Source organism: Camellia sinensis, unplaced genomic scaffold, assembly GCF_055761805.1.
Source record: "Camellia sinensis isolate YWXY unplaced genomic scaffold, ASM5576180v1 Unanchor3, whole genome shotgun sequence".
Taxonomy (NCBI): Eukaryota; Viridiplantae; Streptophyta; class Magnoliopsida; order Ericales; family Theaceae; genus Camellia; species Camellia sinensis.
Window position 1 is genome coordinate 21,852,951 of NW_028129178.1, and position 72,089 is coordinate 21,925,039.

At 35.1% G+C, this 72,089-nt stretch overlaps 1 pseudogene; it reads right to left on the reverse strand.

Moving 5' to 3' along the window:
* Positions 1 to 4,867: 4,867 nt before the first annotated feature.
* On the reverse strand, positions 4,868 to 21,238 carry LOC114284447 (cytochrome P450 716A75-like; annotated as a pseudogene).
* Between the last annotated feature and the right edge of the window lie 50,851 nt (positions 21,239 to 72,089).

Here is a 72,089-nt window from a genome sequence, read left to right on the forward strand (position 1 = left end):
TCAACTCGCGACCTCTTGAATTATAAACTTTTTAGTTGTCTTCTCTCCCACTAAACCAAACCCGATATTGTCAAATGTTATAATTTGATCAACATGTATGTTAATTAGTGTGTGAGACATTGTTTAATATATATTAAAATTTGTGTAAAAAACATTTTAATTTTTAATTTTTTTTACAAAAAAAAATGTTTAAAAACAATGAATTTTTTTTTTTTCTTGTACTCAAATTGTCTTCCTTACATAACAATACATTATAAAAAAAAATTAAAAAAAAGCAAGCATAAAAATCGGATTCTTAAGTAAATATGACACACAATGCTTATATATTACATGATAATATCATGAGAAATTTGACCTGACAAATAAGACAATTATTGCTGTCAAATAATATTCGGCCTAATGGGTTTGGTCTGCCAATATGATAGAGAGCTCTAGTAGAGTTGCTCTAAAAGTAGCTCTATTGAGCTGGTAATGTACCAATAAAAAAAATATAAAAAAAAAAAAGTAAAAAGACAAAACACAACAAGGAAAAAAATAAATTAATGCTATTTTAGAGCTCTTTTTTCAGAGCTTTAAAACATTTTTCTTTGGTCTACCTAGCATGTTCCTTCTCCTATCTTCTCCCCAGCAATTAAGATTCACCCCAGAGAATTTAACGGCTCAAATCAGTTTATTAAAAAATAATTTTTATTTTTTTTAATGAAATAATCTACACTGTTAGATTCTTTTAGAGTGAATCTTGACTAGAGGAGGCCAAGTTAAAAAAAAAAAAAAAAATCCTTGCTCTCTCTCCCCACCCCATCCATGTTCTTCCACTTTCGGCAGCCTTGCTGTCATGTCATGAGTCATGCCACATGTCAATTTAATTTTCAAAAAGATCCACGTAACATTCTAGTGTCACCATTGGTTCAATGATTAAAATTTAATCTAATAATTTTGAGATTATGGATTCAAATATTGAGACTACCATTTTGTGCATTATATCAAAGATTAAAGTGTACTCAATCTTTCTCCTCTTAAACACACATTAATATATATATATATATACACTCAATCTTTTTTTTTAAACACACATAAATATATATTAATTGTACATTATTATTATTTTTTTTTATCCGCGTAGCATTCTAGAAATAAAAGATCCTTAGTGGCCTTCACGCATCCACAAGTTCATAAAATTGTTCTCCTCCTTTCTTCTTTCTTCTTCTACTTTTTTTTTCTTTGTATAAATAAAAACATATAGAGCCGCCTATATATATAATAAAAACAATAATACTTCCGTTTCAAAATAATAGTCCCTTTTGAAAAAATTAGAATGTGTTTGGTTTATATTTTGAGATAAATTTTCAAAAAAAAAAATTAGGGAGAGAAATTACAATTTTTTTTGATTTGTTTGGTTGTATATTTTGAAACAATCCCGCTAAGTAGCTCGAATCCATCAAGACTCAAATGGCTCGAGATGCCAAAACGACTTTTTTTCTTTTTTTTTTTCCTTTTCTTTTCTTCTTTCTCTGTTTTCATCTGTATAGATCTGTCCTTCCTTTGTTTTTTTTTTTTCTTTTCTTCTTCCACAACTCAGAATCAAAAAAAGAGATAGAGGAGAGGAAAAATCAAAATCAAAATCAAAATCAAAATCAAAATCAAAATCCAACATCCAACATCCAAAATCTTCTCTTCTTATTCTTTTTCTTCTTCTTTTCTGTATTTTCTGCTTCACCACTACAACACCCAAAATCAAAATCAAAATCAAAATCCACAGATCAGGGAACACACACACACACACATAGAGAAATACATAGAACAGAGAGAAAGAGAGAGATTGATCTACACAAATCTGTATACACACACAGATCTATACAGATCGGGAAACAGAAAGAGAGAGAGAGAGAGAGAGAGAGAGAGAGAGAGAGAAAGAGAAATATGTACATAGATATATATATATATATATATCTATGTATACACACAGAGGATGGTGCCGGTGGGTGGAGCTCTCTCTTTCTCTCCCTGTTCCCCCTCATTCTTCTCTTTCTCTCTTCCTCTCTTTTCTCTCTCTTCCTCACTCCCTCTGTTTCAGAGATAAAAGAGAGAAAAGGAAAAAAAAAATCCAAAACGACGTCATTTTGGAATTTGAGCCGAGCATCAAAAATTTTGAGCTCTAAAGCATTTTTCATTTTGAAAATAGTTTTGGAGTTTGAGAGTTTGAAATGATTTGATATTTTGTTGTAATTGAGTAAATGTGTGTGAGAGAAAAAGTGATTGAGAAGGAGAGAGGAGAGAAAAAAAGTGATTGATTTGATTAATGTGTAGGAGAGAGAAAGTGATTTCGGAAAAAAAAAATTCAAAAAATTTGAACCAAACAAAATTTTGAAAATTTTTCTCAAAAATTGTATCTTGAAATACAAACCAAACAAGCCCTTAATTTTTTTTAGTAGCACAATATTGCACTTTTAAAAAATTAATTTTTCAAAATTATCCTTTGATAGTACATTTTTTGAGAAATATCAATTGTCATAATTGTAGTTTTTCTGTTGTTAATGAATTTAAAATAATGACAAAATAGAAAATTTATATTATTTTAGTTCTTAATTTTTTAAAAGAGAATAACATTTTGGGATAATGAAAAATAAAATAATTGACTAATATTTTAGAACGGAGAGAATATATAAATTTATTTTCTAAACTCATTTTTTTAATTAAAATAACAAAATTATCGTATATTTGAAATTGGGCACTTGCTCCAAAATTTTCTGAATTGGAGTAAAAAAATTCTATAATTCACATCTAAAAAATGTATAATTGATTTGATTATAATGTATTAGTATAATTATTAAAAAATATTATAACTTTTATATAATATATATATATACACTAGCGTATGTCCATGTCTGAAGGCATGGTGTAAATAATATTAGGATTAGAATATAATTGTAATCCCAACACTATTTAAATTTATTTTTTAATTTGATAATATCACAAATTTGTTATAAAATTTTGGAGTTCTCACAAAACTCCTCACGAAAACTCACTTTTACTTATTTAATATATAGTCATATAGATAGATGTGTCTGATATATATATAATTTCCACTGGCATATATATAATATTGCTTTTGCTTCTATAATTATATGAAAATTGTATGTATGTCTGTAATGTCCTAGTATATTACGGGTATACATACATTGTATGGAAATATGTGTAAAATATATTAAACAAAAAGGAGAAAATAAAAAAAAATAAACAAATAGACATAAAAATAAAAACGGGAGAAAAAAAAAAAGAAAGGAATGTGGGATCATGGGATCATGGAATGATGTGTGACAAAAGGAAAAAGTAAGAGAGAGAAGTGAGAAAGTAGAAAATGTATATGAAAAATATTTTTTCGAAAAAATATATCTCAGTCATTATTTTATAATTTGAACAGATCTGAACTATCCAAATGTCATAGTAGAACAAAAATATGTTGAAGATTCAAAAACTATCCTGTTTTATTATATAGATATTTTTACACAAATTCGTATTAGTAATTATATGAGACACTAACAAATACACACACAAAAATACAGTGGTGCTACATGCACTAATTAATATACCAACATATGTTATGATATTATTATTAATCTCATTATACAAATCATAAATATCTAAAACTTTTAACATTATGCCACATCATCGGTTAATATACTAATTTGTTTATTATTTAGTGCATATAGTATCATTTCACGTGGATAAATAAAATTAAACTATTAGCTTTTATTGAGATGCAAGAACTAATAAATAAATTGAATACAACCCCGTTGTATTCACATAATTTTTACAACTCGAATTTACATAATTGAGATTCTTACTACTAAGACTTTTTGAAACAAAAAACAGTCTCATTTGGGCAGATTGAGAAGGAAAAAATTGTGTGAATAAATCATTAATCGAAATCATATTAGTGTTTGTTTACTTACTTCAAGTTATGAGATTAATTTGGTCAACTATGTTTGAATCAGTTTTCTGAAGATGAATATGAAAACGAAAATGATGAGTTGATCCATATTATTTTTTAATTATTTAAAATTTCTTTCAAAAAATAGGTTTTAAAAACCAAACCAAACTCTAGTAAATGGATTGGACACTCTACTCATCTCATCTCTTGTGGGCTTGTCTTTTTTTTGGGTAAGTTTGGGGCTTGTCATATAACTTGTTTTGATTAAAAAAAATTATTAGCAAAAATATAAGTTTATTATATACATATATATTTTTAGAGGGGAAATTTTATTATCTTTAAATATACAAATACATCGAGGGAATACAACTATGGATAATAACCATTAAACAAAACAAAAAATAAAATAAAATAAAATTAGTGAGAATCCAACAAAAGCACACCACCACAAGTACTACAATAGAACTCTCTAATCAGCAAAACAAGAAAATTACTAATAATGAAATCTGAACCACCCAAAAGAATACACAATAAGTGGAAATTGTATTCACCAATAATTATTGTAACAGCTCAATAAGAGCTGAAATACAAAATCCATTTCCTAACAGACCATAAAACATATTAAAGATTTGTTTTTCCAAATGATGGTGAAGATTCTAAACCACCATAACATCAAGTGTTGAAATACAATAATATATAAACCACCATAACATCAAGTGTTGAAATACAATAATATAATATATACATATAAGATTTGTTTTCCAAATGATTTGTTGTTACTACATAACTAAAACTGGTCAATTACACAATCTTAATGAAGTAACACATTATAATAACAAAACAACATATGGTAAATAAAATAAGGACAAATAAAAGAAAGAAAAGAAAAACAAAAAGTTCAGGTACAAGCTTGGCTTATGTATAGCTAGAGAAATGTTTGTGATAGAATCATCGAAGGCAGAGACTTTATTGATTTGAGTCGAGTTGAGAGCTAATGCATTTGAGTATTTAATTTAATTAATAGGGAAATAGTTGAATGGGAAGACCCTTCTCAGGGATAGGCATGGGATTAACAACAATCTTCTCATCAGGAATCAATTTCTCCCACTTGAACCTCTTGACAAGGTTGTGCATGAATACCAATATTTCCAAACGAGCATACTCTTTTCCAGGGCACATCCTTGGCCCTCCTCCAAATGGTACAAACGTGTAAGGCGCTGGTCCTCTTCCATCAAATCTCGATGGATCGAATTTATATGGTTCCGAAAAATATTCTGGATTTTTATGAGTCGAGTGCGTGCTCCAATATATCTACATACATACAAACATTTAAATTTTAACAACAAACAAGAAATGTGAATAATTAACTTAACGATTAAATTTTGTACACAGAATGTGTTTCTTGCATTTGTTATAGAAAAAATCTATAAACACATAAACTTATAACATAATTAAATACTACTCTCTCATAATTTCTATGCAAGTAGAAGAAATGAGAATTAACTTATGAAGTAGGTAGTGTACCTTCCAACCCTTTGGGATATAGAAGCCTTCGTACATGAAATCAGTCAAGACATCTTTGAAAGCACCTTGAACAGGTGGTGCAAGTCTCAACACTTCACAAGCTACATTCCACGATAATTTCATCTTTTGAATGTCTTCCCAATTTAATAATTCACAAGGACCTTTCGATTTTGCAATGTCCATTTGCTCTGCATGTTCACAAAGGATAAAAAAAAAAAAAAATTGAAATTATGTTAAAATCATAAAAACTATACTTGTCATCCAATTCAACAATTCATCTGGAGCTTTTGGTAACTCTTACTTTTCTACTCTAGCATTCCTCTTTTAAGCATTACATCTTTACTTATTAAAATTAAATCTATATCATAATTTTTTTCTAAAGGGTAAATTACAAGCAACCCCTAAAGTTTGTTTAAAGTACAAATTGCCCCTTGTGATTTGAAAAATTGTAAATACCCCCTTATAAGAATTTTTTATTCAACGGAATTAACTAAAAATGAAATTCATAATTGCTCTCCTATACAATAATAGAATTGTCTAAATTATTAATTAAAACATATTTCTAACATCATTAAAAACTGTTAATTGACTTGATGATTTATCAATAAAAGAGCCGATTTTTTATAAAATTAGAAACTTCATGGAGTGGAATGTAATTTCCAGGACCACATGAGCGATTCATATTTTAATTAAACCTCAAGGGTGTATTTGTAATTTATCCTTTCTAAAAGACCAATTAAATGAAATTGTGTAGTTACAATTATGTAGTTACAATGGGGATTACCTAGGCTCATTTTAGATCACAATCCACTACTATTGATGGAAGATGAAAGGGATTGGGGTCCAAAGCCGTTCCAGTTTTAAATGCTTGGTGTCTACATCCAAATTTATCATCCTTCGTGGCTAAAGTTTGGAAGGAGTCGGAACCTAATGGTTGGGCTGGATTCATACTACAGAAAAAACTGAAGGATTTGAAATTAGCGCTTCGCCAATGGAATAAGGAGGTGTATGGGTCTATGCATAACAAATTGAAAGCATTAGAGGAGGAAGTTCATATCCTTGATCTCCAAGCAGAGAGCTGGATCAACAAGAGAAAGTTAGAAGAAGAGCAGCTTCTGAAGAGGTATGGAGACTTCATAGAATGATGGAGTGGACGTGGTTACAAAAATCAAGACTGAATTGGAATTTGAAAGCGGATCGAAATACTAGATTTTTCCATGTGATGGCCAAGGGTAGACAATGTAGAAATGAAATGACATCCATGGCCTGTGGTGGTTCAATGCTTGAGGATCCTCGTCAAGTGAAGTCTGCAATTTTTGAGCACTTCAAGAAGCAATATTATGAGGAGTGGATGTTAAGACCTAAGTTAGGAGGCCTATTCAAATCAGTGAGTAGCAGTCCCTATTTTGATGGGTTGGAAACTGAGTTCTCAGAATCATAAATTCTGGCAGCAGTGAAGGATTGTGATGGTAACAAGGCACCTGGACCAGATGGTTTCAACATGTTATACTTCCAAAAATTTTGGAAGGTGATAAAAGGGGAAGTTCTTAATTTTATGAAGGAATTTTATAGGAATGGCAGATTGGTGAAGGGTTTGAATAGCTCCTTTATTACTCTTGTCCCCAAGAAGGAAAGTCATGTGGGATTAACAGACTATCAGCCAATCAGTTTAGTGGGATCAGTCTACAAAGTCCTAACTAAGGTCCTCTCAAGAAGATTAAAAGAAGTGCTACCCTGCATCATTAGTGAGACCCAATCAGCCTTTATAGGAGGGAGGAACATATTAGATAGGGTTCGGATTGCCAATGAAGTGGTAGATGGGTGGAAGAAATCCAAGAAGCAGGGTGTGATCATTAAACTTGATTTTGAGAAGGCGTACGATTCAGTCAACTGGGGGTTCCTACGTTCTATGCTCATGAAGTTTGGATTTGGGGTAAGATGGGTTAAATGGATTATGGAGTGTGTTAGTACGACTAGAATTTCAGTACTGGTAGATGGGTCTCCAACTGATGAGTTTAGTCCTCAAAGGGGCCTGCGACAAGGTGACTCTCTGTCCCCCTTCCTGTTCAACTTGGTTGCTGAAGGACTCAATATGTTACCGACAAGAGCATACAAGATGGGAATTATTAAAGGGGTGCAAATTGGTGCAAATTGGTGCAGATGATGTGAGGCTGTCTCACCTGCAATTCGCGGATGATTCTATCCTTTTTTGTGAAGCTAAAGAGGAGGAGATTAGAAGCTTGAAAAGGATCTTGAGGTGTTTTGAGGTGATGTCGGGTCTGGGGATTAATTATCATAAGAGTCAGGTTTGTGAAGTGGGTGTGCCAGATGAATGTTTAGCTACATTTGCATCTATTTTGAATTGTAAGATCAAGAAGCTGCCTATGCAATATTTAGGCCTGCCTCTTGGGGCTAATCCTAATAGAAAGAAAACTCGGAGACCAGTGTTGGATAAGATTCGTAACAGGCTAGCTAGCTGGAAAAGAAAGCTTTTATCTTATGTTTGGAGGTTAACCTTAATCAAATCTGTAACTGCATTGCTGCCAGTATACTATTTATCCTTGTTTAGATTACCTCAAGGGGTAGCTAAAGTGATTGAAAGGATGCAGGCTTCATTCCTTTTTTTTTTTTTTGGGGGGGGGGGAGGGGGGGTCTGAAGTGAGGAGTAGGATTCACTTGGTCAAATGGGCTGATTTGTCTAAAAGTGTGGATCAAGGGGGACTGGGGCTGAGAAGAGTAAAAATGATAAATGACTATCTACTAATCAAATGATGGTGGAGGTTTGGATATGAAAAAGATGCACTGTGGAGGAAGGTTATTTGTAGCAAGTACAAGGTGAACTTTAGTGATTGGGTGCCCACTTCATGCACAAGGCCTAGTGCATCTACTGTTTGGAAAGGTATAATCAATATTGCTATGTCTGATAGCCCACTCCTACAGTTCTACATGAATAGTTGGCAGTTAAAGGTTGGGGATGGGAGTAGAGTAAGGTTTTGGTTGGATAAGTGGTGTCATGCCACTTGCTTCAGAGAGGAATACCCTAGCTTATTTTCTTTAATTTTGGATAAGGAGGTGTCACTAAGAACAATGTATGAGAGAAAGGAAAATGCAGGGAACTGGGTGTTTAATTTTAGAAGAAGGCTCTATGATTGGGAAGATTGTGAGGTCATAAGGCTCAAGAATCTCCTTGGTGCTGCACCTGCTTTGGTGGTCAATCAGGTTGATAAACCAGTATGGTTAGCAGCAGCAACAGAGGTATTCTCAGTGTCTTCTCTATATAATGGGGTTTCTACGAGTGCTAGCTCTCAATTGAGTATTTGTAAACTAGTGTGGGTTAAATACTTGCCTCCCAAAGTCCAATTTATGGGATGGCTTGCATGGCAGAGTAGATTAAAGACTTTAGTTTTTCTCCATAGAATTGGTGTGTTTCAAAGTAATGTATCAACTCTATGTGTATTTTGCAAAGCTGAGTTTGAAACTGTGAACCATGTCATGGTGTCCTGCCTTTTTGCATCATTAGTGTGGGCTGAAATGCTGAAGTGGTGGGATGTCCAAGGGGCCTTACCTGGAACTGTTGAAGGGTTGCTTCTATGGTGGGATGGGGAGCTGCTCAGCAGTAAGGAGAGAAAGATTTGGAGGGGCATACCTCTGGTTGTGTTGTGGTCCCTGTGGAAGCTTCGAAATGATCTGGTGTTCAATGTTACCATCCCTGATGTGGCTGCGTTATGTGAAATGATTAAAGTCAGGGTTGCACTGTGGTTGAGACCGTATTATTTAGATCATAGTTTTACAGTTCAGGATTTTGTGATTAATCTTAGGCAAGTGAGAAGGTGTATTTCAGGAAGAAGTGTCTAAGGAGGCAAATGTTATGGCTGGTATGACTGTGAAGTGCATTACCATCAAGGTGTGGAGGTTAGAGTTTGATCTGGGTGGACTCCTCTAGTTGCTGAGGTTATTGACTGATCTAGGTGGAATTCCTCTGCTGCTGTTTGAGCTTGCTTCTGCTCTGTCCTCCAGGTTGTTGTTTGGGAGGATGATTGTTAGGGTGAGTCAAGTGATCTGAGTTGTAGATCTGTTTTGTTGCTCAGCAGATTGCACAGTGTAGATGGTGGTTAAAACAGAGAGTTGGCTGAATTACTGATAAAATGAGGGAGGTGTGGGGCAGGTTTGGTCTGTTAATCTGTCTACTCTGTGGTGGTTTGTTTATCTTTCAAGCTTTGATCTGTCAAGGGGTTTTGGGCTGTATATCTCTATATTTTTATGCTGTTTTGGCTGTTTCGAGGGTGGGGTTCGTATCAGGTTTGGGTAGTTCTTCATTAGATGAGGTTGTTTTTCATGTTGTGGTTGGCTCTTCACCAACTCGATTACATCCGCTATGTTACGTTTTGTTCTCATCATTCTTGTCTTGTATTGATGTAATAGGCTTCTGTTTCATCAATAAAATGTCTCTTCTTTGCTGATCAAAAAAAAAAAAAACAATTAGGGTGAAGTACCAATAAATCTCAAATAGTGATTTTATTAACTATTTGGTCTTTCATTTTTTCTTATACACCTAAAAGTGTCATTCTAGTGTGAATTACATAAAGGACCAAGTATAAACTCGTGTATGTTACATGTTGAGAGACAAATGTAAGTTTTCTCATAATGTTGAAACTTAGTTTACTTTTCCTAAACGTAACACTCCAATATAATACTAAAAAAACATAAAACTCTAATGTAATACACTAAAAAACTCCTTAGGGAATTTTTCTCAAATGTAACAACGTAACATTCTAAAAAAAGTCTTAATGTACTTTTTCAAAACGTAACAATCCAATTAATGTAACACACAAAAATTCTTTAGTGTACTTTTTCTAAATGTAACATTCCAATGTTACACACTAAAAAACCTAAGTAGTGTACTTTTCTCAAATATAATAATGTAACATTTTAGAAAAACTTCTTTGTGTATTTTTTTCAAACGTAACATTCCAATAAATATAATACACAAAAACTCAGTGTCTTTTTTTCAAATGTAACACTCTAATGAAACACTCCAATTAACATTAGAAAATCAGACTAATAGAAATATAGATTTTCATACTTAACAACTAACACTTCAGCCACCAATCCCTCCAAAAAAAATCTTCCACACCTCATCTTTCCATTCTCATACCAAAAATGAATCAAAAAATTGAAAAAATGAATCACAAAAGGATATTCACATAAACTCAAATGATAATCAAAGACTAATTGGTTCATAAAAAAACTCTTACAACTAAATGAATCAACATTCTCTTATATCGGATTTATGGGTAAATTTTCTTTACGATTATTGAATTAAATTATTTTTTTATATATATATAAACTATACAAAAAAAATCTAAAAAATAACATGTTAAATCCCCAAAATAAGATACCACAGATCTAATTGTTTTGGACTGGACTTTCTTCAAATTGTATTTCCACTCCAATTCAGTGAAAATATTAATAAAATGATAACATGTAAGTTTTTTTAAAAAATTTAAAAGATCACGTATTTTTTATGTATCACTTTTTTAACGTTAATAAAATTCGTAATAAAAAATAAATTTATTTTGAGGTGAAAAAAAAAAGAAGCATATATTGACAGAGGTCAAAAAAATAAATAAATAAATAATGCATCAAAAACAGAGAGTTCACTATAAAAATTGTTGCACATCCACATGCAATCATACATTGGGAATTTATTTATTCTAAAGTTAAATGCAACATTCGATTCCAACCATAAAACAACAAAATAAAGGTTGAACCACCTTGGCCTTAGTAACTCTCCGATCTCATTCGATTCAGTCAACTCAACAAATGACTTGATTCACATGATTTTCTGCTTTTAAATTTGGCCAAAGCTATATAAACATAATTTTTTTTACCATATATTTTAATCAATTAATAATACATTATTTTTAAATATAAATTGAATTACATTAATTTAGACAATATATCAACACATAACCATAAGCACAAAAATTAACACAAAAGAAACCCATAATAAAAGTAATAACAAACTCAATATAACAAAAAAATTCATAATAAAAGAAAAATAATTATTACTTATCTTCAAGTTGATCCCGGACCCCCAATATCTTTATATTTTGTTCTCTATATATTTAAACTTTAAGTAATTTTTTGATAAGTAACATTATATGATAAGTTAAAAGTACAATAATAAGATAAGTAACATTTCACGTCTACACACAACAAATATTACAGAAAAATATGAAATCAAATGTATATGTGAGTACAATGAGGTTCACATTAGATGAAAATATACATCTAGCTAGTGGATTCAGATCATTTAAATTCCAAAATGGCATTATTAATTTTTGAGAGGTGCATTTAGAGAAAAAATTATTCCATAATCCCGGTATGTCACGTGGCCATACTCTAAGCCAATCACCAATTACGTAGCCTCATGTTGTTCTCTCATCCCTAACATAAATCATGCGCCCTACCCCTCTCTACCAATCAAAACTTTATGCAATACCACGTACCCATACTTCAAAAATACTAAATAATCACCCCATTTAAAGGCACCCGAGATGGTCAAATTAAGTATAGTAAAATTAGGAACATACATACCCTTGTAAACTCCTTGATAGACGTGAGGTAAACTCCTTGACAATGAAAGCACATGCAGAGCTTGCAGTGTCATGGCCACCAATAAGCAAACCCAATATCTTATCAGCAATATCACTCTCCTTCATGAACTTGCCATCCTCATCTGTCGTGAGCAACATGTGGGATAATATATCTTGCACTGGTGACGCCTTTCCCTCTGCCAAGCCGATCTTTCTTTGCTTGATGATTCTCATTAGGAACTCCTTTCTGATGTATTCGGACGCCTTGATGGAGCGATGAAACGGTGTCCCCGGCAAGTCCACTGGGATTGACATTAACCCTCTGACAAGACCTCAAAACGTTCCAAGAATCTATCTACTTCCTTTGGATCTTCTATGCTAAGAAACAATCGACAACCAATCCAGAATGTGTAGCGTTTGGTGAGTGGGTAGACCACAACGATCATGTCCTATAAAATTATATGCAACAACAAAATTAATAATTATTTAAATAAAAATTATTGTATTTATTGATAAATCAATTGTACAATAATTTAAGTACAATTATACTTAAAAATAGATTTATAATCTTTTCTTCATACATGGCATGGGTTTGCAGTAGCTCATTCCTCTCTGTCTCACAAGTCAACAGTTTTGCACAAAGAACTTGTCGATCATCAGCTACCTTGATGGCATTAATTCTGGCCTCGGAAATCTCCTCCTTAAGTTTGACATTCTCACTTTCACATGTTTTGAGTTTCTTTGTGAGTTTGTCATTCAATTTGAATAAGTTAAGAGATTCCTTATACAACTTTTCATATGCTTGCTCAAGCTCTTCATGATCACTCTCCGAGGATTCATCATCAGTGATATTCTCAACTGACATCTTCGGAGAATCTGTTTGTCCTTCAGCTTCGGAGGCCGCCATGAAAGCAAGAAATTGTTTATGACCCTCTTCACCTTGATCTTCATTGTCACTTTCATCTTTATCAGATTCTGATTCATCATCCCAAGTGATAGCGAGGGCTTTCTTCTTCCTCAAACGAGTAGGGCATTCTGAAGCAAAGTGGCCAAATCCTTGGCATTCATAGCATTGGAGTCTTTCAGAGTTCTCTTGTATCTTTCCTTTCTCCTTCTTGGCTATAGGATTAATTTTGAGTTTATCTTTGCCTTTAGATTTATGAGAATGAGTAGATTCCAAAAGATTAGGATTCTTTTTCAAAAAAGATTTTTTAAATTGTTTAACAAAAGCAGCCATAATCTTGGAATCTATCTCGCAATCCTCATCAGAATCCTCTTCCATTTTATGAGCACTACTATAAGCAATAGTATCTTTTTGTTTCTTTTTGAAATTCCTATGTGCTTCATAAGATTGAAGATTTCCAACCAACTGATCCAGCTTGAGGTTGTCAACATCTTGAGCCTCCTCAATAGCCGTAACTTTTGGTTGGAACCGATCGGACAAGGATCTCAAAATTTTTCCCACAATTTTGGATTCTGGAATTTTTTCACCTAAATTGAAGCTGGAATTTGCAATGTCACTCAACTTCGCATAAAATTCATCAAAGGTCTCACTATCTTTCATTGAAAGGTTTTCGAAACTAGATGTGAGCCTTTGAAGTTTTGAACGTTTCACAGAAGGAGTGCCCTCATGAATAGTTTGTAAGATATCCCAAGCCTCTTTTGCGACTTCACAATTACAAATACGACTAAATTCTTCAGGTGTGACAGCGCAAAAGAGAGAATTGATAGCTTTACTATTCCAGCTACTATTTTGGTAATCAGTTGTGTCCCACTTATCAATTGGTTTGGGGATTGTAACTCCATCAATGGTAATTGTTGGTTCAGCCCACCCATTCATGACGGATTGCCAAACTTTTTCATCAATAGATTTTAAAAAAGATCTCATCCGAGCTTTCCGAAAAGAATAATTGGATCCGTCAAGTAGGGGTGGTCGAACCATAGAATTTCCTTCACGAATTGTATCCATTATCACAAATCAAACAAGATCTCGTTCTAAAAGAATTTTTTTAAAAAAATAGAACGACCTGCTCTGATACCAATTGAAAAATCTAGAAATCCCCTAGATGTTGATTTGTGATTATGTACCAATTTTAAGCAGAATATAACAATCCCAATCAAACAATCAAGACAAAGAGACACAACGATTTTACGTGGAAAAAACCACAATTGGACACCTCCAACTGTGATAAAAAACCACGGGCAACAGCCACAAAACAATCCACTAAGAAGATTTAAAGGAATTACACAGGTATACTCTCAATTACCTAGCGAATCCACAACGCCTAATTGAACCAACCTCTATGTGCCTCTTCCAACCCCATCTTCACCTCGGAATTGTCTTTACGATGAGCCACCCCGGAATCCACCAAAGCTTCAGGCTCGAATTCTTCAGAATCCACCGAAGAACAACTCTCTCTTTTGTATAGCAAACAAAAACCTTTGATGTACTCTCTTTAAACCATGAGTTGAATACTCAATAAACCATTAAAGAAAACTCACAAAGTATCCCCAGATATAAACCCTAGAAACCAAAAAGAAGATCTGGAGCAGTAATCCTAAAATCTGACCCAACACGCGAATTTATAGAATCTGTCCCGCGATCTCCGCTCGAGCGCCCAACATCCCGCTCGAGCGTCGTCAGCAAAATATGCGCGTCATATAACAGAGGTCCGCTCGAGCGCCAGAAAGCCCGCTCGAGCGCGAAATCACACATCTCAGTACTTTTGCAGGCGACCAAAACTGCTGGAACCAGGGATTCTCCGCTCGAGCGCGGGTATGTCCGCTCGAGCGGACAGGCAACTTGGAATGCATAATCAGCGAAGTGGCAATCTTGAACGCTTTATCGTCACAAACTTCTCTGAAAAGCACAATTCGGGTTGGATTCGCATCTAAACACTCATAGCCTCACTGAAATAAAAAGTGAAAATAAAATTACAACTCAAAGGAGTTTTGTCCAATGGGATTGCCAAGAAATAAAACCTAACAAACTCCAATTATTTACTTTTATGTACTTGCAAGGAAAATGTTTTCTAGGATTTTCCTTCCATCAATCACAAATATATATGCTCTTAGTAATTTCCCAACATTTAACAATATAATCTATGTTTCACTACTTTTCGCCAATGATTATGGTAAAATGTATTGCATGTATATATATTCTATACACATAAAAATCACTCGCTTGCAAAGGGTACAATTATTTATTTCCCAAATTACTTTTGCTTTTTCTCTCAATCTTGAAAGTCATAGATAGAAACTATAGCGATCTCGGGTTTTCTCCTTTATGTACTGTATTCCGGACTTGGGTTCCTTGGTTGAGTATTGTCGTATATGTCTCTTTCTGTCCTTTAATTCCTTGAATATGAGATTTAGAAATGTCTTGGGCGTGTTTTGTACAGGTTGATTGAGTTTTAGTCTTTAATCTTGTTGCCCAGATTTTTGATGATCCGCTCGAGCGGGTCTTTTTGCGCTCGAGCAGAGTTTTCATCCTTTCAGCATTTTGTGTGTCTGCAGATGTACTGCAAAAGTGTTTTTTACACTCGAGCGGCCTTCCTTATGCTCGAGCGGGTCTGCGCTCGAGCGGGTATTTGAAGTCTGTAAAAATACTAGAGGAGTGTATTCTACGCTTGAGCGGGCTTCTTTGCGCTCGAGCGGGTAGTGCTTTGCTGTTGTGTCTTGGCGCTCGAGTGAGTATATTTGTGCTCGAGCAGGTAAAGTTCTTGTGTCTTACGCTCGAGCATATTACTCTCTGCTCAAGCAGACTATACGTATATCAGATCACGACTGTGTCATTTTAAATCACTTTTTCGACACTCTCTCTCTCTCTCTAACTTTCCAAAACCCTTATTTGGGAACTTCTCTCACTACAATACACGTTCTCTCTACAAATCCATCTAGTTCTAGTGGTCTCCTACCCTAGTTCCTTTGTAAAATGTATGGAGCTTGGCGTGGCCTTTGCTTTGATCCGAAAATCTTTGGGTTTGGAGCATCTCGAGTTTTCTTCATCTTCTCCATTGGGTCTCTTCTCTTGAGGTAGGGATAACCTACTCCTTTCTATGAGTTTTGACATAGATGTTATGTATTTTGTATAAATGGTGGTGTTTGAAGTTTTTGAGAGAAACTAGGGTTTGAAATTGAAATTCCAAAAGAGGGGTTTTCTATTTTTGGGGTTCCAAGTGTATGAGTGGTCCCTAAAATGAAGTTATTGTGTATGGTTGATAAAATTTGGCCTTGGGTGCAATTTTTGTAAAAAAGGGGAGGGGGTGGAAAACCCTAATCTATTATGATTGATCAATTTATAGAATTAATTTGAGAAATATGGAAATATGAAATTTAGATAAACGTCATGAAATTGGGGAATTATGGGATTGAATAGTGTAGTTGGATAAATAAATCACTCACTTATGAAAATGTTGATATTTTATCTGTTGATAAATTTATTATCTGTTTAGAGAAAATTGCTTTGGGCTATCGGTGGATGATAGCCTTGATTGTTGTAAACACTGTATATTGATTAGGAAAAACTGAAACTAATCACCTGGAATAGGTCATTGAATATGACGGTTGGAATAACACATCGAATATGTGTATTGATTGATCATTGTTTATGATAAGTGTTTAAATACATTGTATATGTATATTGTTTGGGAGGAGATAGGGGATGTACTCCATGGTTTGAGAGGAGATAGGGGATGTACTCTCAAACCTGTTTGGGAGGAGATAGGGAATGGACTCCATTGATAACTAAGTTGGCCGGAGTGTCCAGGGTGAAAGTCCCAAAACGCTAATTGCGTTTGCATAACGTAGATAATTGAAGTATTAAAGTGTTTTAATATGAGTTGTAGTCTCATTTGAATTGTGGATGATGGAAGTGTTATAATATGAGTTGTAGTCTCATCTAAATGGTTTGGCTAGACCATGAGCCATGTTTATGATTTTAATTGGATAAGTAAAGGAAAGTGGAATGAAACACGATTGTCCTAAAGTTGGGAAGTGTTGTAAGTTGGTTTACAAGCATTAACCTTTTATCGAATGCTAATGTTTTAGTTATTTCTCATAATTGGTTTAGTGTATTTCTACTGGGCTTTGGCTCACCCTATATGGGACATCATTTTCAGGTTCAGATGATATGCCACCTCCAAGGATGTAGCTTGGGAGGCTTAGAGGCTGAAAGATCTTTTTGTTATTCTCTTTTTGGTATTACATGTAAATTCAAGCCAAGGGCTTATTTTGTATAAAGAGTTAGAACTCTTCATTTGTTATACCCAAGTGTTGACTTGGAAAGTTGTAAGCCCGTAGAACATTTACTTTTGTTGTCAACATGTAATACTTTTGTACTTAATACTCTGATGAATGGGAAATATGCTTTATTCTCTTGTCTATGCATGTTAAGAATGTTGGGTTTATATGTATAATTTTGAGGGCGTTATAGAAACACGCCATCTTAAAAGAAGTAGATGGTGGAGTAATTTTTATATGTGTGGCATTTTTTATTATTGTAATTAGTTTTGACAGTAGAATCTATTATATTTATACTAAACGTTTGGAAAATATTAGAAAACATATATATTTGTGATTGATAAAAGATAATGTCACGTAGTGCCCTATTAACATATAAAAACTTCTCTAGATGGTGACTTTGAGAAAGAATTGTGACACTCGCCATTTAATAAACTGGGCCAGGCTTCCCTCCTCTTCAGTTCGAGATCGGATTAGAGCATATTGTTATACTTATGGGGGCTCACCACAGGCCTTGTTTTGATAATCTAAACCGTTTTATATGTACAACTCGTCGAGTATTTATCATTGTAAAAAATTACGTTGATCGGATATTAATGGCTATTTGATCAGATCAGATTTCTGTAAATGCTAAATATAATTTTTAAAATAAATTATTGACAAAAATTTGATCCAATCAAATAGCTATCGATATCTGATCAAGTAACTATCAATATCCGATCAACGTAATGTTTGATAAGAATAAAATACTCAATAAATTCTATACATTAATAATTCAAATTATCCAAATTGAAATCAGGATAAGCTCCACGAACCAAACAATACCACCCTTGCCTAATAATAAATTCTTAATTGCAAATAGCGGTTGAAATGAAGACAACCTATTTCAATATATCGTGTCTCACAAAGTGACCATTCGTCATTCTGCACTTTGTTTCCTTCTTTAAACTAAAAAATTGTATATTATTATTCTTTTGTCTTAGTAAAATTTTTTTATATTTAACTTATTTTTTTGAAAAAGAGTAAATTATTTAAATAGTCGTTGCAGTTTACATAATGTATCAATTTGGTCTCTGCAGTTTTAATTTGCTTGATGTTGCCCCTTAATTTAACAGATTGTGTCATTTTAGTCCAACAAATAACGATTGTTAAGTTAATTTAATGGAAGGTCAAACAATATGTCAATTTGGTCCCTATACTTTACACAATGTGTCAATTTGGTCCCTGTAATTTCAACTTTCTCGATTTTGACAGGGACTAAATTGACACATTGTGAAAAATACAATGACCAAATTGACACGTTATTTGATTTTCTGTTAAATTAACTTAACAACCGTTATTTATTGGGCTAAAATGACACAATCCATTAAATTATAGGATAAAATCGAGAAAATTGAAACTAAAATGACCAAGTTGACACATCGCGTAAAGTAAAGAGATTATTTGCATAATGTTCCCTTTAAAAAAATAACCTAATCTAAGTCCACTAAAAAAGTTTTTTTTTTAAAAAAAAAATCAAGTTTTTAAAAAGAAAATTCAAGATTTTTTTTTTATTAATTATCTTCAAGTGAGTTTTTTTGGTGATTTTTTTTTATTTTTTTTTTCAAGTTAAGATCTACCTAACTTCCTTATACATGTAATTTCATATTTTTAAGAAAATTTTGTTTTGTTGATAAAAAAAAAATAGTGAGTTAAAACAAAAAAAAAAAGATTAAAATATAAAAAAAAAAGAATAAAAAAAAAGCAAATCAAAACTTTAAAAAATTGTGAAAAACTAAGAATCTGTTTGGTTTAGTTTTAGATTTTTTATTTGAGTGTACAATTATATTTTGAGTTTTGAATTTTTGAATCATGATTTGAAAAGAGAATTTATTTGGTTATGAGTTTTGAAAATAGTTTTGGGATGATTTGTAATTTTTTAAATTTTTTTATTGATTGATTGATGTATAGAATGTGTAAAAATGTGAGAAGAGAGATAAAGAGTAAAAGTGATTGATTGATTGATTCGTAATAATAAATTATTAAAAAAAATGAGAAAAAATGAGTTTTGAAAATAAATTTGAGTTGTATTTTAAAATTTTGTTTGTGTCACGACCCACTCTCCGTATTCAAGGGTTAAGTATCGTGATGGTCAGTGACTGAAATTACCTCCAGTCAATTCTTAAACAAATTACTAAACGCGAGCGGAAAAATATATTTAAGTGAGGGTATCAAAATAATCATTGGAGCTTCTATTTAATTAAATTGTCATAGCTGAACTATATTTACAAAGTACTTTGTGCCTACCCCACGTGCTAGCCCTGACATGTCACCTGGAAGTGGTAAACAACTTAAACACATGACAGAGTGAGAAATATTATACTAAGAGCATAATGGCATAAAATCATCATGGATAATTATAGGGCTAAACAGAGCTTGATATTAAAATACAGATATATAATACGAAAATCATTTGACATATAATAGAGAAATCATACAAATAAAATAAACATAATCACGGTACAGAACGGAATAGAATGGATATATAGACTCAAGAGGTGGCTCATCTAGAGGTGGCTCCCACAATACTGCAGCACTTAGCTTCGTACAATCATTTGCTCCACACCAAAAATCAGAGTGTCAGTGGATTCATGACAGATAAAAGGTCACAAAGTGACTAATCAGATGGCCAATGGTTTTTTAAATCTCCTAAGGCATGGGACTTTTGTAGTGGTACTTACCAAAAATAAATATTTATATAATCATACTCAAATAATTTTTAAAAGTTAAACAAACATATCCATGTGTTTCATTTTAAGAAAATAAGATTCAGAAAATAATTAACGTAATTGAAATATTAATATAAATTAAAAAACATAACTTGCATATAATAAATTATGATAATTCAAAACATATGTAAAATATATTATGATAACTCAAAATATAATATAATTCATCTTAAAATTAATATATCACTCTTTCTTTCCATTATTAAAAACCTTATTGACTTCCAGTATTTTATTCCCATTTCTTAGTTTGTTTTTCTTGTTCTATTCACAGCACCACTACTTCTTTTATACTAAGTTTCATACTTGCTCAATAAGTTTGGGTGATACGTAACCTCTCTATTTTGCAACCATAATCATGTCCTAGACTAGAAGCTTATTCCTCAAATGGATAAGTTTAGATAAGTTGCATATTTACACTAACTCTTAAATTTCTTACTAATTATATTATTTTGTAAAATTACACATAATAATACAAAATAAATCATATATTTTTCCAACTGTGATTAAATAATATTAGTATAAATTTTAAAGAATGAATAAAAATCTGAATTGTTATAGTTTGATTATAAATTTTGATTCAAATCATAATTTGAAAACAGAATTAAATTTTGAAAAGTAAATCAAACGTTGCCTAAACCTTGTTCTCCCAGTCGGCAGCAAAGTGTTGGTGAGCAATGGTGTCCATGATGCCGATGTACCGCTTCAAGGCCTCTGGTTTGAAGAAATTGGGCAGCATTTTCCTCATCTTGATAGCCTCCTCTTTCGACGATGTCTGGGTAGAAGATGGGAAGATCTTGTCGACGGAGCTAGGCCACCATGATTGAATCAGCTTGTTTTCGTTGGTGAACAAGAACTTATGTGCCGGTGCACCACAAAACACAACAGTTGGCTGTAGCATTAGATTTGTCTTGAAGATGTAAGATGTGTAGTTCGATATTCGCTCGAATATGAACTTTTCTGGTTGTCCCTTCCACCCAGCAGCCAAGTACTCGATGCTCTCCCCGATCACCGGCCATCCTGTTTTGCCTGGCGGCAGGTTTTTGGCCTTGGATGGTGAGAGAAACACAATGAGAATTATAGTGAGGGAAACAAGAGAGATAGAGATATACAAGAGCTCCATGACTGCTTTTGAGAAATGAAAAAAATATATAGCAGCAAGCAAGAAAACCCTCACACAAAACTTTTGGATCAACACACCAATTAAAAGAGATATATATATATATATATATAAGACGTAGCATTGGCATGCAAATGCAATTATGCAAGTGAATCGTGTACCTCGTGGCAGGGGCATATCAGAGTAAAACGATGCCGTTGAGGACAAAAGAGATGACTTTAGTTTGGTTTGAGTTTTCTGAATTAAGTTTTTTGAAAATTGAATTTTTTATTTTTTATATTTTTTATATTTTTAGTAAATATTTTTAAAATTTTAAAAAAAAATTTTAACTTTTTATATGTATTTTAAATGTATTTAGAACGTAAAATATTTTAAAAAATTAATAAATATAGAAAAATACGAAAAATATACTCTTTTTTATTTGTATTTTTGATATTTAGTGAATTTTTTAAAGATTTTTTTCACAAAAATTATGTTTTTTAAGTGTATTTATGTTAGGTATGTCTAAAAAAAATTTAAAAAAATTGCTTAAAATATAAAAAAAAAAATCAATAAAAATTAAAAAAAAATACGAAAAGCAAGAAAATAGAATTCTCTGAAAAGTGTTTTTGGAAAACCTAAACCGAGCAAATAGTTCTCTTGGACATGCAGTGTCCCACCCATGAATTTATTTTTTAGAGATAATAATATCACACATGTGTTGTAATATAAATAGCCTATAGTAATATTTAAAAGAGGAAAATTGCTCTAAGATCCCTGCCCAGGTTTTGATAGGAAGAGAGGTCCACAATAATATTTTTTGATGGCTAAGGTCCCCCAACCTTGTTTTACGTTATAAAATACCTAATTTACCCTTCTTTATAACATAAGTTTGTTTAGATTTTGGCAAACTGAATATTCTATTGCTGACTTCACGGTGAAAATCTTGGAAACTGACTTCGCGGTGAAGATTTCGTAGAAGATTTCATAGGGATTTTGCAAGTGTTGCAGTGGACTTAACGATAGAGATTGCTATGATCGTGTAGATGTTACAGTGTGTTGATCGTGTAAGTTTTTCAGTGAAGTTGAATCAGGTATGTTTTTTATGGAGATTCCGTATGGATTTCAATTTTTGTTTTGAATTTTATGTAAGGATTTCGATTTCATATTAGTATTTCGTGTGTATTTTTGCATTAGGTTTTTGTTTTCAGTTTTGATCAATTTAAAAGTGAGGCTAGCTCAGTGAAGTTGTTTATGATTTTTGGAGTTGATTTTTCATTCTTTGTTATTGATCAATTTTAGAGAGAGGCCAGCTTGATAGAGTTGATTTTGATTTTTGGAGTTCATTTTTCATTCTCTGTTTTTTGATCAATTTCAAAGAAGTTGACAGTGGAGTTAATTTTGATATTTAGAGTTCATTTTTCGTGCTCTGTTTTTCATCAAAATGCTTTTCAATGATAAGTTTTTTTCTCTATTTTTGCAAACCAGAGAAATTTCTTTAAATCAGAGATAAATGTAAATTTCTTATCATTTTTTGTTCTCTAAGTTTTGTTCTCTGTTTTTTCTGCACTTTTGTTGATATAGTTCAGAGAAAATTGTAAATTTGTTATTATAATCCAACGAAAATCACAGAGAAAATTATAAGTTCATATGGACATATTATTATAAGTTTCTAATGCAAATAGAATCTCAGAGAAAATTGTAAGTTTGCAGTTCAGTGAAAATCACAGAGAAAATTATAAGTTTGTAGTCCAGTGAAAATCACAGAGAAAATTGTAATTTGTTATGAACATTTTATTATAAGTTTTTTTTTTTTTTTTTTGTCCTCAATTGAATGTTTTGCGAGCATAACAGATCTTCTTTATGAGTTTCTCTACGTTTGTGTGGAATAGTTAGCATTTTTATCAATTTGATGTTAATGTGTTTTTTATTTTTGTGATCTTGAAAGTGAATATAAGTTCTTAAACTTCTCTGAACTTTTATTTGTAGTTTAGAGAAAATTATAAGTTTGTTGTTCACTTTCAGTTTGTAATTCAGAGAAAATTATAAAGTGAATATAAGTTTTTTGTTTCCCTGAGCAAAAATTATTTTTTGTGTTTTTTCTTTCAGTTTAGATGGACAGTACAGTGTTTTTTGTTATCTTAAAGGTGTATATAAGTTTGTAAATTTCTCTGAATTTTGATATGAGTGCAATATTGCACAATCACACAGAGAAAATTGTAAGCTTGTAGTTCAGTGAAAATAACAGAGAAGTTTATAATTTTATAACAGATCTTCTATGTGATTTTTGTCTATGATTGTGTTTAATAGTTACAGTAAATTTCTCTGTGATTCTCTCTGGATTCATTAAGTTTTCTGTGATTTTGTTTTTGTTATCTTGAAGGTGAATATAAGTTTGTAAAATTCTATGGACTTTTATTTGAATCCAAAGAAAATTATAAGCTTGTTATTATAATATAGAGAAAATTATAATTATTAGAAATTTCTTTGGACTTTTGTGTTGTTCTTGTGAAATGTTTTTATATTGAACAAATTATTTTTCTTATTTTTTCTTTCAGTTTCAATGGACAGTGCAGTGTTGTTGTTGTGTAAATATTGGAATGATACTATTGTCATTAATGTTTCATATGAATTGAATTTTGAGGAATTGGTTGGCATTTTGTGTAAAACATGGGAGAATTTGAAACCTGAGACGATGTGTATTTCATATTCTATTGTGGGCCATCCAAATTGTATGGTTCGAAATAGTATTGCTTTTTTGAATACGTTGAGGGTTGTTTGTGCACGTGGTGTTGATATAATTGATTTTTCAGTTATTAGGTGTAATGTAGTACTTCTGATTAAGAGGATGAAGTGGGGTCTAATTAGGTAGATGTTGTGCATGGTGAATGTGATAGGCTGGTGGATATTGAAAGGAATTCACTCTCTAAATTTTGCTCTTACCAAGAAAAGATGTTATTGTCAGCTGGTTGGCGAAATAATATTACGAGTGTTGGACAAAAGTTTGAGGGTGGTGTAGTTGAATTCCGTATTGTTTTATGCAAATATGCTATTAAGGTTAGTTTTCAGTTTATGTGTGTTAAAAATGGCAAGTTAAGGGTTACGGCAGAATGTGCATATAAGGAATCAAGGAGATGTATGTGGCGTGTACATGCTTCAGTTGAAAAAATAAATGGGTTCTTTTACATAAGAACTTTGAACAAGGAACATACATGTGGTGTGACGGTTCGTACTAGTAAACATGCTAGGATGACTTCCAGCTTAGTTTCTGGGCTGATACTTGAAGAGGTAAGTTCAAAACCTTTAACTCATCTAGTGGATGTTGTCAAAAAATGAAAGACAAGTATGACGTCTCAATCAGTTATAACTGTGGTTGGTTAGGGGTTGAAAAAGCAAAATATAGTACATAAGGGGATTCTTGTTTGTCATTTGATCAATTACGGTGCTATTTTGATAAGGCATTGAAGAACAATCCAGGTAGTCGTTTTGAGTTAGACTTTGAAGATAACAAGCGTTTCAAAAGAGTTTTTGTGGCTTTTCATGAATGCATTGCTGGTTTCAAATATTATCGGTCATTGCTGTTTCTTGTTGGAACATTTTTGAAAGGACGATACAAAGGAGTTACGCTTGCTGCAACAGGAAAAGATAGAAATGAAGGTAATTGTAAATATATCTAATTTTATCTAAGTATGTGAATTTTCTATACATGTGGGAATTGAGTGAATGTGATTTTTCTCTGACACTTTAAATTTTCTCTGATTTTGGCCATTGTGTAAATTTTCTCTGGTTGTGGCCACTGTGTGAATTTTCTCTAGATTTTGGTCAGTGTGTGAATTTTCTCTAGATGTTATCATTGTGTGAATTTTATTTGTAGTTGGTCACTAAGTGAATTTTCTCTAGATATTGTCATTGTGTGAATTTTCTCTGTAGTTGGTTACTAAGTGAATTTTCCCTGAGTGTTGCCAATGTGTGAATTTTCTCTGGAGTTGGTCACGAAGTGAATTTTCTCTGGAGGTTGCCATTGTGTGAATTTTCTCTTGATTTGGTTATGTAACGCCCTCAAAATAGACTCATTATATATTTGTCACTGACATGCAATATTTAAAGTAAACAATTCATTATCTCATTCATCAGAGTATTTCTAAATAAAAGCATTACATGTAACATCAAATTAAATGCCCTACGGGCTTACATCTTTCCAAGCCAACACTTGGACACAAAAATATGAGTTCTAACTCAAATACAAGTAAAGCCCTAGGCTTGAATGTTCACATGTACTATCAAATCAAAACAACTAACTAAAGATAGTCTTCAAAATCCAAAAGTCAAATCCTTCCAAGCTAAGTCCTTGGAGGTAGCTTATCACCTGAACCTGAAAATGATGTTCCCATAAAGGGTGAGCCACAGCCCAGTAGAAAAATACTAAACCAAATGTAAGCATTAAATAAAGCTACAGCATTCAATAGATGGTTAACCAAGATAATCAATTGTATCATTATACAGTCTCATAACACTTGTAACTCCCTCAAAATAACTACATTAAACCCATCAAATAAATATGCATTGATATATAAAAGTCCCACAACCTTACATTCATCAGAGTTTCATTACAAAAGTATTACATGTTAACAACAAAAGCAAAATGCCCTACGGGCTTACAGCTTTCCAAGTTAACACTTGGTTACAACAAAAGAGTACTAACTCATTTACATATTTAGCCCTTGGCTTGAATTTACATGTAATACATCAAAATAAAACGACAAAAGTATGTCCGCCTCTAGCCTCCCAACCTATGTCCTTGGAGGTGGCATGCTACCTATACCTGAAAATGATATTCCCATATAGGGTGAGCCACAGCCCAGTAGAAATACACTAAACCAACCATGAACAATGACTAAAAGATTAGCAATTGATAGATGGCCAACACTGATACATTCACATAAATCACATATTTATGTCATACGACTCATGAGTCCAAGTTACCTTTTATTTTCCCTTTTTTTCAACAGATAAGCATGTTAGCTCTATCATCATCTCAACAGATATGTATAAAAACTATATCCCACATTCACAGATAAGCATATAAGCTATATCCGCACTTCACAAAGACAAGCATATGAGCTCTATCTTCACTTCTCTAGACAAGCATATGAGCTGTATCTACGGAGTTCATCCCCTATCTCCTCCCAACACTATCCGGTTTAGAGGTACATCCCCTATCTTCCCCTAAACCGCGGAGTACATCCCCCATCTCCTCCTCTACGCATAACGTATACAAACACATTGGTTCTATATACAATCACTCAATACATACAGTTAATGTATTCTATCAACCGTCAAATTCCATGACACATTCCATTGATTAGTTTCCGTTTGCCTAATCATCATGCATTGTCTACAACAATCACGACTATCCTCCACCGATAGCCCAAAGCAGTTATCTCTATACAGAAAATAAATGCACAATGGATATTCAATCAACATTTCAATTCGGTGAGTGATAAATAGTTCAACTACACCCCTTTTTCCCATACATTCCCAATCTCGACAATTCCATTTCATTTCCTCAATTCTCACAATTAATTACCCCAATTAATCAATCAATGTAATTAGGTCATTTTCCATAATTAACATCACAACCCTTGGGCCCCATTTTCATCAATGATTCAACATTTATTCCATTCCTCTATACCAAACATGCATCTAGGTTTATTATAAATAAAACCCCAACCTTTATAAAATAACACAAAAGCCCCAAACTTTCACAAAATTACCAAACCAACCCCAACATCTCAAAATACCAAAATTTAAAGACAAAATCCATAGAGAGGAGTAGGATATCCCTACCTCAAATTCGGAGCTCCAAGGGAGAAGAAGACAAAACCCAACGTGCTCCAAATCTCGAAATTTTCAGATTAAAATGTAGCCATCGACGATCAACAACTTTTTTGTAAAGGCCAAAGGTGAGCAAATCACTCCTACTAGATCAAAACCTAGAGAGAAGGTAGAGTTCTAGAGTGAGAGGCTCAACAATGGTGTTTTTTGGAAAAGTAGGAGAGAGAAGAGAAAGTGAAAAAGTGATTTGAAAAGTTAAAACACGGAACTTAAACCCAGTCGACCCGCTCGAGCGTCAAACACCCCGCTCGAGCGTCACTCACAGACTTCCGCTCGAGCGTCAACAATCCCGCTCGAGCGGCGGATACATACTCCCAGAACTTTTACAGAACCAGGTCTTCGCTCGAGCGAGCTTCCAACTCCCCGCTCGAGCGACACTCACACAACCCCGCTCGAGCGGCCAATACCACGCTCGAGCGTCCAACACTGCACAAAAAATACTGAATGGGTGCAATTCCCGCTTGAGCGCCAAAACCCCCGCTCGAGCGGACAGGTCAAAATCTGGGCAACTAGTTTTGGTTTCTAAACTCAACCAACCTGTAACAAACCTGCCCAACACATCCTATAACTCAAATACAAAGTAAAAGGATGTAAACAAGATAATAATCAACTATCAACATCCACAGACACATGTCCAGATCACTGTACAACAAGGGTAAACCCGGGATCGCTATAACCTCCCCCCCCTTAAAGAATTTCGTCCTCGAAATTAAGCACAAGTTTTCAAAAATAAGTTTTCCTCCATTTTAAACAATGTTACATTTTAACATTCAACAATTCGACCCATTACCGGTCACCCCCTCCCTTTAACAAGAGGCACTTCACAATATGTAAACAACATATGTACTTTCAACATGCATCAACATTACGCATTCCTTTCCAATTTCAACAATATATTCAACATATATAATGTTACATTCAACTTCCATATGAGGCAAGTTCCCAAAACATACTTCCAATAAACCAAACATTTTCAATGTTTCACAACTTAAGACATATATAAAAGCTCTCTTAAGTTCAACAATAGTTCAAAATCTAAATACAAGATTACATATCAACAAACAAGTCCGGATATTTTTCGCGGACTTCCAACTCACGTTCCCAAGTGGCTTCCTCCACTCCGTGATGTTTCCACAAGACTTTCACCAAAGGAATGGTCTTGCCACGCAGGACCTGATCCCACCTATCCAAGACCCGAACCGGCCTCTCCTCATACGAGGCATCCTCATCTACCTCTAAATCGGTCCAATCCAACACATGTGATGGATCTGGCTCATACTTCCGAAGCATACTCACATGAAACACGTCATGCACTCCGGACAACTGCGGCGGTAAGGCTAACCGATAGGGAACCTCGCCAATCCTCTCGAGGATTTCAAAAGGCCCAATAAACCGAGGGGATAACTTCCCACTCTTCCCAAACCTCATCAAACCTCGCCTAGGTGATATCTTCAGAAAGACATGATCACCTACCTCAAACGCCAAAGGCCTCCTCCTACGGTCGGCATAAGATTTCTGACGACTCTGGACTGTAACAAGCCTCCTACGGATAAGCTCAACTTTCTCCGTCGTCTCCCTAACCAACTCCGGACCCAACAAAGGTGCATCACCCACCTCAGCCCAACATACTGGAGACCTACACGGTCGGCCATACAAGACCTCAAACGGTGCCATACCGATGCTAGACTGAAAACTGTTGTTGTAGGCAAACTCTACCAAGGGTAAGTGCCTCTCCCACGTCCCACTGAAGTCCAGGACACAACCCCGAAGCATATCCTCGAGGATCTGAATAGTACGCTCGAACTGCCCGTCAGTCTGAGGATGATAAGCCGTACTAAAGGTCAACTTAGTGCCCAAGGCACTCTGCAAACTCTGCCACAACCTGGCGGTAAAACGAGGGTCTCTATCTGAGACGATCGTCACTGGGACCCCGTGCAATCTCACTATGTCCCGAATATACAAGTCGGCTAGATGATCTACCGAATCTCTCACGCGCATAGGAATGAAGTGCGCCGACTTAGTCAACCGGTCTACAACCACCCAAATAGCATCACTACCCCGCTGAGTCCTCGGAAGACCTACAACGAAGTCCATAGTGACATGCTCCCACTTCCATTCGGCAATAGGCAAGGGTTGCAACAAACCCGCTGGCCTCTGATGCTCGGCCTTCACTTGCTAGCAAGTAAGGCACTTCGATACGAAAACAGCCACATCCCTCTTCATACCCCGCCACCAAAACTGGCGACCCAAATCCTGATACATCTTAGTACCTCCCGGATGCACCGCAAGGCGCGAATGATGAAACTCTCAGAGTACTTCCTCTCGGCAAGACTCCGGCACAAACAAACGGTCTCGGTATCTCACACTCAGGTCGAGATACACCGTCAAACCCTTCTCAACCTTCCTACTAGAGATCTTCTCTCGGAGGGATTCTACCTCAAGGTCACCTCTTTGTGCCTCTAACACTCGTGTCACAAGTGTAGGCTGCGCAACAACAGAAAACAAGGCCGCAGCCTCAACGGATTCGCCCAGTAGCAAATCAAACTCGCCAAGTGCTCCCAACATCTCCCATTCTCGGATGGCCATACTAGCTACATCACTAATGGATTTCCTACTAAGGGCATCGGCCACAACATTGGCCTTTCCCGGATGATAATGCAGCTCAAAATCATAATCCTCAATGAACTCCATCTACCTTCTCTGCCTCAAATTCAAGTCTCTCTGTGTAAACAGATACTTTAAACTCTTGTGGTCCGAGAACACCTCAAACTTCTCACCATAAAGGTAGTGCCTCCAGATTTTCAAGGCAAAGATCACAGCCGCTAACTCTAGGTCGTGTGTAGGGTAATTCTTCTCGTGTATTTTCAACTGACGCGAGCCATAAGCTACCACTTTCCCCTCTTGCATCAACACACAACCCAAACCCTCTCGTGAGGCATCACAATAAACCGTATAACCCAACCCTCTCTCCGGAATAATCAACATCGGAGCGGTGGTCAATCTAACTTTCAGCCCTTGGAACAACTTTTCACAAGTCTCATTCCACACAAACTTGACTCCCTTCCGAGTCAGTCTAGTCAACGGTGACGCTAACCTGGAGAAATCTTTCACAAATCGACGGTAATACCCAGCCAATCCCAGAAAACTGCGGATCTCGAACACACTCTTAGGCTGTGCCCAATCCTGCACTGCCTCTACCTTGGATGTATCAATAGACACTCCTTCCCCGGATACCACGTGGCCTAAGAATTTGACTTCCCTCAGCCAGAACTCACACTTCCCAAACTTGGCATACAGCCTATGGGCTCTAAGCAACTCAAGCACTACTCTCAAGTGTTCCTCGTGCTCCTCCTCAAAAGGCGAATAGATAAGAATGTCGTCCACGAAGACAACCACAAATCGATCTAAGAACTCCCGGAAAATCTAGTTCATCAAGTCCATAAAGACTGCCGGTGCATTGGTAAGCCCAAATGGCATCACCAAAAACTCATAATGGCCATACCGCGTACGGAATGCCGTCTTTGGAATATCCTCTTCCCTGACCCTCAACTGGTGGTAACCCGATCTCAAGTCTATCTTAGAGAAACAACGGGAACCCTTCAGCTGGTCAAACAAATCATCTATACGGGGCATAGGGTACTTATTCTTAACCGTAGCCCGATTCAACTTCCGGTAGTCTATACACAACCTCAAGGCACCATCTTTCTTTTTAGCAAAGCGGGCCGGTGCTCCCCACGGTGAAACACTAGGGCGAACAAAACCCTTATCTAGCAATTCCTGGAGCTGAACTTTCAACTCAACCAACTCTGCTGGAGCAAAACGGTAAGGTGCCATAGAAATCGGCGCCGTGCCGGGCACTAGATCAATAGAGAACTCTATCTCTCGGTGAGGTGGCAAACTAACAAGATCTTCGGGAAAGACATCCGAATACTCACAAACCACCCTCGGCAATACAATCTGGGTCTCATCACACTCACCACTCTCAAAGCTAGCAAGTAGACCACTAAGCTCACTTCGCCCTCGCGAATCATACCCCGGTGGCAAAACACTACCAACCCGGTCTCCCAAGAAATGGAACCACTCCCCGCTCAAGGTACATAACGTGACCCTCTGGCGGTAGCAATCGATAACAGCCCGGTATGACGATAGCCAATCCATACCCAAAATAACATCAAAACCCATCATGGGCATGACAACAAACGGAAAAGGAAGCCTATAGTCGGCAACCTCTATATCACAACCTCTAACACCCTGTTTCAGGATCAACTCACCACCAAGAGGTGACACTACACAAATAGGAGATGCTAACTGTGCTAACTCCAATTCCAAAACAGATGCAAATGCAGCAGATACAAAAGAATGAGATGCACCCGTGTCTATCAACACATTAGCAACCGAGTTGCAAAACAGAAAAGTACCTCTCACTACCGATGGAGCTGGTACTAAATCCTGGGCGGTAATAGCATACACGCGCCCTGTAGGCCCCTGGTCTACCTGCTCACCTCTAGGAGCATACGACTGTTGCACTGACTGGGACGACGAAGCCCCCGGATTGGCCCTCGAGGCCTGCACAGACTGAGCTGGCTGAGATCCCTGCGTCTGTCTAGAACCCGACGCTCCCGAAGTGGCACTCAACTGCGGGCAAAACCTCTTCAGGTGCCCAGGCTGTCCACACTGATAACAAGACAAGGGCTGCCCCCTGCCCAAACTCTGACTTTGCGGTCTAGCTGAAGAAGAAGCAGCTCTCTGACCCCCACCCTTCTGCCGGTAAACTAAACTTTGTGACCCAGCTGGCCACACTTGTAACAAGCAAACTCCCCCTGATTGCCTCTCCCCGAGCCTGCACTTGGCACTGGAAAGGTCGATCTAGAAACTGCTCCCTGAGACTGCTGAGGGTTATAACCCCTCTGCCTCCTGCCATCACCCTGGCCATCTTGGCTCCTCTCGGAGCCCCTCTGCTCTTCCTCCTCTTCCTGCATCATAATCTCCATATGAGCAGCGGCATCTACCAGGTGTCTATACTCTCGGATGTAAGACCCACCAACTCTCAACTTGAGGCCCTGCCTCAACTTCCGCTCAAACTCATAGCAACGGCATTCCTCAGACGCCACCAGTTCAGGTGCAAACCTGGACAGACTGGTAAAAGTAGCCTCAAACTCGGCCACTGACAAGCCCTGCTATTTAAGCCGGCTAAACTGATCCCTCAGCTTCTCCCTAGCTGCTGCAGACAAAAACCTCTCCTGAAAAGCATTCACAAACGCCTCCCATGTACCACCAACACGAGCCTTCTCGTACTTCCACCATTGACCCGCATCTCCCTTCAGCTGGAAGGATGCCAAGGTCACTTTCAGTGCTCCGTCCTCGATGCCAAGCATCTCGAACGTCTTACTCATTTGCTCTAGCCACTCATCAGCCTTCAGTGGCTCCTTCGGATCCCCGATAAACTCATCCGGATTAGACCGGAAAAACTCCCTCTTCAAGAAAGAAGGCCCTGCCTCAGCTGCCTGATTCCCAGCTCTAAGAATACCCAAAGCTCCTGCTATCTCTCTGGCCAAGGTACCCATGGCCTGCTGACCCACTGGCTCGGCCACATTGGCCTGACCAACTCCCTCCTGCACTGCCGGAACCTCCTCCGGTAACGGTACCTCCTGCCTCGCAGGCCTACCACGCCTAGCACCTCTTCCTCGTCCTGACATCCTAATAAAGGTAATACAAAACGTTAGCACATTCATAAATGTGCCGAAACTAAACACTCACGTCCTAATGCATGGACAACAGTAATTCACTCCACGTAAGCACATAAACACATAAGCACTTACGAATTTCATTTCCGGATAATGATAGTCCCGAGGCGTTACTAGAGTTCCGGTTAGAAACAGCATTGATCAAGTGCTTTTCCAACAAGACTCCCAGAAACCCAAGGATCCAATCAACATCCTAGAAATTAAATCCCATACCCATATAGTCACATAAACATGTTATCAATTAAGCACATAGCATATGACACTACATCTAAGTCTCTATCAAGCAAGACAAACCCATTATGATCCTAATCACTTCCCACGTACCCAAAGTATTCGAACCCGGTACGCTCTGATACCAAGTTGTAACGCCCTCAAAATAACTACATTAAACCCATCAAATAAATATGCATTGATATATAAAAGTCCCACAACCTTACATTCATCAGAGTTTCATTACAAAAGTATTACATGTTAACAACAAAAGCAAAATGCCCTACGGGCTTACAGCTTTCCAAGTTAACACTTGGTTACAACAAAAGAGTACTAACTCATTTACATATTTAGCCCTTGGCTTGAATTTACATGTAATACATCAAAATAAAACGACAAAAGTATGTCCGCCTCTAGCCTCCCAACCTATGTCCTTGGAGGTGGCATACTACCTGTACCTGAAAATGATATTCCCATATAGGGTGAGCCACAGCCCAGTAGAAATACACTAAACTAACCATGAACAATGACTAAAAGATTAGCAATTGATAGATGGCCAACACTGATACATTCACATAAATCACATATTTATGTCATACGACTCATGAGTCCAAGTTACCTTTCATTTTCCCTTTTTTTCAACAGATAAGCATGTTAGCTCTATCATCATCTCAACAGATATGTATAAAAACTATATCCCACATTCACAGATAAGCATATAAGCTATATCCACACTTCACAAAGATAAGCATATGAGCTCTATCTTCACTTCTCTAGACAAGCATATGAGCTGTATCTACGGAGTTCATCCCCTATCTCCTCCCAACACTATCCGGTTTAGAGGTACATCCCCTATCTTCCCCTAAATCGTGGAGTACATCCCCCATCTCCTCCTCTACGCATAACGTATACAAACACATTGGTTCTATATACAATCACTCAATACATACAGTTAATGTATTCTATCAACCGTCAAATTCCATGACACATTCCATTGATTAGTTTCCATTTGCCTAATCATCATGCATTGTCTACAACAATCACGACTATCCTCCACCGATATCCCAAAGCAGTTATCTCTATACAGAAAATAAATGCACAATGGATATTCAATCAACATTTCAATTCGGTGAGTGATAAATAGTTCAACTACACCCCTTTTTCCCATACATTACCAATCTCGACAATTCCATTTCATTTCCTCAATTCTCACAATTAATTACCCCAATTAATCAATCAATGTAATTAGGTCATTTTCCATAATTAACATCGCAACCCTTGGGCCCCATTTTCATCAATGATTCAACATTTATTCCATTCCTCTATACCAAACATGCATCTAGGTTTATTATAAATAAAACCCCAATCTTTATAAAATAACACAAAAGCCCCAAAATTTCACAAAATTACCAAACCAACCCCAACATCTCAAAATACCAAAATTTAAAGACAAAATCCATAGAGAGGAGTAGGATATCCCTACCTCAAATTCGGAGCTCCAAGGGAGAAGAAGACAAAACCCAACGTGCTCCAAATCTCGAAATTTTCAGATTAAAATGTAGCCCTCGACGATCAACAACTTTTTTGTAAAGGCCAAAGGTGAGCAAATCACTCCTACTAGATCAAAACCTAGAGAGAAGGTAGAGTTCTAGAGTGAGAGGCTCAACAATGGTGTTTTTTGGAAAAGTAGGAGAGAGAAGAGAAAGTGAAAAAGTGATTTGAAAAGTTAAAACACGGAACTTAAACCCAGTCGACCCGCTCGAGCGTCAAACACCCCGCTCGAGCGTCACTCACAGACTTCCGCTCGAGCGTCAACAATCCCGCTCGAGCGGCGGATACACACTCCCAGAACTTTTACAGAACCAGGTCTTCGCTCAAGCGAGCTTCCAACTCCCCCCTCGAGCGACACTCACACAACCCCGCTTGAGCGGCCAATACCACGCTCGAGCGTCCAACACTGCACAAAAAATACTGGATGGGTGCAATTCCCGCTCGAGCGCCAAAACCCCCGCTCGAGCGGACAGGTCAAAATCTGGGCAACTAGTTTTGGTTTCTAAACTTAACCAACCTGTGACAAACCTGCCCAACACATCCTATAACTCAAATACGAAGTAAAAGGATGTAAACAAGATAATAATCAACTATCAACATCCACAGACACATGTCCGGATCACTGTACAACAAGGGTAAACCCGGGATCGCTATAACCAATGTCTAAGACACATTTCACTTCCCATTTTTATCAACGTGGCTCAGAACCTGGCCAAACTTACAACAGTGAACTATATATCATATTCACATTACTTTCAATATCAACAAAACAAATGAGACTCAGGCTCATATCAAAACACTTCATACTTCCTGTTTGATACACATTGTAGTGCTGTATCAATAACATGTAAAAACACTTCAATATAATAAGCACACATAATAGTGATGCTAATGGAGTCTATCCCCTATCTCCTCCCAAACAAAATCCGGTTTAGAGGTCCATCCCCTATCTTCCCCTAAACCGTGGAGTACATCCCCTATCTCCTCCCAAACAATATGCATATGCAATGCTCAATCAATACATGTAATTTCTGTATTAATTCAATAGTCTAAATTTATGACTTAACCAAATTGATTAGTTTCAATTTTCCCTAATCCACATGAAATGTCTACAACGAACACGATTATCCTGCACCGATAGCCCAAAACAGTTATTTCTAGTCTGGAAATAAATATATCAACAATTCAATAGGCGAGTGATTTTAATTATCCAACTACACCATTTAATCAATGAATTCCTCAATTTCATGCATTTAACCAATTTCCCCAATTTCCTTAAATTAATTATACAAATTAATTTATTAATACAACTACAGTTTTTCTCAAAATTACCAAAGTACTCCCAACATATCAAAATACCAAAACTTAGAACAAAACTTATAGGATGGAGTAGGAAATCCCTACCTCGAAGAAAATAACCCGAATGGAGAAGACGAAGATGAAGACCTAAATTCCAAAGTGCTCCAAACCACCAAACGTTCAGATTAAATGGAAGCCCTTGACTCACTCTATCTTTTTAATAAAGGACTAAGGTTAGATACTCACCCTAGGTAGATCAATTCTTAGAGAGAAGGCAGGTTTAGAGAGAGAGAGACTCTTAAGAAAGAAAAGTAGGTCAAAAAGTGATCCAAAAAGTAAAATCACGGACTGATGTAGTCGACTCCCCGCTCGAGCGTCCAAACTCCCGCTCGAGCGTCGAATACGCACTCCCAGTACTTTTGCAGAACCAGGTCCCCGCTCGAGCGTCCAACTCCACCGCTCGAGCGTCCAACTCCACGCTCGAGCGGCACTCACACATTTCCGCTCGAGCGTCCAATCCCACGCTCAAGCGTCCAACACTGCACAGGAAATACTGGATGGGTGATAATCCCGCTCGAGCACCAAAACCCCCGCTCGAGCGGACAAGCAACAAAAAAATCCCCGCTCGAGCGTCAAACTCCCGCTCGAGCGGACAGGTCAAAATCTGGGCAACTAGTTTTGGCATCTAAACTCAACCGACTTGTAACAGACCCGCCCAACACATCCTGTAACTCAAATACAAAGAGATTAAAGGACGACAACAACCAATATATACTGACCAGATCCACGGAACCTAAGTCCGGATACAATAATCTAAAGGAAAAAGGACCAGGGTCGCTATAAGTTATTGTGTGAAGTTTCTTTGGATGTTGGCAGTGTCAAATTTCTCTGGTTCTTTATTGTTCTAATTTTCTCTGCATATGTATATCTAATATGCTTGTTCTTATAGCTTTTGTAGGTTTTTTTCCTATAGCTTTTGCTGTTATTGATGTTGAGAATAAAGACAATTGGTGTTGGTTCTTTGAACATTTATGTGAAGTATTGGGATCGGAGAGGGTTATAAGTTTTATATCAGATCGACATTGTAGTATTGTGAAAGGAATTGCTAGGATTTTCCCTAATTACTTTCGTGGATTTGGTCTTGAACATCTAAAGACAAATTTGAGGGATAGGTTTTCATGTGGAAACACAAATTTGGTTAAGGAGAAGATTGTATCCAAGTTTTCAGAATGTGCATATGCGCCAACAAAGGCATCATTCCATTTCAAGTTAAATGAATTAAAAAGTGAGGGAGGAGACATTTTGAGAAGTTTACCATAGGAAAATTGGAGTGATGCATATTTTGAGGGGAAACGTTATGGTGAGATGTATTCCAATGTTGCTGAGTCATTCAATTCATTGTTATGAGAAGCTCGACGCTTGCCAATAATAAATTTGGTGGACATGATACAGTTGCAAATCATGAATATGAGGTCTAATAGAAGGCTACTCTCTAGTAAATGGAATAAAGTTCTCTGTCCTCGTATGCATAGTGTATTGGAGAAGGCTTTCATGGATGGGAGGACATGGAATATCATCTAATAATGTCTTTGAAGTCCATTGTTTTCCTTCGATTATGGTTGATCTTGGGTTAAGAACTTGTTCATATCGAAAATGGGAAATAAATTGGTATCCATGTCAACATGTTGTTGCTGCAATTTTTAGGAGTGGAAAGAATTTGAATTCATTTGTTGAACCATTTTTTCATGTTGATATGTATCGTCAAGCATACTTGTTTTCGATTGGCCCAGTTCCAACCATTGAAAAACCTGTGTATAGCATTGATGATGCTATGATTTTACCTCCATTGAGTAAGAGACCAGTTGGAAGGCCAAAGAAGAACAAAATTGCTTCTACTGGAGGGTTTAAAAGGTTGATTAAGTGTAGTCTATGTGAAAGTATTGGTCGCCATAATAAGAGAACATGCAAGAAACATTTGTTAAATAGTTGAGGATAATACATTTTATTGATTGAATAATACATTTGATGATTACTTTGTGTATTTTGTTTTGTGAAATGTATTTTTTGGACATTGTGTACATAATAATACCAATCAAATTCATCCAGTGAAATTTTCCAATAGCAGTGAAAATTACTGTGTGCATTGTGTTTTTTGAATTTGATGATTGTTTTGTACCAACACATAGCATTATAGATTGCAAGATCATATAGGCACCCTCTTGGCACGATACGAATTAAATTTCTCTGTGAATTTCTAGTAACATCATTCCAGAGAAATTTCTACAAACAATTTTCTCTGTGTGGATTGTGTTGACAATCACAACTTAGCATGCATTATAAAATATATATATATATAACCATTGATAGCTATGCAATTTACATTAATCAAAAAAAGATATATACATATACGTCAAACATCATCATTCATTTAATGTATGAAAAAACAAATTGAAGGGTTATTCCTAATTACAATGTGTGCATTGTCTTCCTTTCACTAGTGTGCTTTCACTATGATACTTTTGGTTCTTCTTCTGGTGGTATTTGAATTGGTTCTATCCATGACCGGCCAACTTTGGTCACAAATCTCTCTATGATTTTTGTCTTCATCAACCTTACGTCTTGTGTTGACAATTTCAAGCTGATAAGTTCATGGTTGCTATATTGTCTCATTATGTAGCATACAAAGAGGCCACAATCTACATTGCATACAAATTATAGGTATAGTTAGTTTTAAGAAACATTCAAATTAGATTATCTTATTTATAGATTTTGTATGAAACTTACGAATCACTGTCTTGTTATGGAACATTGTTGACATATTCAAAGTCATAATTTGTGTTTTGTGAGTCTATCAATTTGAAAGAGGGTTGTGATTGTGCCTCTCTTTCAAGGCAAGCTTTCAAAAAAGTCTCCACATAATCTTGTTGCAAAAAAATAATTTTTAAATAACAGAGAAATTTACACACAAATCAATTGGATTCTATGAAAATTATCATCACGTAAATATTATCATGGATCAGAGAATTTTGCACTCGTTACCAATTATTTTGCATCTTTCATATATTTGTCTTGTGTATCATCCCTCCTTAGCCTTAGTGAGTTATGAAACCTCCATAAATTATCTTGTTTGTCCAAGACTAGTAAGGTCTAGTGATTTCCATCTGTTGACTTCTCATTGCCCCTGGTATTTATTAGGAAATAGAGGAACCTGTAGTTCCTCCATGTTGTTTCAAGATGCTTGTCAAATAATGAGACTCAGAAAGTTTGATTTTCCGTCATCTTGATGAAGTTATGCGATTTGAGAAAATCAAAAAATAGTTATAAGAAAGTTGAAATGACAAGAATTTTAGAAATATACACACAGAGAAATTTTAAATGCACACAACTAGCTAGAGAAAATTAGACTAGTGACACAACTGGCTTCAAGAAGTATCTTAACAAGAGAAAGTAGTAAGTAAATTCCAAAGAAAATCAAATAAAAGAGTAATAACATACTAAGCTCATATATGTGAAAAAAAAATAAAGTTGGTGGTTGTCCTTTTCTCCTTTGGTTAGCAAATAGGATCTCTCCATCGCCATCAATGACCTGAAAAATATCATTTATAATTGTAACATTGGTTTATAAAGGCTGATGGAACATTGCAGAGAAATTTTGATGAAAGAAATACATTGTTGGCAATTTCTTTTTCCTTTATTAGGTTTCCAATATCTTCAAAGGTAATGAGATTCAACTCACTTGTCCAGATTAAAGCCATACAAGATGACAAAGAAGGAATTTAATAGCTGTTAATGCAATATAAGTCAATAAATTGTTGTTTGATATCTTCTATTTTATTTGTTGTATTTACTCGAGTCCAGACACATTTGATATGTCCTGCAAGATGTCTTTTACATGTTCTTTTACCAATTTTGAAACCAGTAGAGTTTGTGGAAAAATCCAAGATTTTCTTATGCTTGTTGGTTGAGGCAAGATGTACTCATCGACATCAAGTACTTCTTTGTCTTTGGTGGTTTTCTCTGTTTGCTTTGCAGCTTGCTTTGAACCTCTAGTCACCTTCGCAACTTTGGGATATTTAAATTCTGGATCTTGCTTTTCTTTTCTTTCTTTTGCCTTTAAATTCTTTATCATTGATGTAGGATCTTTTTTCACTATAGACAGTGAAAATATCAGTAAAAGTAAAATTTCTCTAAAGTAACAGATCATATTTCAATATGTAAATTTATTTGATTCAATATTTTTCAGTTGCCATAGACTTTTGTCTTTTGTTTTGGTTGTTCTTTGTGTGCCACTTGTTCTTGCTGGGTTATTGGTCGTTGTTCCACTTCTATTCCAACTATACACAGAGAAAATCAAATAAGCAGCAGAAATCAATAGAAATAAGTAGCAGAAACTAATGTGGTCAGAGAAATTTAACTTCCAGAGAAAATTATCATTGACAGAGAAAATTGTAATAAATAGAAATTTCTCTGAGTTATGTTGACATAAGGACATAACTTTTTGTGACTCAAGATTTTCACTGACCCTTGGGGTTTAACTTGTGTTGGTGTTCGGTAAGGTTGTGTTGCTAGTTGGACGGATAGTTCTTGAATTTGTTCATGCAATCTAGCATTTTCAGTTTCAAGCTCTGAAATTGAATACCTCAACTGTTGAATTGTTTTTGTATCATCTTGTTTTTGCACCTCCAACATCCTTAGTTTCATTTGGTTTGTACTGTCTCTTTCTTGAAGTTCTGAATTATGTGATGTCAAGGTTCTTATTGCAATGTCCTTTTCTGCAAGTAATTCATTCTAATTTTTCTCTTCTTCTATTTTGGACTTAGAAAGTGACTTTAGTCTTTGATGTAGATCAGCAATTTGAGTATCTTTTGATTCCTCAGATTCTTGAGGCTGATGGATTGTTGAGCCACAAATGCTATCATGATGTTGGTCCATCAGCTCATTATGTTCTTTTTCATCACTTTCCTCATTGTTTTCTTCTTTCTCTTTAAATTTAGTGCATTCATCTTCTTCATTGTCTTCTACTTCTTCACTTTCTTCTCTAGCTTCCGCTTCTGCACTGCTTGCTTGATCTTCTTCTCCATTGCTTGCTTCTTGTCCTTCTGTGTTGCCTTCTCCTTCTTCATTCCCTCATTCTTCTTCAGATGAATCTTCTAATGTCTCCTTGAATTTGATAATTGCCTTTTTGGATTCTTTTTTCTTCTTTTTACCAAGACAAAACTCCTCTGATGGGTTTTTAACAAGCTCATTGTTATCTATCTGTAACAAAAGGCTCTTTTATTAGAGAAATGTTAAAAAATTCACTGAGAGAAAAAATTCAAATAAGGCAGATAAAATTCATGTAAATCATACCAACGAAAAACAAACTTCAAAGAAAATTGTATAGGCCAGAGAAAATTACAGACAATGAGATAATTTTATGAGTCAGAAAAAATTAAGAAAAAAGAAATGTAATTTAGATATCAAGGAAAATCAATTACGGCATATAAGTTAACGTTACTATAATTGTGTTAGAGAAATTTGGATTCCAGAGAAAATTCATTACAAGGGCAAAAATAAACAATGATAATCAAAAAGCAACATAAATTGAAACTTCAAAGAAAATTGATCTTAATCAGTCAAGGCATATAAGTTATGGGCCAGATAAAATTCATATAAATCATACTAGTGGGATACAAATTTCAGAGAAAATTTTATGGGCTGGAGAAAATTACACACGAGGACAAATAGTTTTATGGGCCAAAGAAAATTATGAAACAAGTAATATAATTTAGATATTAGAGAAAATCAATCAAGGCAAATAAAATAATGTCACTATAATTGTGGTTAGAGAAATTTGGATTGCAAAGAAAATTCATTATAAGGGCAGAAATAAACATTGTTAATCAAAGAAGCAACATAAATTGAAATTTCAGAGAAAATTGATCTCAATCAGTCAAGGCACATAAGTTATGGGCCAGAGAAAATTACACACAAGGAGAAATAATTCTATAGGTCAAAGAAAATTATGAAATAACCAACATAATTCAGATATAAGAGAAAATCAATCAGAGCATATAAGTTAATGTGTTACAACTGTGGTCAGAGAAATTTAGATTGCAGAGAAAATTCATTACAAGGGCAGAAATAAACCAGTGGTAATCAAAGAAGAAACATAAATTGAAAGTTCAGAGAAAATTGATCTCAATCAATCAAGGCACAAGAAGGGAAACAAACCAGTGGTCAAAGAAATTTTAGAATTTCACTGAAATTTCAGTGGCGATAGAAATCTAACCTGTCGAGGTGCAAGAGAGTGGACTGGTGTCTTCTGCAACTGTTTGGTCAAGCTTTGTAGGTTCCACTTGGCACATCTTGGGAAGTCAGTTATGTTACTGTCTTCCGAGTCAATGATATTCGCATGTTCACATAGCCAATACTGTGATGGAAATCAAAGTAATTAAATTTTGCTAAACACATAAATTTGTAAGTATCATAACAGTAAATTTGAATGGAAATTATACTTACCAACAATGCAATGACAAACCCGGTAACTTTTTCTAGAGTTTTGTGCAATGTTGTGATAGAATCGATCAATGTTGATATGATTGCTTCTAGCCAATCATACCGCTTCATTGATTCAAAAGATTCCACGTACTTTATAAAAACCCACCCTATTGAATTCTCACTTGTTGCAAAAAATAGGGTGAGACACAAGTACAAGGTAACAGTGATTGCTACATCTTTGAAGTCAGTTGGTTGCTTGCCTTTCATTGCTTTGACCAAGGCATTTTTAAGAACATGACCAGTGAGCCTTGTGTCCTTTGGGAATCTTCTCCTTATGAATACAGATTTTGACTTTTTAGGGTATCTTAATGACATGGCTCCTTTACCTCCTTGGAAATCAAAAATCAAGGTCATGTCATTGGTTGTAAATGTTAAGTTCTTTTTACCAACTGTGAATGCTTTCGTTTTTTCATTGTAACGTTGGATTATTGCAACTACATCATCATCAGATTTCCTTGATTTCCTTCGATCTATCGTTCCAGCAGTTAGAGCTTGGATCAAATACCAGAATGGGGTCTTTTGAAGCTCTTCAAGTTGGTTTGAATTGAATTTAAGTGTTTCAAAAAAGGAGACAACGGATAAAAGGTTGGATCGATATTGAATGCTGTAATGAGCTCTCTTTCTTTGGAGTTTAACAGGTTTTTTCCCTCTTGAGCTTGAGTCTTTTGAAGTAGGGGTATTCATCTTGATGCTAGTTGCTTCATCACCTTGGACTTGTGTGTTTTGGCAAGGAGTTTGTGGTGTTTTGCTATTTTTTGATCTTAGATCATAAGAAGACTAAGAGAGTTTCTATTTCTTGCTCGGTGTTTCTGGTGTTTTGCTGCTTTTATGTTTTGCCATTTCTAGACAATGATGAAAACATAAAAATGTCAACATTAAATATCACAAAAAAAAAAAATTAACATGCTAGAGAAAATTGGACATGTCAGAGAAAATTACATATAAGGAAGAAAACTAAGGTGGTCAGGGAAAATTATAAATGTCAGAGAAAATTAGACACTTAAAATTAAATGTCAGAGTACTAATTGTTTTCCTGTGGAATACATCTAGCCACAGAAAATTTTCATTCCCAGAGAAAATCAACAAAGCAACATAAACATGCCAGAGAAATTTTCAATAATTGTTAAAATTATATATAGAAGTAAAATATAGCCAGAGAAAATTCAAAAAGGAAACATATATCTAGCAAGCACAGAAAATGAATATGACAAAGAAAAGTAAACATGGCAAGCCAGAGAAAATTTTCATTCCACAATTAGCAAGATAAAATAAACAAAGCAACGTAAACATGCCACAAAAAATTATACAACATTGAAACCAAGAATTGAACAAAATAATCATACCAGAGAAAATTGAACATGGCAGATAGACACAAGGGAGAAAACTAATGTGGCCAGAGAAAATTATAAATTCTAGAGAAACTTAGACACTGACAAGAGAATACTAGGTGTTTTCGTGTGGAATACATGTGGCCGCATCTAATTTTCATTCCTAGAGAAAATAACCAAAGCAACATAAATATGTCAGAGAAATTTTCAAAAATTGCTACAAATTACATATAGATGTAAAATACAGGTAGAGAAAATTCAAGAAAGAAACAAAAACCTAGCAAGCACAAAAAATGAAAATGCTAGAGAAAATTACCATTCCAGAGAAAATTTCAGTCCATATTATTAAAATGCTAGAGAAATTTACATACACAATCAGAGAAAATTAAACATGATAGAGACACACAAGGGAGAAAAGTGATATGGCCAGAGAAAATTATAAATGCCAAAGAAACTTAGACACAGACAAGAGAGTAATATTACATATAGATGTAAAATATAGCCAGAGAAAATTCAAAAAAGAAAACATAAATTTAGCAAGCACAGAAAAGGAAAATGCTTGAGAAAATTACACATTCTAGAGAAAAATAGACATTCCAGAGAAATTTACAGACAAAATCACATAAACATGTTCAAGAATAAGATTAAAACACAGAGAAATAACTATTTTCAAAATAAACATGCTAGAGAAAATTCAAAGAAGTAACATACATCAAGTAAATACCAGAGAAATTCAAATGCCAGAGAAATTTACAGATAAAATCATACAAACATGTTCTAGAATAAGTTCAAAACATAGAGAAAATTGTGAGGAAGGAATGGGAAAGATTTTTGTAGAAGATAATGAAACTCAAATGTCGATGGTGAAGATGATATTGAAACCATAATTCTACTATTCTCTTGCTCGTGAAGATGGTTGGATGTTTGGAATGGAACTCAGTCGTCAGAATCCAGTTTAGTTTCTGTGTTGATTTGTGAAGGGTATTTTGGTCCATGAAATAATTAAAAATGCGCACGATATAGTTGAGGGACCTGATGCATCACCCCTTTTTTTGTGTCCTTTATCCTCTAAATTACTATTATTAGGGACCTTAAAAAAAAATTCCCCATATAATTTCCTCTATTTTTCTACTAAGAGTGGTTACCTTTTATATAAGCAGGGAATTTTGTGAAATGAGACTATTAACCACAAAAGTAAGAATGTAATTTTCAAGACGTCAAGAGATAGGATGTAATGAACCAAACCTCAAGAGATATCAGTGTAATTTAAATTTACCCTTTTCTTTTTTTCTTTTTTCATTTCTCATTTTCTTCAAGTGCTCATGCCTTTAGTGGGTTACATATCATTTTCCTCCTCCTTTTTCTTTTTTTTCTTCTTTTTCTTCAAGTGAAATCACTTTTTATTTTAATTAAAAAAATTTATTTTTAGGATATGTGATGAAATTGAGGTTATGGTGGTGCTGAAGCTTTAGGTTAATGTGTTCAAGTAATTTTGTCAATAAGGTTAAGGTGTCTTTCAATTTTAATTGAAACGCTTTCAAGTTTCATTCTCTTCGACACACTGCCACGGTGCAGCCTTCACTACACACAGAGGTCAGCTTCCTCCTCCTAGTGCTAGATTGTTTTCTTTTTTGGCTTTAAAACCTCTTTCCATCTATTAAAAAGACAAAAATCACTGTCAAATTTTTTTCTTTTTTTCTTACTCATCTATATTATTACACAAAATCAACTCTTGAATTAGTATGAATATCACAAGAATTTTTTTCTGTAAAATACTCTTCACCATGTAATTGTTATCCAACCGCTTTAACTAACTTCTATTATCTTATTCAATTGCTTCACATCTAATTCTCTTAGATAACAAACATAATGTTTGCACCTATTTCTAGTGTGTACATATATAAGTCCAATGGATTAACTTGGGAATTACAAATTTCTTTAGAGTTGTCTTAAGTTGATCATATAAGCCCGATGTTCAGGCTAATCTTGGACAAACATAAAACTCCTTATTAGACCGTGCAAATTTGGCCCAATCATACATCCAATATTTTTAGTTTTTTACTTAACACAAGCATAAGTCGTTGGTTCAATAAAATTAATAGAGTACTAACATATGAGATAGTAACAAATTATGGTTATAAAGAATACAATCATCGTAATATTAATACAAAAAAAAATTAATGCGAAATGCCTTAAAAATCAAAAGATTATAATTGTAGAAAATGGTTTTGTTCATGGATTTTGGAAGCATAATCAGGATTTTCATTTAAAAAAATATATTGATCCTACTTAAAATTAAGAAGTCATTATTTTCTAATCCAAAAATGAGAGTCATGATTATAGGAACAGTATCACTATGTATATTGTAGTAAACATTAAACACCTTTTCTTATTGGCTCCTCATGAGTATCTTCATAGATTGGTCCCTGGTCAGACAGGTTGTTGATGATGCTGATTCAGGGGGTCCTAGCCATTGCAAATGTTTGAGAGATGCTATAGTCTTTTAATAGTTTTCCTACAAAATGTCCAAAACCTGGTATAATTGGTCCTTTAAACTTCTAGCCCATCCAAAAAAAATTGATAAATATAGTTGTGGCATTGTGAATTGTATGGGAATTTGTTTTTACACTTTTTTTTTTTTTCCAGTTTGGATTTACAGTTTATTAGATATAAATAATTTAAATGAATTAAAATATATATATATATATATGATTATCTAAGTTGAGGTAAAAGTGTTTCTTACTTTAGCTTCTGCTATCTTTCTGATAACCAGCTTTTATCTTACAAGAAAAAGTGTTTTAATTATGGTAAATGCTAGTTATTGTTTTAGTATTGGAAAAAGTGTTTTAAAAATAGTTAAAAATTAGAAAGATTTTAAAATTAATACATACGTATATATATTTTTTGAGAACTTTCAAATTAATATATAAAAAGCACTTTTTCTTTTGTTGTACTACCATCTTAATAATTACATTAAATTTATGCAGTTCAATATTTATTGCAAACTAACCTAATTTGACCAAATTGGTCGGCTAAATTACACTCATTTTATTGTTGTCTTTTGTGTGCTTGTTGACATTTCAAATATAGTTGATAAAAAATAAAGAGTGGTGCTATTAGCATTTCATAAATTATTTTGGACCCCCAAGTTTTTTGGGCCTCACTTATAAATTTTGAAACCCTCAAAATATCTTTTTTCTCCCCAAATAATACCAAAATTATCCTTGGGAAAATATTTCACACATTGAATGCACACCTCCCACACCCCCCCTCCCCACCCAAAAAAAAACCTCTCTTCCAAAAAACCTTAACAAAACCCACAAAGAAGAAGAAGAACCAATGTGATTACTGTCTTTGCTACCTCATTCACCATTATCATAGTTGGTATGCTCTCTATCTCTCTCTCTCTCTCTCTCTCTATATATATATATATATTATATATACATATATACATATTTTCTTAGTTTTCTTGTAATAATTTATTCTCCTGCAAGAAAAAAATTAAAATAATTGGATTGGTTGATTTTGTTGGTAGATATTATAAAATTGTGAGTTCAGTAGAGAACTACACAACAATTTTATCAAAACTACGCGATGAAAGAATAACTTTTGAACTTGATAAAGGATTTGGGCTACTTCCGATGACTTCTGCAAGTGTTAAAAATTTTGACTATTCAATGTGTTAAGAAATTTTCATGTTCAGACCTGCATTCTCGAACATTACTTATTTGTTCGGGAATGCCATCTTGAACAAATAAGTAATGTTCGAGCCTGTATTCCCGAACTTGAAAAAATGAAAACTACTGCAAGCGTTAACAATTTTGACCATTCAATGTGTTAAGAAATTTTCATGTTCTTCGGACCTGCATTTCCAAACAAATAATAAATGTTCGGTTGCTGGTTCCATAACAAATAAACAATGTTCAGGCCTGTGTTCCTAAATTTTGGTCATACATTCGGGAGTTCAATCCCAAAAAAAATGACGAACAGATTTTATTATTTTTGTTATTTTTTTCGAGAAACTTACTCTTAAAAGACCAATCTCCTCTAAACTAAGAACAACATCAAAGTTATGAACCTCCTCTACGGTTTTATTGTTGTACTCCTCTCATCTTATAGAGCTGTGGTTACCAAAAAAAACTTTCACTCATTGTCATTGTCAAAGAAGTATAGGCAGTCAAATGGTTGCCGCTGTTACCGCTGGAATATTGCCACTAAAGGGTTTTCAAGGTTTTGAGGGGGGTAGGTTTTGAATGTGGGATTTGGGGAAGATGGATGGGTGGTGATGGAGGTGGGTGCTCTTATAAATCCTAATTCATGATGTAGTGGGTATGTAGATTTAATTGTGAGATAGGGTGTCCCAAAATTAATAACGTCCTTTTTAGTAATTTTATTTGAGGTTATTATTGGAATTAAAAAAAGTTAAAAATTAAGGGGTTCAAAATAATTCATAAGGTACTAATAGTAGCATTCAAAATAGAGTCTAAAAAAGAGGTTATATATTATCAGATGATTTTTTTTTTTTTTATCTGTATTTAAACAATAAATGTCATGTGCACATATAAGACTCATTATATTTTAAATTGTAAACCCTACATGTACATGTGTTTGTTGTGTGATATTAAAATTCATATGGCGACAAATATATTTGTTCTTGTGTTCAAACAAATTGTAAATAATATGTGATGTCTGAAACTCTGCATTTAAAAAATATAATTTATTCTTTCAATATATTCTCGACTAAAAAATAAAAAATAAAAAATCTCATTTTAATTTCTCGCTTTTAAGCCTCATGTGGTTGTTCTAGCCCTAGATACAATTAGGGTTGTAAACGAACCAAGCAGTTTATGAACATCTCAAACTCGGCTCGTTTAAAATTCGTTTGAGCTCGACTCATTTACTAAATGAGAGAGCTTGAGCTCGATTTTTAGGCTCGTTTATTAATCGAGTCAAGCTCGAGTTGCCCTAAGCTCAAAATCCGACCGTCCGATTTTTACAAAACTTTACAGATATGTTCTATATTATATGAACTACAACATATATAAAATTCAGGACGATCAAATATGGTACGAAAATATCAATTTTATACACAAATCATATCTATATATTCATGTACAAATAACACAAAAATACTCAAATGAAGGAAAAATAATAATAATAATAATTTATTTTTTTTTTAAGAATTACAAACTGTTACCTTTTTTTTTCACGAAATTGCAATCATTGGTATGTGCATGCCATCAACAGTAAGCAACAATAATTAAATAATAATTCCATGTGAAAGTTTGCCTTGAGCCATATCCAGTAATAAAAACAAAATCTGGGTACAACCTTATCACTGATTAAATAATAATTACTTTTCCTTTTTTTCTTTTTTTTTCTCATCCTTTCAAGGTCATCAAACATTACGTGTGGATGCAGCAAACCTATAGACCGTTCTTTTTTTATTAAAAAAAAATAATAATGAATGATTAATACAAGAAAGACAGATTATATATTCATAAATTGTATAATGATCAATTATGGAGGACAACAATGAATAATCAATATTTTTATCAAAATGTGAAAAACAAAAATATAGATTCATGTAATTAAAGTGGCGTGGCTTTTATACCAATAAAGTTTGCGGAAAAATAATTTATTTTTAAAAATAATTTTTCAAAGAAATACCACTTGATTACACAATTTAAAATACCTCAATCCAAACGTTTGATAATATCTTACCAAGCAATCCAAGTGTCTCACCTCCAAAGTAATTCACTTTGCACCTTCTTTAATTTATTTTGTCTATATTTTTCTACGGACCTCAAAATTTCTGATGGCCAATTTATGTATCAAATACAACACATGATGAGTTTACATGTAGATGGAATCCTTAGGGATCTCTATCTTTTAATTGTGGGGATAAAATAAAATATGTATCTTTTATCTTAAATATACAGGATACAACTTATCCAATTTTGTCATTAATTATCTTTTAAATAGATAATATAGAACTTCCACTCATTGCAATAATGTACATCAACACATTACAATTAAACCCCTAAAAAAAGAGAATTACAAGTAAGGCCCTTTCTTACAATTGGTCAAAAATTTCCTTCCACCAAACTATATTCCACAAGAGCTACTAGGTATGGAAAAATTTATCACTATCAAAACCTTAGCTCATACAAGTGAATTCTAAATTTTTCTTTCTCTAATTGGACTCCAAAATCATTTTTCAAAAATAGTACTTTTGTAAGTATACATATATAAAGAAAATATTTTTATGAAAAAGTTACTGGCCGATATTCTTTTGGTCCAATGTTAATAGAAAAAATTGTTTGAATATACTTTCTCACTCTGAGAATGGTGGATTTTGTGTTAAGCACCTATATAAATCAATTACCACTCACATAACCCAACATGTCCGTATATAGCCTTTGGTTCGGCATCACCAATTGACAATATCAAAGTTAAATGAATAGTTAATTAATTTATACAAGCCTCTTAGGTCAAAGGAAAATAAGTGTATTGTAATAAAATTACCTTTTAAACTGATAGTAATCATTCCATAGGTATTCTCAAAACCGATCATATTCAATACATGTACTTATTGCATAACACCCACCTATTTGCTTAAGGCCTCAACGATGGAGTTAATCATTTTATCATATAGCAACAAAACAGATATAGGTCATAGTAGTGCGACGCCCAATCAACACCCATAGCCTAGAATATTAATTAGGTCTACAAGGCACCAAAAAATCATAACTCCTAACTTTCAGTTCATTAACCATCAGGGTCGGCCCTGAGTTCGTCGGGGCCTAAGGCGAATTTCAGAAATGGGGGCCCTTTTATATTGAAAAAAAATTCATAAATAAAACGATAAGTTACAATTTTTTTATTTGTTTGTAACCATAAAAAAATTTACTTATACATATAATCATTAAAATTATAAATAAAACAATTTAATAAAACAAAATTAGAACAAAAAAATTAGAAAAAAATTATTCAATTAAAATTGATAAAGACCTAGGTAAAAAAATTTGAGCAAAATTATTTATTCCACTAAAATCTAATAGATAAAGAAGGTAAAAAAAAAAAAAAAAAATAGGGCCAATATATTGTATATATTATTTTTCTTGAGCCCAAACACTTTTTTTTTAATATATATTTTCATTTTAATAAATATGGACCAAACTACACTTATAAATAAATATGGAGTAAATCATACATGGATCCAAAAAAATATTTTGGAGCCCTTTAAATTGATCCTAAAACCAAAAAAAAAAAAACATTGAGCCTATAATATTTTATCAAATTTAGGGGCCCTATTTTTGGGGCAAATTTAGGAGGCCTATGTTATATATGTTTATATGTTTTACCAAATTTAGGGGTCCTATTGTTTTTTATTTATTTATTTATATATTTTCATTTTAATACATATGGGCCAAACACATTTATAAATAAATATGGGCTAAATTATACATGGGCCCAATAAAACATTTGGAAAATTGATCTTAAAACCAAAAAAAAAAAAAAAAAAAAAATTGAACATATAACAATTTTTTAAATTTGGGGGCCCTATTTTTTGGCCAAAATATGGGACCTAAGCCACAAGCCTTACCTGCCTTAGGGCAGGGCCGGCCCTGTTAACCATTAGTATGTTTTTTTACAATGTTACCCAAGAGATCTTATATTCACATTATACGTAATGTTAAATATAATATTACCCATAATAATATACAAAATATAAAATAAAATGCCAAATAATTTTATATAATTAATTAATAAAATAAATAAATTAATTTTTGAGAGTACAAATACCAACATGCTGCCCCTCATCGCCCACCCTTTCTGTCACCCCAGTATCGCCCTCAACCGGTTGTACTTTGACCACAAATCAATGCCGCCAGCTGACTACCTCTTTCTGTTTTTCTTTTCTCGTTCCTCGTATCACATTATAAGTTGATTGATGGTTGTTTAATTGAAATCTGAGATTTCAAGTTCACAACAATCAAAGGATTTCAAATTCTAAGAATACAATTTTATTGTTTATTTCCTAAAACGATTTTCTTTTACTTGGTAAGCCATGCATTGGTTTTTCTTCAACATCGTTGGACACGAAATTTGATGGGTTTTCGTAGATCTAACATTTCAGATCAAGAAGGTTTCTTATTTCAACAACAATTCGTATCACTAAAAACAAAAAATATCACTAATAGTACTAATGCATCGAGAATGTGTAAAAAAAATAAAAAAAAGACATAGGCAGTGGGCGGGGGGAGGGCCGGCCTTGGGCTAAAGCCATTGAGGCCTGTGCCTAGGGCCCCAAAAAAAGGCTTCCAAATTCATTATCTTATACTATATCAAAAATTTAAAATGGCCCAAATTTGTTTAACTAATTTAGGCCATTTTAAAATGCCTCAAAAGTTCTATTTGTCTCAATTGATAAAAGATCCAGTTAAAAAATATTTATAAGTGTTAGTTGTTAGCCCAACTAAAAAAATAAAATATAAAATATATGTAGTGGGGCCTATTTTTTTTCTTCTCTTTTTATGGCTCAATTATGTGTTTTTTAGTGGTTTTTAAATATTTTACGCAATTTTATTTATTTATTTTATGGATACATCTAATTTAAATACACTTAAAAACTATAATATTTGTGCTTTTTTTATAATAAAAAAAAGAAAAAAGTTGCCAAATACAAAAAATATAAAAAAAATATGAATTACAAACTCAAATAATTATTTTTCGAAATTCTAAACCAAACATGGTGATTTTTATTTTTGTTTTTATTTTTATGAATATCTAAAAGGTACCGAAAAATTATTTCGCCTTAAGCTTCCGAAAACTCAGGGTCGGCCCTGTGGGCGGGGCGACATCATTTGTGGTGCTATTAGAGCATCACTTTTAGCCCTCTCAATTATTTTTCTTCTTATTTATGGGGTGAATTCAAATTTGAAATCTTGAGTTTTTGGCGCAAAACAGAGCATACCAGATCTGTTTTCATTGTTATTATGATATACACATTTGAGAGTTTTTTTTTTTTTTAATGTCAGGGCATACGAGATCTATGGTAGTGGTGGTGGGTTAAGAGGTAATGTTATGGTGGAGGAGGGACAGAGCAAAGAGAGGTTGAGGAATAGCGGGCAGTGGCGAGAATTAGGCTGGGGATTCTCGCCGAAACATGGAGGGCGGAGCTGTGGTGGGTGGGGGTAGTGAGATCGTCAGTGAAAGTGGAGGTTGCCGGAAGGCAAATCACCGACGGTGAAGAGTTGCCGGTTCTAGGAGGGTTTTGCCAGAAGAAAAGTTAGGGTTCCAAAAATGGGGTATAATTAGTATTAGGGTGAGGGAGAGAAGTGGAGATTCAAAAAAAAATGAGAGTCATAAAAAATAAAAATAAAAAATAAGAATAAAATACCAGCACTTTTTTTTTTGGGAGCCATTATTGTAAAATTTCTAAACTCTAATCAATTTAACCAAATTAATTATTAATTTATTTACTAATATAAAGTATAGAATATATTTATTGTGATATAAAATTATTAAAATCATAAACCGAATCAAGCCGAACTGAACCAAACCAAACCAGTCTTTATGGTTCAATTTCACAAATGATTTAGTTACGATTTCAATTCTTCTAAACTCATAAAAAACTGTTCTATTTTTTATTTATTCTAAAACTAGACCAATTCGATCCGTGTACACTCCAAACATGTCCCACATCATCCAAGGATTTCAATTTGGCATCCGATGTAATTCATCGTCAATTGCTCACCACTACTTACAGACCAACGTGGCGGCGGCTGGACACAGAAAAGTAATGGTGGCTTTATGAGTGGGTGGACTACCTGGTGGTGGCAATGTGGCTGGAGAAGGAAACTGAGTAAATTGGTGAAGCTCCGATTAAACCTCCGCTCTCATTCACGGTTATCAGTTTTCTAATATTTGTAGTACTCAAATCCCTCAATCTGTCCAAATTCAATTTTTTCAGTTTTGTGAGCCAAACAAACCCCATTCTCTCTCTCTCAATATATATATATATACACAAACATGTATTTGTCACCATGAATTCAAAGGCTGGTTTGCAAAAGTTATCTTAAGTGTAATCCAAATGTCACAAATCTTTCATAATCATTTTTATGAAAGTCTTTTCATGATACCTAGCATTGTTATTTCACAAATATGCGGTACGTAGACTTATACTTTGATTGCATGAACTATAAATTATTGCATTTCTGCCCAATACTTTATTTTTATTTTTTCTGGAAAAATTTCAACTAAAAAAAATCACAAAATTTGAATCTTCCAACAAAATAAATCTTGCGTTTTTAATTTTATTAAATTTCCTTATTTTCTTAACTCAAGTAAACAAGAACAAAAATGTTTTGAAACTCTAATTTGTGAGCTCTAATACCTCTAATGTGTATGTGAGACCCATCTAATGTGATATTTTGAACTTATTTTTTATTTTAATTTTTTCGATTTTCCATCTCACTAGAGCTCAATTAGAATTCTAGTTTTAGAGGGATATATCATTGTTAAAATAAGAAAAGTCTTTACTTTTAAAATTCAAATATATGTGTTTTTATTGGTTGCACTATTAAGTCCATATGGAAAATTTGTGTTTCTATGCACCTGCGAATTTAGTAACTGAAGTGGGCGGCCTTAGGGTGCATGTCTATACTGTGAAATTTAAACTGTAAAATTTCACAAAATTATAAGGAACTCTGGAAATTTTGTTTCAAACTAACACATCAGTATGTATAGAAGTGTGAAATTTCATACTGAACTTTTTCTATTTTTAAAGTGAGAATTTTCTCTTTGAAAAATATCCATCTCATAAAAGTGTAAATTTAACAAAGAAAATTGTGAAGCATCCTTCAAAAAGTTTTTCTTATTTTAAAAGTTGGGAAATTTCACAATTTTCACAAAGAAAACTATGACATCCCCCACAACTTCCTGTTATTTTATTTTATTTTTTTGATTTGATTCATATAAGATATTACAATGAAACATAATGAATTAAAATCATAGAAATGAGAATAAAATATAATACAACTTTTACGAAGGAACTCCCAAAGTGGGAGAGAAAATCTAAATTAATACACGGGGAATAAGACCCACATATAGGTGGAGAGATTTGAATTACTGATCTCCTAGCGAGGTGCAGGAGTTCTAACCAATCGGGCTAACTCCATTGATTACTTTTGTTATGTTATAAATATGAAATTTCACAATTAGTCTTTTCTTATTTTGTCGAAATGAGAAATTTTACTTTAAAAGTATCCACCTCGTAAAAGTGTGAAAGGCTTCCACAAAAAAAATAAAAAAATATAAAAAAAAAAATACTTGTGAAATTTCATAGTTTTAGAACCATAAATTATTCTCAATTTTGAACACAAAAAATGTTATCGCAATGTAGAGCTAAAAAAATGTGGAGTGAAATTAAGAATTTTTGTTTTTTACGAATGGTATGAAAAAATTGTAAAATTTAAGCTTACAACTAAAAAATATAAATACTCACACTTTTGAAACAGTGAACTGAAGTTTCACAGATTTTGACTACGTAAAGCTCACAACGGTTAATTTTACTTCCTACCCTTAAATTATTGTTAGATTGTCTACTTAGTTTTTGAACTATTAATTAAATCTACTCTAAAATATCTATACTATTGTATTAAACAAAGGCCTTAGTTGGTATCCTGGCCTTACTTCTATTCATACCCACGTGGCAGATTTTTCTATTTTAAAACACAAAATTATACAAAGAGATGCATATGACTATCCAAGACCTTCAATTTAAATAAGGCCATGTTTGTTTGGGTGGACATGAGCTTGGGATTGGATTAATAGTCCAATAAAATTATTAATCCGATATTTGGTTAAACAATTGAAGTACGGACTAATTATTTTAAACTTGACTATTAGTTAAGATAGGATACATAATCCAACGGATTCGTAATCTTAGGACTATTAGTCATGAGAATGTTAATCCAGTCCGCCCAAACAAACCTGGCCTAAGACTCTTACCACTTAGACAACATATATATAATAATGTTCATTTCCTTATCATTTGTTTTTATTCTTACTTATGTTATTTGAATTGCGCACTATAAAGCAAAGGTTTTGGTGTTTTGAAATCTTTGTCTTTTTATACCAAGTGTCACATTTCTCTATGTAAAAATAAAAATAAAAATTAAAGGAAAAAAAAACCTCACTTGGTATATATGATGGTGGGAAGACTAGAGCCTAAGATTTTTAGTTTAAAGAAAAATACACTTACCAGTGAGTGACATGCAATATATATTAAAAAATTTATTTTAATTTTATTTATTTAAATTGCACAAGCATCGAGTGTACCAACACCCACTATAAATCAAAGTGTATACTTAATCCCTAAACTATGAGTTGAATCTATTATGTCCTTAAATTATTTAATTCAAACCTATTTAGTTTTTGAAATGATTATAAAAATAAAATATAAGCGCATAAGTATTATAAATTAGTAAAAAAAGCCATCTAATTAAGATTTTATTTTAGAAAAATATTAAATTTTTATTATGTCTTTAAAAAAGTGTTTTGTCTTGCTGTGTATTTAGAGTCTATAGTTTTTCAGCCTATTAGATATACCAAAAAATTAGAATTAGAAAATTTAAATAATAGCACATCGCGAGAACGAAATAATATGTTAATTTAGTTATAAAAACAACTTAACGAAAAATTAAAAAACAATCAATTATAAATAATAAATGAAATTTGATATATAATACTAGATAAAGACAAATAAGTAGCTATTGTACGCGTAAACTGGTTCGAACACCCAATTATAAAAATAAAAATAAAAAATAGCTATTGTAGAAGATAAGTATGAAAATACTATTGAAAATTATACTTATCCTTATGAAGGAAATTTATCAGAAGAGCTAACGTCCACTTTTTAAAGATATAATAAAAATTAATATTTTTCTAGAATAAAATCTTAACCAGGTAAGGTCTTTTACTAATTTATAATATTTATGGGTTTATATTTTATTTTTGTGATTCTTTCAAAGACTAGGTTTAAATTAAATACTTTAGGGATTTAATAGCTTCAATCGATATTTCAGGAACTAAATACACTTTGATTTATATACTTTAAAGACTTAATAGACATGATCGGTAGTTCATTGACTGAGTAAACAATTTGACAGTAGTTTAGGAATAAAGTGAAATAAAACCCATTTGCTTTTTTAGCACTTTGAGGGTGAAAAATATAATTGTCGCATACCAATAAGGATCTGAAAAGTCCTTACAGAATTTTATAAGTCAATTAACTCATCAGGCAATTATGATTAGGTTTCTTTTAACCTTAATAAGGAGGATTTTACCGGTTGTGTTTTAGTAAGAACTAATATAATTGAATTTAAAAACAAAATGGGAGAGAGAGATTGGACAAAAAATGTAATTAATTATTTGAATAATTCAATTACAAAATGCTACCTTTAATAAGGGTAACTTCGAAAGTTGAATTCTGGAAATATAAGAGTTACTTTAATCTACTCTTATAAAAAGTAAGTGCAGTGCAGAATTTTAAAGATAAATGAAACAACAAAGACATAGAGTTTGAATTTGTTCCGGGGCTCTTTCATCTTTAATTTTTTCCATTTATACCCTTCTCCCAACCTTCAAAGCAGTTGAGCTACTTTTTCTCTTCATGATTTCCCTTCTTATAGCTACTTATGGCCACTTCTTTTCCTTATGCGTACATAAGTGCTGGTAACTACTATGTTGGTAACTCCTCACCCTTGTGCTCTTCACAAGTTAAATATGACACCAACAAAATCCAAGTTCATAATTATTTTACAATTTTTTATAGTTTTCAAAAGTCTGAAATTTTGAAATTTTTAGAATAAAAGAAATCCGAAGTTACTCTTTTTTATGTATAATATAATTTCATGCTCAATAGAGATCTGTGAAATTATCTAAAAGAACAAGTTAAATTTCTCACATTTTTTAACATAGAAACATTAGAATTTCACACTTTTAAAAATAATTTTCAAAAGTATAAATTTTTAAAATTATAAACTTTCACCACCACAAAAAACCACAATCATCACAACATTTCTAAATTTTTAAGGGAAAATTACAAATATATGGAGCAGTGAAAAAATAATTATACAATAAATGAGATTTTTTTTTATGCAATTCTAACACACAAAAATGGTTGCACCAAGTACAGAAGTATATTTGTACCATACACACAGCAAAATTGCACCATCATAAAAATGCAAAAAAAAAAAAAAAATATTCTATCGCTCCACTAATATACAATTTTCCCAATTTTTAAACACACATCTCATGAGACTCCCAAAAACTAGTGTGTTAGGTTTTCAGTTTTTTGGAAATTGAGTTTCTTTTTTCTTATTTTTTTGTTTTTAGTGAATATTTTTAAAAAATTTTAATTTTTTTTAGATGCACCTTACTTAGATGTATCTAAATAGTAAAATATTTGTGAAAAAATATTTTAAAAAATTAATAAATACAAAAAAATACAAAAAAAAAATGTATTGAATTTTCTTTTTTTTTTTTGTTTGTATTTTTGATATTTAGTGAATTTTTTTAAGATTTTGTTCACAAAGATTATACTTTTTTTAAGTGTATTTATATTAGGTGTGTCTAAAAATTAAAAAAAAAATTAGTGAAACCAAAAAAAATACAAAAACAAAAAAATAAAATTTTTTAAAAAATGAATTTTGAAAACTAAAACTCAACAGAGTGATTGATGAACAAACATATCAATCCAATAATTACATTGTCCTAACAATTTGTAGTTAGCACCACCGCTGACTATTTATTCACATCACTATCCAAAGCATCACCAACACAAGGTTGTTTGAAAGATGTGTTATAGCCAGGGCTGAGTAAGGAATCAGTGAAATTCGTAATTTGATTTGGTCCAGTCCAATCTGATAGGTTTGGACTAATTTTTTGAATCCATGGTTCGGATCCGAATTAAAAAATTAAAAAGTTGTAGTTCACGGATCGATTCCAGATTGAACCCAACGGTTCCGGATTTGAACCGATACAGACTGTATACAAATAGTTTATATTTATATTATACACCCGCATAGTATCTTCTCTTATTCCGTATAAACCTAAACCCAAACTTAAACCTAAACCCGTATAGTATATTCTTTTATTGCTTTTATTTGTTAGTTTTTAGTTTTAATTTGTAATAGTCTAAATACTTATGATGGAATCAATTTTCTTCTGGTTGTTTAAATTCTAAAACAGTATGTTGCTATTATGAAAAGACATGTTGCTATTGTGGAACTAAGATGATGCTATGTTTATATTTTCAAGAAATTAAAATGTTATATATTTTTTTGTTGTTATTTAATTATGTGAATCCGTGATTCTAAACCGATTTAATCCGTGTTTAGATGGATTAGTTCGGATTGGTTTCACGATTTAAACGGGTTGGATTGGTTATAATTTTTCAGAAACCGTGGTTTTATCCCAATCCGGACCATGCTTACCCCTATTACAGCTATCAACTGAAACATAAAATAAAATAACAAAGGAAGAATGTCGATGATCTATTTGTCAGTAGTTCGCAAGAGAGACAAGTAGTTTAGGATAAGGACAATGCATGAACAAATTATTCCACACCAATCATGATTTATCATGTTTTTTTCATATTTTCCAATCACTCAACACAAATCGTATCATTTTCACCAATTACAATACCATTGAAGCACCACATGACAGTTTCAAAAGACCAACCAATAACTTCTCCAATGCATGACTCAATTTTTTATTAGACATGTGAGAGAATTATGGATCATAATGATCTATACTAGTATCTAAAATCATCCCTCTTCTTAATGTCAAGTGAAAAGAAATGAAGATAAATTGTGTATATGTCATCGGAATTTAGAATGATTTGTGAAAATACCACCATGTGTTAGGAGAAAGCACATATACTGTAAATTAATAAAAAAATATTAAAAATAACAAAAAAATTATATTAGAAAAAGTAGTTGCAACTGTTTTATCAGTGAGAATTTGTTTTTGTTAAATAATAAAAAAATTATTTTATGTACATTGCATGGGTCAACTGTTTGTAAAAATATATGTATGTTTTGTTGGAGAAAAATGGTTGAATAAGAAATTGCCTCATAAATGTGTATATAACTCACACATTTAAAGCTCATCAGTTTTACAAAATTGATTGAGCAGTTTTGCTAGCATTAGTTGCCAGCCTTGATGGCTAGAGGCTCCTCCCCTCTCCCCCATAGTGTACAAAAGGAGGCCCCATTCCTTAAAAAGAGATATAGAATTTTTCCTTGACATCCATACACTGTCAGTCTACTTCTCCTATAATTTTCTTCCTGAGAGAGAGTGTTGCCGTTGTCCGTTTGCTAAGCTAATCAAAAGGTGCTTCTGTTGTAGCTGGTAAAAACCATCGTATCCTGGGAAGTAGACGCCGGCATACCTCCAGTACCCAACGGTGAGGCGGCGAATCTATTTTAAGGAGACTGTGGTATCACACAGGCTTCGGTTTGCTTCCTTTAACCATTTTATATTTTATCTATATTTTATTCAGCATGTTATTTTTCCTGGGATTGAAGGTTTGTTTTGTTCATCTCATAATTTTGCGATATGCAATGTAAAATTATGTAATGTGAGTAGTTTTTCCCAACAAGCTTAAAATAGATTCGACGCCTATCGTTGAATTAGATTAATAGATTCATAGGTGTGTGTAATAATTTTGCATGTAATTGGCCACTGGTAGTACTAGCGAGTTAATTGGTTTATTAGATGCATGTACACAGGTTAAGCTTTTGATTTTGTCATTTTGTGTATGCTACTGTTTGGTCTTCCCCTGGCATGAAATAGGCCACTGTTATCAATAGCGAAGAAGAGTTCCATTGGTGCAACGTTAATTCACTGTATTTTCTAATTAATTTATTAATTTATGGTGTACCGGTTCATGCCTTGTATTTCTTGATTTACATGCTTCTAGTTCACATGCTTCTAGTTTACAATATAAATTACATGTTCATTCGGGTTTAATTTTTAGTGTAATTTACATTTCTAGCATGTTTATTAGGTAGTAAATTTTCATGTAACTTGTACCTATTAATCTTTAATTTAGGTGTGGAGTTGTAAAGTTTATAACTTGCCTATATTTAAATTCATGTTAATTTCTCTAGAATTATTTGCATGTTAATCATGTCATTTGCAATTCTTGCCTAGTAATGTGATTTAAATATTTAGGAGTTATAAAATGTTTGTAACTTGCCTCAGTTAATTACATGTTTATTATGTAATTAATTTTTTACAGTTTTTTTTAGTTTAAATTCTAGATGTGTAACTTAAGGGTTGGTTTTAATCTTTACTTACAGCTATTTATTAGTTTGTTTGCTAGTACCCTCCCCTTCAATCACTACTTTGCCAAAAGCAAAGAAAAGCTGAGGGAGGTTTTGTTGTATTTTGCTGCTAACTCTTTATTGCAGGAATACCTATGGAAATGGAAAAAAGGATTAATTTGGACTAAATATTTGAATCAATTGTTTGCTTGAGTGTTTATTAGTGGTTATTCACCAATATGTAAAGCACGTTTTATTTGCTTGTAATTATTGTAGTAATTTTGTTGTAATTGCTTGTACAGTTTGGAACTTGGTGTGTTTAACCTAGTTCATCCCTTGGAAAATTTAATTCATAAAGTTGTTTCCCATGGACTAGGAGTCAACATGCTCTTGAAAGTTTTGTCTAAGGTTAACTGGGCTTTAAGTGGGATCGGTGTGACCCCTCCAGTCTTCCTGGAAACTTTCCTGACCATGTTCGATTCTAGATTGCGTGGTGAGACTAGTTTTGAGTTAAATTTCCAATTGTGGGATTTTCTAGTGTTAAGTTTGATTTCTGGAAATACAGAACAGTGAAAATTCTGCTGTAATTTTTCAGAAATGGCAACTGTCTCTGATGCTGCTACTGCTGCTGCTAATGTTGGTAGGGATCCGAACCCTGGGGCAACTGGCTTGCCAACCCCTGCTGTGACCTCTGTGGTCAATCCTCCTGTTGTTACTCCGGTTGTTCCGGGAGGACCGCTCAATCATCACAAGTGCCCGGAGAAGTTCACGGGAGTGAATTTCAAGAGATGGCAGCAGAAGATGTTGTTTTATTTTACTACTCTAAGCCTTGCGAGTAGGGGTGTGCGCGGTGCGGGTCGGTGCGGTTTGAGAGAAAAATAGAAACCGTATGGCGGGTGGTGGATTGATAAAAGTGTCACTAGAATTTGCCATTTTCCTTATCAAAAACCAGCGGTTCGGTTGGCAAATAATGGCGGATTTGCCTTGGCGGTTCGGGCGGATTGGCGGTTTATAAAAAATATAATTCAAATTACAAAACTTAAATCAAAGAGTAAAAAAAATACGAGAGATATCGTGATGTTAAGCATCTTGCGAAACTTTCTTCTGATGCAGCAAGTGTAGCAATAACATGATAATATCAACAACTATGCCATCAGTTCATTACAAGAATCTGTGGAAGCTACAATGATCAAATACAATACATTAAATTATATCATTCAGGGTTTACAATTTATTGAAAATGTTTACTGTTGAAAAGTATTTAGATTGAAAAGTGAGCTGATGCAAGTTTGCAACATGGCCAGAAAAAAAAAAAAAAAAAAAAAGGATTGAAAAGTGAATTGGAATCCAACTTTATTTTGGATTACTGACATCTTGAATTCCCCTCGAGCAGTAATGTAATACTATATTCTAAGGTATAGAACAACAAGCAAACTTAAGTAAAAAAGAATTTTTAGAATCTTATAAAACATCATTTAATAGCGGTGCGGGTCGGTGCGGTTTGGAAGAAAAATAGAAACCGGCGGATTGATAAAAGTGTAACTAGAATTTGCCATTTTTCTTACCAAAAACCGGCGGTTCGATTGGCAAATAATAACGAATTTGCCTTGGCGGTGCGGTTCGGTGCGGTTTTGGCGGTTTCGGCGGTTTCGGCGGTGTTATGCACACCCCTACTTGCGAGGTTTCTGAGTGAAGATGTACCAGCCGTAGAGGAGAATGAGCAAGATAAACAAAAGTTCATGGCTCTGGACACTTGGAAACAAGCAGACTTCTTATACCGGAATTACATTCTGAACGGCTTGGCAGATTTGCTTTTCAACGTGTTCTATGCCAAGAAATCGGCTAAGGAGTTATGGGATGCCTTGGACAAAAAGTACAAGACCGAGGATGTTGGGGTAAAGAAATTTATCGTCGTCCGGTTCCTGGACTTCAAGATGGTGGACTCTAAAACTGTCCTGAGTCAACTCCAAGAGTTCCAAGTGATTTTGCACGAGATACATGCAGAAGGAATGGTCCCAAGAGAGTCATTCCAGGCAGCTGCTTTGATTGAGAAGCTATCTAACGGCTGGAAAGACTTCAAGAACTACTTGAAGCACAAACGAAAGGAGATGACAGTCGAAGAGCTCGTTGTCAGGCTCCGAATTGAAGAGGACAACAGGAAGAAAGGAGGGAGTACCTCTACTGTCAAAGCCAGCATGGTTGAGCATGGCGAGTCCTCGGGGGCGAGAAAAAAACCACCGACAGGCAAAAGCTCAAAGTTGGGGGCTAGAAGAGGAATCTCCAAAAGGCCAGCCTACAAGCCAAAGGAGCCTACTTTTAGGTTCAATGGCAAATGCTTCAACTGTGGAAGTGACGGGCATCGGGCAGTTGATTGTCTGAAGAAGAAGCCCTACAGGAAAAACCCTCCCAAACATAAAAACCGGGCACATATGGCTGAAATGGAGGAATTGTCACACAATGTGGATGACATGCATTTGTCAGCCGTCGTGTCAGAAGTGAACATGGTGGGGTCAAACCCGAGGGAGTGGTGGGTGGACACTGGGGCCACTCGCCATATTTGTGCAGAGAAAAGAATGTTCACAACTTTCGAACCGGTTTCAAACGGGGAGAAGTTGTTTATGGGAAACTCTGCAACCTCAACTGTTGAGGGTAAAGGCAATGTGATCCTGAAGATGACTTCAGGAAAAGAACTGACTTTGAACGATGTCCTTTTTGTGCCGAACATTCGTAAGAACCTTGTCTCGGAGTCTCTCCTAAGCAAGCATGGCTTCCGTATGGTGTTTGAATCAGACAAGGTCGTGTTGACCAAGGGCGGGGTCTATGTGGGGAAAGGATATATGTCAGGTGGTATGTTTAAATTGAATGTAATGACACTTATCCCTAAGATTAATGAGAAAGCTTCTTCTTTTGCTTATATGCTTGAGTCCCCTAATTTATGGCATGGTAGATTGGGTCATGTAAATTTTGACTCTTTACGTAGATTAATCAAGTTAGATCACATACCATCTTTCAAGATTAATCCACAACACAAGTGTGAAACTTGTGTAGAAGCAAAATTGACAAGGTCTTCTTTTCATTCTATTGAAAGAAGTACCCAGCCTTTGGGTTTAGTGCATAGTGATGTGTGTGACTTGAAAGTTGTACAATCACGTGGTGGCAACAAGTATTTCATCACTTTTGTTGATGATTGCACTAAATACTGTTATGTGTATTTGCTTAAAAGCAAAGACGAGGCTATTGATAAATTTATTCTTTTTAATGATGAAGTTGAGAATCAATTAAGCCGGAAAATCAAGACATTGAGAAGTGATCATGGTGGTGAGTATGAATCCCCATTTGCCGAGACTTGTGCTCAATTTGGGATTATTCACCAAACCACAGCGCCTTATTCGCCTCGGTCAAATGGTGTTACTGAGCGGAAGAACAGGACGCTAAAAGAGATGATGAATGCAATGTTGATAAGTTCTGGGTTGCCATAGAACTTATTGGGGGAAGCAATTCTCTCCGTGAATTATATTCTTAATAGAATACCACAGAAGAAAGTGGACAAGACTCCATATGAGTTGTAGAAAGGTCACAAGCCTTCATATAAATACCTACGAATGTGGGGGTGTCTTGCAAAGTGGCAGTACCTACACCCAAGCGGGTTAGGATAGGTCCGAAAACCGTAGACTGTATTTTCATTGGTTATGCACAAAATAGTAGTGCATATAGATTTCTTGTGCACAAGTCTGATATTTCAGATAGACACAAGAATACTATCATGGAATCTAAAAGTGCATCTTTCTTTGAAGATGTATTTCTGTGTCGTCCCCAAGACAGGGTTCCGAGTTCCATGAAAGAAATAGATGATCACGAAGACGATCACATAGATGATCACATGGATGATCAAACAGCTGATCAAATAACTGATCAAGTAGATGATCAAGCTGATGAAGTAGATGAGCCAAGAAGGAGTAAAAGGGCTAGAACCACAAAGTCTTTTGGTCCAGAGTTCTTGACTTATATGTTAAAGGGAGAACCTCGAACGTTCCATGAAGCTGTGACTTCACCTGAAAGTCCTTTATGGAAAAAAGCAATTAAGAGTGAGATTGACTCCATCTTACAGAACCATACTTGGGAGTTGGTTGATCTACCCCCAGGCAGTAAGGCCTTGGGGAGTAAGTGGATCTTTCGAAGAAAGATGAAAGAGGATGGGTCAATTGACAAATATAAAGCTCGGCTAGTTATCAAAGGATGCAGACAGCGAGAAGGCCTGGATTACTTTGATACGTATTCACCTATGACAAGGATTACATCCATTCGCATGGTGATTGCAATAGCAGCTTTACGTGGTTTAGAAATACATCAGATGGATGTAAAGACAGCTTTCTTAAATGGAGATTTAGATAAAGAAATCTACATGGAGCAACCCGAGGGGTTTTCAGCTCCAGGGAAAAGTAAGAAAGTCTGTAAGCTTGTCAAGTCATTGTATGGTTTGAAGCAAGCTCCCAAACAATGGCATGAGAAGTTTAACAATGTTATGTTGTCAAATGGGTTTCGAATCAATGAGTGTGATAAGTGTGTATATGTTAAAGACACTGACAAAGGTTATGTCATTTTGTGTCTATACGTTGATGACATACTCATTGTTGGTAGCAATGATGAAATGATTAAAGCTACCAAAAGATTGTTAAACTCTAAGTTTGACATGAAGGATATGGGCCTTGCAGATGTCATTCTGGGTGTTAAGATCACCAGAACATCTGGTGGTATTGTACTTTCTCAAGCTCATTATGTTAATAAGATACTTGAGAAATTTGGAAAGTCAGATACAAGTATGTTTAGGACACCGGTAGACTTAAGTCTATATTTGACCAAGAATAATGGTGAGAGTGTCTCTTAACTAGAATATTCTCGGGTCATTGGGAGTTTGATGTATCTGATGAGTTGTACAAGGCCGGATATCGCCTACACTGTTGGTAGGCTAAGTAGATACACGAGTAATCCTAATGCTACTCATTGGATGGGCATTATGCAGGTGTTGGGGTATATCCGTTACACCCTGGATTATGGGCTGCATTATACCAGATACCGAACGGTACTAGAAGGGTATAGTGACGCAAATTGGATATCTGATATAAAAGATTCCAAATCCACTAGTGGTTATGTGTTTACCCTCGGAGGGGCAGCCGTGTCTTGGAAATCTGCCAAGCAAACGTGTATCTCGAGATCAACGATGGAATCTGAGTTTATTGCTTTAGATAAAGCAATTAAAGAAGCTGAATGGCTTCGCCAGTTTGTTGAGGATATTCCACGTTGGTCGAAACCTGTGCCAGCTATCAGTATTCATTGCGATAGCCAATCAGCGATTGGTCGGGCACAGAGTAATATGTATAATGGAAAGTCTAGACATATCCGTTGTAGACATAATTCCATACGACAACTACTCTCAAATGGAGTTGTCTCTCTAGACTATGTCAAGTCTAAGGACAACATTGCGGATCCGCTAACCAAGGGGTTAACTCGAGAGTTAGTAGAAAAGTCGTCAAGAGGAATGGGGTTAAGGCCTTTAGTAAAGGTTACCAGAATGGAATGGGGTTAAGGCCTTTAGTAAAGGTTACCAGAATGGAAAAGCCAACCTAGTTGACTGGAGATCCCAAGATCTAGGTTCAAAGGGACAACCTAACTTCGTGTAACGGGTGAGTCACTGAAGAGGTAAATCTTCTTGCCTATTCCTTTATACAGTGATGCCCTATGGGGGTGGAAGGTTAAGCTAATGCTTTTAATGACCTTAGCCTCAATTTGGGAAGTGGGTTGGCTTTTTGGCTTTTTTGGCTATTTTAGCCTGGGCTTAAAAGCTTGGTTTGGGAAGGGCTTTTTGGCTTTTTGGCTTTTTTGAGTTTTTTTGTGAGAGAAGAATGTAATGATTATGGGTTGGATGTGATGTTTTGTTTGTTATGGCTAAAATAGCCTTTTTTTGTGGCTAAAATAGCCAAAAAAAGCCTGCAAACCCACTTGCCAAACACAGGCTTAGTGATGTGGTATAATGAAATACCGTATCTAGGTCACCTATGTGAGTGCGAAGTGGGGCCGCTTCTTTAAGAATTGCCAAGGCCGAATTCTTTAAAAACACTCACAGAACTAGGCTAGTGTTCCAGGGCCATACCGGACACACCAGTGAGAACAAGAACAATGGTTGGACTAACTCCTGTGTGAGGTCTATTGTCTCGGTTTACATAAACTGAAAAACAGTTCAAGACATCACGTTCACTGGTCAGCCAGTAAATCCGATAGGCTTTCACTACGAAAGTTTCAAGGCCAACAGGTACCTTTTCTGATGCAGGGTTAGTCTATGTGCTCTCTCTCTTTCCGAGTCTTTGTTGATAAACGTTGAGCGTTTGCTGTATTCGGTCAATTTTTATTCATCTGGGGGATTGTTGGAGAAAAATGGTTGAATAAGAAATTGCCTCATAAATGTGTATATAACTCACACATTTAAGGCTTATCAGTTTTACAAAATTGATTGGGCAGTTTTGCTAGCATTAGTTGCCAGCCTTGATGGCTAGAGGCTCCTCCCCTCTTCCCCATGGTGTATAAAAGGAGGCCCTGTTCCTTGAAAAGAGATATAGAATTTTTCCTTGACATCCATACACTGTCAGTCTACTTCTCCTATAATTTTCTTCCTGAGAGAGAGTCCTGCCGTTGTCCGTTCGCTAAGCTAATCAGAAGGTGCTTCTGTTGTAGCTGGTAAAAACCGTCGTATCCTAGGAAGTAGACGCCGGCGTACCTCCAGCACCCAACGGTAAGGCGGCGAATCTATTTTAAGGAGATTGTGGTATCACACAGGCTTCGGTTTGCTTCCTTTAACCATTTTATATTTTATCTGTATTTTATTCAGCATGTTATTTTTCCTGGGATTGAAGGTTTGTTTTGTTCATCTCATAATTTTGTGATATGCAATGTGAAATTATGTAATGTAAGTAGTTTTTCCCAACATGTTTTTCTATCTATCTATACTATTATAAAGTGAATGCTTTCTATGGTGTCAAGGTTTGATTTTTGAGATGAATTGGGATTGAACTTAAGACTTCTGATTTGAAAAAATCTTTATTGCTTGAACGATGTATATACACCTTTAAATCAAACTTAAAATTTATATTTTACACATTTAATAGCATACTCATCAAGTGAGTACATATATAAAAAGTATGAATATCTGGATTTAAGTGGTTGAGATGGAAACAATAATGATAAGTTAAAAAAAGATATGTATGTTCTTCTATCTATTTATACCATTATAAAGTGAACGATTTCTATGATGTCAAGGTTTTATTTTTTAGACAAATAGGGATTGAACCTAAGACTTCTAATTTGAAAAATAATATATTTATCACTTTAACGACACACGATATATATACTTTTAAATCAAACTTAAAATTTATATTTTACACATTTAATAATATACCCATCGATTGAGCACACACCCACTAATATATATATATATATATATATAAAGAGTATGAATATCTGAATTTAAGTGGCTAAGATGGAAACAAAAATGATAAGTTAAAAAAAGATAATTTTGGAGTCAGTCATCCTTGACGGAATCTATCAGTCAGAGAGTCCTTACAAAAGCAATTTATGGACACACAAAAATACTTAAACGCGAATTCTAATAGGGGCAATTTAAATAATTTAATTATTTTTGTCGGTGGTGCTGAACAATGATAGTAGTTATGAATTGAGAAAGGAATGAGAGTGAGGTGAGGAAAATAGTAGTGGTAGATGGAAAAAAGAGATGGGGGTAGTGATGGATCATGATAAGGGTAGCAAATGGCTGTCAACAGTAAAAAAGGGAAAAAAATTGTTAGACTATTTAAATTGCCCATAGAAATGAATGGTTAGAATTAATATAATTTTAAAATTTCATTATTTAAATTGAAGCAATTAAAAAGTTAGGATTGATTTGATACTGTACGGGGAACAAATATTTCGGCGAGCCCATACTCCTTTCTTCCAAGCTCCCTGTCTGTCCGATCGACCTGCGAACACAACGGCGGTGAGCTACCCGACGGTGTGTGGCCAGAAAACCCCTCCGACGGTCAAGTTAGCACACACTTAGGGATAGAGAGAGAGAGAGAGAGGAGAGAGTTGAATGTCTAAGCGTATCTCACCAAATGATTATCTGTCCAAGCATGGGGGGCGCAGACACGCTTATATACCTTCTGTGCCCCAAATCTACTCCCATTAGTCTCTCGACACGTGGTGCTGTTATCCCATCTGTCAACACAAATCCAGCAATCACCACCTAACCAAATTGTCAAGATATCTTGGCGGAGCCCGGCAGACCGGTGGAATCACCTCGGCCTCACACGGCCGTGTTGTGCCACATGCCCGAATGCTCACTAGTCGAGCTCCATACCGACCAAGCTCAGTTGCATTTTGGCAGAGCCGAGCTCGAAATAGGTCACGCGGGTAAAACAAAGGCCTTCTTGCCGAGCTAAAGGCGCGAGCCTTCCTGCCGAGCAACTCAAGTAGCACAGTTCCCACCTGTGCAAGTTCAAGTAGCTCAGTCTTGGGCTTTAGCCGAGCAGCCCCATCTCCGGGCAAGCCCAAAGCTATCCTGGCCCAAACGCGCTCGGCCTTCAACTTGCCCGGCCCTTACCATGGCCCATTTCCATCTCATAAAATCTCCCTCTCAATTGCCTCTTAATTTCGTCCTCAAAAGCGTGACCGGGATTACGTGATCCGACCGGGGTAGACCCCTCCTCGGTCTGTTGTTTGCAAGACATCAACCGCACTAATTCCAGTGCTCGGTTCCTCGATTTCCTCAGCCGACGTCTCATCTCGCCTTCCTGTCTCTTCAACTCTGACGCCGCCATTAATTGGGACACGCGTCGCTCATTTATTGGCCTCGAGCAGCCAACCATCACGTCCCTTCACATTTAAAATTTTTGGCAGTCTCTCACTTCTATTTATACATCACTTCCCGTTCACTTTTTGTTCTTACTGACTCTCCTTCATTCTTGTCGATCCAGAGCTCCAGTGCCCTCAGCAGCTCCCACTCTTGCCCTCCTTCTGCGTTCGTGCCTGAAGGATCTGCATTCGCCTCTACTGGTAAGCTCTTCGAATCTTTTTGTGGATGTTTCATTTGATATTTCTTGTTTTAGGGCACTAAAACCATAGATTTTAGGGTATAACTCCCCAAAACCCTCCCCTGCCCCTTGTTCTCCTTGTTATTCTTCAGCTTCACTGATAAACACCTGAAGATCTGGGGCAGACCCGACTCCAGGTCTTCTTTTGATCCCAAAAAACGTTAAGACCGAGTAAATTACAAGTTTGCCAAAACCTTAGTAGAAACCGAGGTAGGCAGAGGACTTGGCCGCTCGATCGGGCTAACATCTGGTTCGCTTGAGCGACCGATCTCCTTGGTTTGCCTTCGCGACCGAGGTGGTCTGGCACTCTTCCTGACCGAGCTAAAGTCAAGCTCATTTTGCGCGACCGCGCTTCCACTTACAATTACCCTTCTTTTCCTGTAGAGTCCAAGGGGACCACAGACCAATACTGACGCTCTCAAAGATCGAGCAACCATCAAACACCAGTCTGTGCCAAACCACCTCAGTCGAGCTAAACCAGCCGGCTACATATGGGGCGCTACCGCTTCCTTGTCGACACTCCGGTTGCCCTGGCCACGTTCCGGGAAGAGTACGGTATCCCGGCCGACGTTCACCTAGAGCTCGGTGCCATTAACACAAATCCATGGGGCAGATTAGACCAATGCCCCTTCATCGTGCTATCCATCATAGAAGGAGGCCTTCGCTTCCCGGTTAACCCACTCATGACCGAATTCTTGCGACGGACCCGGCTAGCACCTACCCAAGTCTCAACCAACACTTAAAGAATAATCAACGGGATCCACGAGTTGAACAACCGCCTAGGGACCAATTTAGGGATAGCTGAGATACCCCGCCAATACACCCTAGGGCACACAGGCGACGGCCTCGCCTACTATTTAAAAATTAGACCGGGCAAAGAGAAGATAGTGACCGGCACTCCAGACAAGGACTTGCACCGTAGACACCCCATTTTTGACCGACCTTAAGACTCAGATGTCATCGATTGAGTGCTCGGTGATTGCACATGTTGTGCTCATTTTGAGGTTTCGAAGGTTCGACTGAGAGCCTTGCTTCCGAGCCTCGGAACCTTTTTGCGCTTTGCGTCGATTTGCGAACCAGGTCTTGTTTTCTCTTCCCGAAGGGAGAGAGAGGTCTCGTAGACCATCTCTTAGTGGCCGTAGGCTACTTTTCGTGGCCGTAGGCTACTTTTCGTGGTCGTAGGCTACTTTTCCCATTTGGAGACCAGTTTCCGATTTTCGGAGCCGTCGGTCGTGCGCCTTGGTTCGAGACTGCTTAACTTTCTCCGTTTGGCATGGTTTTTGGCACACACCTTGATTCCTCTCTCTAGAGGGACACTGTGGCCGGCCCGGGAGACCACTTTTGTGGTCGCACGCCACTTTCGATGCTTAATAGTCTGTTTTTGGGGCACCCGACTGCCCGTTTTGACCCTCGAACCCTCGTTTTGCATCCGTCTTGGTTCATTTTTGGCATGGACCTTGTTTTCATTGTTTGGGAGGTGGTACAAGGGTGGGAGACCACCTTTTCTCTTTGGAGACCACTTTTCTCCCGCCAGTCGGTTTTCTTGTCAGGAAGCTGGTCTCCTTGGTTTTTGGGCCACAATTGTTGGTCTCCCACTACACCACCAGCTTGCATTCAGTTGGGAGACCACCAAATGGGGCTGCCGACCACCTTTCTTTGACTTGAACCTTTTGAACTGATTGGCCGACTAGGGGAAGTGGTCGGCCGACCACCTGAACTGGTCGGCCTGCCTCCCCCAGTCTTGTCTCTGTGAGTTGTTGCCAGCTGTGCTAGCTGGAAGGCACAGACTGCATACTCCATACACATGTATGGAGAATCTTTGGCCTTGGTTTTTAGATTCTTTGAGAAGCTAAGACCTTGTATCTCTATAAAGGAGGGCCTCCC